Below are 71,721 nucleotides of genomic sequence, written 5' to 3' on the forward strand. Positions count from 1 at the left end.
GCGTCCTCTTTTTCCGACGCCTTATCTGAGATAGCCTTCGGGACGGAGGAGGGAGGCTTGAAAAATTTGCTGCTGCTGGAGGGAGGGAAAAAAGGAGAGAATTTTTTAAAAAGATACATTTTACAGAACAATGCTTATACTCTTTCATGGTGTACAACACTATTCACATTACATAGCACATGTGATTTCTGTGTAAGGTCACATTTTGCCTCTTAATATTGAGTGCCTGTGGCTTTGCTGCTAGAGATCACAGATGCAGGTCCGGGCAATAGAATTTGGCTTGCATGCGGCCATGGTAAGCCATTGTCTTTCGGCTTCTGCGCCCTCCTTTCCCACATACCAAGCAAAGCCCGTTGAGTGCTGCGGTTTTCCTGTTATCCTTCAGCAGCAGAAAACAAACTAACCCCTCCCCCGACATCCAATTCTCTGGATGATCGCTTTATCCCTCCCCCCACCGCGTGGCTGGTATCAGGGAAGATCCCTGCAGGAACCAAACTAACACCCCCCCCCCCGCCATGAATTCTCTGGGATGATCGCTTTACCCCTCCCCCCACCGCATGGCTGGTATCAGTGAAGATCCCTGCTAGCCAAACGCGAAAAGCTCAGGGCCAATCCCCCCCCCACCCCCTGCGCTTGGCTAACTGCAGGGAAGGATTTCTTTTCAGCCACAGGCAAACAGCCCAGTAGGAACGGCCACCTCTGTCCCCTTAATTAAATTCCTGTATTTCAACCAGGTTACCATGAGCGATATCACTCTCCTGAGGATTACACAGTGAGATAAAGAACGGATGTTGCTTGAATGCCAGCAAACACCGGGACCATATGCTGCCAGGCTTTGTCATGCAATGATACCAGATTACTTGCTACTAGCATGGCGTGGTCAAGTATCCTACCATGGAGGACGGAATAAGGCTGCACTGCCCAGAAACCTTGTGGAAAGGCTTTTGGAGTACCTCCAGGAGAGCTTCATGGAGATGTCCCTGGAGGATTTCCGCTCCATCCCCAGACACGTTAACAGACTTTTCCAGTAGCTGTACTGGCCGCGAATGCATCCCAAGTCCTAAGGGCAAAGTAATCATTAAAAAATGCTTGCTTTTAAAACAAGTTTTATATTTTAAAAGGTAAACTCACCTGAGGTCCCTTCCATGTGGTCATGGTCTTGGATCCTGGCTTGGGAGGGTACTTCAGTCAGGCTGAGAAAAAGATCCTGGCTGTTGGGGAGAACGGAGTGCTGGGTGCTCTCCGCAAGCTTGTCCTCCTCCTCCTCCTCCTCCTCTTCCTAGACTGCAGAATCCTCAGGTGTGGCTGATGAGATTACCCCCGCCTCGGAATCCGCAGTCAGAGGTGGGGTAGTGGTGGCGGCCCCCCCTAGAATTGCATGCAGCTCGGCGGAGAAGCGGCATGTCCGCGGCTCTGACCTGGAGCGACCGTTTGCCTCCTTTGTTTTTTGATAGGCTTGTCTGAGCTCCTTGACTTTCACGCGGCACTGATCTGAGTCCCTATTGTGGCCTCTCTCCATCATGCCCTTGGAGATTTTTTCAAAAGTTTTGGCATTTCGTCTTTTCGAACAAAGTTCTGCTAGCACTGAATCCTCTCCCCATATAGCGATCAGATCCAGTACCTCCCGTACGGTCCATGCTGGTGCTCTTTTTCGATTATTGGCCTGCATGGTTACCTGTGCTTATGAGCTCTCTGTGGTCACCTGTGCTCTCCTGTGCTGGGCAAACAGGAAATAAAATTCAAATGTTCACGGGGCTTTTCCTGTCTACCTGGCCAGTGCATCCGAGTTCAGATTGCTGTCCAGAGCGGTCACAATGGTGCACTGTGGGATAGCTCCCGGAGGTCAATACCATCGAATTGCGGCCACACTAACCCTAATTCAAAATGGCAATATCGATTTCGGCGCTACTCCACTCGTCGGGGAGGAGTACATAAATCAATTTTAAGTGCCCTTTATTTCGAAAGAAATGGCTTCGTTGTGTGGATGGGTGCAGGTTTAATTCGATTTAACGCTGCTAAATTCGAATTAAACTCATAGTGTAGACCAGACCATAATGTTGGTGGGAAAGGTAAGACGGTTTGAAGATCTAGTCACCACTATAGCATCTTCTATGACTGAGGGAAACTGCCCTCAGATAGTCAAGTTGGTTCATAGCCTAGGATTTCTTCTGAACTTCTCATTCCTGGGCACTCAAAGAGCTAAAACACCTTCTTCATCTGCCCTTTCCAAACAGATGTATCACTTGCTGTTAGATGCCACCTTTCCTTCTCTCACCATTACTGCTATATTTAAAAAAAACCCAAATCCCACAGAAATATACACTTTTGAGATAGTGTGATGTTAACTGTTTAGAAGACGGCTTAATTTTAAATAGTTATAAATAATAAGTCAGCTCATACCTGGGTTTTTTTTTTAAATCACATATGTAAATAATTTGACCACTGACTAAGTCAGGGGTCGGCAAACTTTGGCATGCGGCCCATCCGGGTAATCTGCTGGCAGGTCACGAGACATTTTGTTTACGTTGACTATCTGCAGGCACAGCCCCCCGCAGCTCCCGGTGGCTGCGGTTTGCCGTTCCCAGCCAATGGGAGCTGTGGAAAATGGTAGCCAGCACGTGCCTGTGCCGCTTCCCGCAGCTCCCATTGGCCAGGAATGGCGAACCGCGGCCACTGGGTGCTGCGGGGAGCCATGCTTGCAGACTGTCAACATAAACAAAATGTCTCGCAGCCCACCAGCGGATTACCCTGGTGGGCCATGTGCCAAAGGTTGCCGACCCCCGGACTAAGTTCTCCCTTTACCTCCAGAAGGAGGCGTCTACAATTTTTGCACAGTCAACCTGTGGAACTCCTTGCCAGAGGATGTTGTGAAGGCCAAGACTATAACAGGGTTCAAAAAAGAAGTTGATGAGTTCATGGAGGATAGGTCCATAAAGCTGGGAATGGGCGACGGGATGGATCACTTGATGATTACCTGTTCTGTTCATTCCCTCTGGGGCACCCGGCATTGGCCACTATTGGAAGACAGGATACTAGGCTAGATGGACCTTTGGGCTGACCCAGTATGGCTGTTCTTATGTTCATTTACTGCCATATGATCTACCAAGCAAATTTGTTTCATATTTATTATTTTAGCCCCTATTTAAAAGTATTTCTGTGTCAGAGGCTACATTTCTTAGGGATCTTGAAAGTGGATCAAATCGAATATTCTCTATATATTAAAATCTATATACAGAGAGATTTGATATAGATCTTCCAATTTAGATGTAATTTTGACTCAGGGATAACTATAGACCTTGATATGAAATGGGGAAGATGTTACTTTGTCTTTTTCCTCACATACATGTTTTATTTAAATGACATATCATTGCTTCTAAAAGACTGACCATGGAATAACTAACAGAAGAAAAGAGATATAAACTAACCTTGTGTATTGTCCTCCTGTTGGAGTTAATGGGAGCTTTGCCATTGGCCTCAATGCATATGAGTACATAGCAGCGGGGAGGTGTGATTCCCAGTGCGGACAGACAGATTTGCTCCAGCTAGCATGCTAAAAATAGCATTGTGGATGTTGTGGCACTGGTGGTGGCTCAGGCTAACCACCTGAGTCCAAGCCTGCCTGACTTCCAGGGTCCAAATTGAGGTGGCTCGCCCTGCCAGTGCCATACTGTCTACACTGCTATTTTTAGTGAACTAGCTCAAGTTGAGTTAGCCCAAGTCTGTCTCCCCACGCTGGGAATCACACCTCCCAGCTGCAGCATAGACATAGCCAATGGGAGCAGAACCAGACCTTTTGTCTCCAAGACTTTTTGAAAGAGGATGGCAAATTAGTTAATTTAAGGATATATTTCCGTGATCCATATGGAAAACTAGGGTTAGATTGTTGTGACTAGCCTTTGGGTAGCTGCGTGGCAGTGAGGGACACTCCTCCTCTTGCATGCTCCTCAAAAGGTCCAATCCCTCCCTTGGTCCCCCTGGGACAATGTGACTCTGCACCACTCAGGGCTATACCTTTAAAGGCACAAGCTAGCACTGAAGGGTTTAAAGCCAGTAACCAATATATTAATTGCATCATCAACTTTTACAGTCATTGCTAAGACTCTTATCCTCTATGACACCTAATGAGAGAGTGCACACTGTCTGGGGCGGTGATTACCTGACAAAATGGAGAGATTAAAGCATTAGTCATTACCTGAGCAGATGGGTCATTGCATAGGGCCTTAAGCCAAGAAATAAACATATCAATTAAGTCACATTTTGGAAGGTATAAAGTATCAGGATAAAGTCTTAAGTATCTATAAAGATTAATAAGGATCTAATGTTATGGTGTAACTATATGCACATTGGATTAAGGTATATAATATGCATAACGTATCACCATCTTTTCTCCATTTAACAAACTTTGCTTGGTCAACATTGTTATTTCTAGATCAGATTCTGTGGGCCATATGGTCTTCTGCAGGAATTGCCTGCTTAGGAGACTGCAAACTCCGTGAAGTGCCTTATCCACTCATTGCTGATTATCTGGTACAATTCATACTGTTTTACAGATACTCTGATACATTATTTGATTCATTGTTTCATGCATGCATTATGAAGACAGATTGATGTTACTGCAGATAAATTGGCACTGATTAGCTTTTTTAAATTTGGACTCATTGCTGCAGTCCAAAATATAGAGCTACAGTGATATTTGATGATCTAGCATATGACAGAGATATGCAGGTTGACTATTGAATAACTAGTTCTTTACAGCTATGAGTTTAAACATTGTCTAGATATTTTCTCAAGTACTTTTCAAATCAAATACTTTATCTCATTGTTTATATTCTGTGGCATGTTATTTTACTGATTGGTTGGTTAGAACCAAGACCAGAATTAACTGCTTGCTTTTACTTTTTGAAGTGTAATATAGTTTAGAGTTACAGTAGAACCTCAGAGTTACTAACACCTGAGTTACAAACTGACCTGTCAACCACACACCTCCTTTGGAACTGGAAGTATACAAACAGGCACCAGCAGAGAAAAAAAAAATAAAAAGTAAATACAGTACAGTACTGTGTTAAATGTAAACTATTTAAAAAAATAAAGAGAATCTTTTAAAAAAAATATTTGACAAGGTATGGAAACTTTCTGTGCTTTTCATTCAAATAAAGATGGTTAAAATCAGCATTTTTCTTCTGCATAGTAAAATTTCAAAGCTATATTAAGTCACTGTTCAGTTGTAAACTTTTGAAAGAATAACCATAATATTTTGTTCAGAGTTTTGAACATTTCAGAGTTATAAACAATCTCCATTCAATGACAGTAAAATAACTGTCCAAATATAACATTTCCTTTACTTTCTTTTCCATAGATAGGCCACTATAGCACATGAAGGGAAAGTGAACACATCCATTGGAAGGGTGGGTCCCTGAATTGGGGAAAGGTGTGATCCCACTCAGTGGGTAACTGGATTGTGTGGAAGGTGATGGAATTCCCTTAGAAATCTTTAAGGTCAGTTCTACTCTTAAAAGTGATTCTGTTAGCCTGGCATTGTGAGGCTCAGTGTTTAATCTCATTGATTTCCATGCCAAATGTGCTCAGTTTACAACTTCGAACTTCCTTTCCTGCAAACTCAATTTGGGATCTCAGAATGGAGATGGGCTCACTCTTATTCACCACCCGTAATGAAAGTTCTTCCAGCCAAATTGTGCCCTTGGCGATACTCTTAGAACAGTTTTCTCTATTGTTCCAGTAGCTAGCTCTGCTGTCAGCGCTGCTGGGGTGACTGTGGAAGTGGGAACAGAAGTAGCAAAGATTGGCAGAATGTCATCATTTAACATTGCCACCTCACACACATGAATTATTAGCATTTTATATGAATTGCAATCTATTAAATACTGCAGCTTAAGCATTATTACTAAGTAATGCATACCCATATGCTTTAAACGGTTTAATAATTTTTGGTGATGAAAAATAATGTATACGTGAGCAGCAAGATGAAATAGCAGAAATAATGATGGCTTTTCACACTGCTCACTCTTTTTGAAATACTGCAGACTGTAATGGTTTTCAATAGTAGAGCTACAGTTTTTAATCCTTTATGGATCTTCTGATCTGATCCTTTCCTTAGCACTGGCCTCGTTGTACGCACATTAGGGAAATCCTGTGGCTGGGCCACTTTTCACTTTAAACCAGCAATGTTTCTTGCTGCTGATTTGATTTGATGTTTTAAATAGAAAACAAAATTTGCACAACCTATTGAAAGCTGCAGCTGGGTTGCACTCTTACAGTAAAAGCCTGCTAGTTTAAAAATAGAAACTTGTTCCACTCATGGATTAATTTGTATCCTAATCCACTAATACACTGTGCCACATAGCTCCACTGCCCACACACAGACTGTGTACAGACAAGGTTAAAGCCAGTGCATATATATTATTTTATATTAAATTGTATTTCTTCCCTGTCCAAGTATTAATACAGCTTTAAACTGGAACAAATAATGCAAAAACCTTCCATAAATACAACATCGGTCGTAGTTACTTGGATCCTAATATTTATATAGATGTGGCATTCTAAAAATGTTCTGGGGTTCAATCCAAATCTCACTGAAGTCTATAGAAAGACCCCCATTCAGACTGGATCAGGCCCCTAATAGGCATTCAATTGCTGTCATCCTATATTTGTTTTGTTTGTTATAGCATATAATGGTATGAACTTTGAGATATGATTTGCCTCTAAATATACTTGTGTGTCATTCATAAAAGCTAAATACACCTTGTTTGGGGAGTCCTCCAGAATTTCCCCTTTACCATGTGCACACTCATACAACAATACAAGGTTTAGTACTCTAAAGCCGTGGTTCGCAAACTTATTTGATCGCGGCCCCCTTCTTTGTGTCTGTAGTTTACACCCCGCCCCCACCTTACAAGTACATATACAATAAAAAAAATCAAAATGCAACTCTCCCTAAATATTAAAAACAGCAAGGCATTGATTCAAACAGAGCCAATGATCCATTGTAATAAGAGCAAAAGCAAAACTGTGATTGTGGTCGATCCTTACAATTAAATGTTCACATCATGTCGCAGCAAACGGATTAGTGTACAGATGGCAATGACTTTGTATAATGCTATGCAAGCCTAACCAAAATCTGTCAAAATGCACAGCGCCATCTGAGAACCTGATATGTCTGGAGGAATCAGCTATGCTAGTTATTCAGTGCTGTGGGTAAAATGTGTGCAGTACGTTTTTTTTCCCCTTAAGCATCTCATGTCCCGCAGAATACATTCCATGCCCCCCAAGGGGGCCTCCCCCAGTTTGAGAACTTCTGCTTAAAGCAAATGTGAGCATTTACAATGGTCTAGTCTTGCTACCCTTACTTAGGCAAAACTCAGGCCAAATTCACTCCTGCTGTATCTCTACTCAAGTCATTGGAGTTGCATGTAAGATGAATTTGGCTCACTGGGAGTCGTGCTTAGCATGAACTGCAGGATCAAGCCTATTATATGTAAATAGATGAAGATTCATGTCAAGGCATTATTGTGGTTTTTAAAATAATTACAATCTACAGGCTAGATCATAGGGATTGGTCATGTACCTGGCACAACTCAGGGAGTGAGAAAGGGATGGGTGCAAAAATGGCTGTAAGCTACCCTTGCCTTTCCCCATTCTAGCACCACCAAACATTTAGTGGATCAGCAGTGCAAGTTAGAGCACCCTTAGGGCTGCTCTATCATACATTCCACTCTCTATGCCTCCCTTCTCCATGCACTGCTCTGGAAGCCAGGGATCAGCTGGAGGTTGTTTCTCACTGGTTATGTCCCTTTTAGTCTTATATACCTCCTGCAAGAGGACTGCAAGATGTGGTGGTATAGAGCTGGCTAAACTAGCCCTATGCTATTCAGGGATTCCTCTGTATGAAGGAGACCCAAGAAGCCAGTGAAGATGGTTTTGAAATTTCTTTGTACCACTGAAATGGCACAAAGAAGCCTTAATCGAGAGGCAGACTCCGGCCCAAGATATACTGACACTTCATAAAAGAAATTTTATTTCACAATTTCCAAAAAACCCCTGGAAGCTTGAAACTGATGTCTCTTTGCTTACCAGTTTTTTTCCTCTCTTCCTTGCATGCACACTGCTTTGCTGTAGGGTTGTACACAAGTACTGTGCTGCCGGCATTGATCTCTTTCTCACTTTTTGGTTGGTTTGTTTTTAGGAAAAGGGGAGCATATTTAAATGTTTGCTTAGGGGAAAATGCCCCCACAAACAGCTAAAAGTAATTGCATGGAGTTTGTAAACAGATGTAAGAAATAAATGGTACAGTAGGCTAAATATTGGACTAATAGTCTTTGTTAGTAATGTAAATTAGATAATAGAAATAATATAGACTCAGATACAAATGCCTATTTTTTGCTTTTCAAAAATCATCCAGGACTGGGTAAATGAAGTTGTCCTTGAACAAGCAGTATGCTAAAACCTGTCCTCCACAAATCATCAAAATTAAGCCAGATCCTGAAAGGAAATGTAAGAATATTCTGTATTAATATTGGCATATAAAATTTACAAGAATAATTAATCTGATCCTATTTTTATAAGCAACCGTATTTAAAGAGAGTAGTTTTTGTTACTCACACACTTCTCTGGTATTACAAAGAAGAAAGTGAAACTCCTCATGCCAATGACTTTGTTTTTTCATTTTGAAAACAACATTGATTTTTCTCTTTCATTTCTAATAATGAGGCCTTTTATTCTTATCTTTTTGGCCTGATCCCTCAACTGGCTCTGTATGGTCACTGGTGTCTATGCAGAACAAGTTGCAGGTCCAGGATTTTGTCTGTGCACTGCTGTCACTGAGGGTTTCAGCACAGCTTGGCATACTTAACTGCTCCTGAAGAACTGGCTTCCACAATTTTTCTAAATCTCAAAGTAATGGATTCCCACGTAGAGGGCAGGGATCCCTAATCTTACACTGAAATCAGTGGGAGGTTTGCCATTCACTTCAATGGAAACAGGATAAATCAGGACCCGAATCAGGCTCACCTTACAGTTGCAGTCCTGTTGACTTCATACTGTTTGGTACAGTCCAATAGATCTGTAAATGTGACTTATTAATGTACATAAGGTGAGCAGGATTTGGCCCTAGAATATAAATTTTAAGGCTTGACAAATGTTAGGTCTGAACTACTTGACTGAGTCCTTTTTAAAAATAGTATCAACTATTTGGAGCACATGTTACCATCTTTCTTGTTTGTTTAAACCTGTTAGGCTGTGCATGAGGTCACACACAGACAGGTTCAGGGTCTCTTCTCCCTTCCAAAGTCCTTTCGCTACTTGAGAAATTTACTCCAGCCTTTCTGAGTTCTCCACTGTGGGGGTTTCCCACATAAGGGTACATTCAGTCTCTGAGTTTCCTAAAAAAGCTCTGGTTTATTTATATATGGCAGCCTGACACAGCTGGACTCCCAGTCAGGTTTTATCTTCAACCCCTGCCCCACAGTCATCAGCTTGTCCTGGTCTGGTAAGTCTTTGTAAGTGGGGGAGGTTTGTCAGCTCTTTCCCTCTCTGCTATGAGCTATAGCAAGAGTCAGCTATTTCAAAAGCACGGCAGCTTTTTCCTCCTAGTTACCACTCACCATACCCTCCTGTGACAAGCTGCTTCTTAAGCTTGCTTCCTCTAGCTGGAGCAGGCCCTGCAGAAGGGCCTATTTGGTAGTGGTTGAGCCCAGAGGATTTCATTAGCCTTCTTCTGATTGGGATGGGGGTGTCCACCATCACATACCATACCATACATTTGATAGAGAGGGAAATCTCATAACTGGAGCTGGATGAATAATGGATGTTTCAACATTTTCAGTGAATCAAAAAGTAAAAAAAAGTTTAATTTAGATTGAGTGTTTTTAAACATTTTTCATTTTAAAAAATCTAAAGGAACTTTCCAAATGAAAAGTCATTAGAAAAAATTAAAATGTTTAATTTTGACAGGAGGTTTTTTTTTTTTTTTTGACTAAATGTTTCTGTGTCATTGAATCTACAGTTTTGATCAAAAAATTTCACCCAACTCCACTCATAACTACAAATACTATGAATCTACACAGTTTGTGATTATTTCAAAGTTAAATAATTGACCTGTACCTAAAGCCATCCACCAGTGCAACATCAGAGGGAATTCAGACATAACTGTAAAATGAAAAACATTACATCATAAATTATTTTAGGGTAGTTTCTCACATGAAGAAAAGCTGAGTCTTCTAAAATAAAAATATAAATGTAGATACAGTTACTAACATTGTAAAGTCTAATGAAATGTAAGCTCAGATCCTGCAAACACCTGCCCACTTGATTAACTTTACTACTGTGAGCTGTCCCATTGAAAGTTAAATACAGGTGTAATTATTTGCAGGATTGAGGGCTTAAAATGTAAACTCTGAGGCAGAGACTGTCTCTCTTTCGTTATATGTTTGTACAGTACCTAGCACATCGGTGGATACTGATCTCACAGAGCCCCAAAGCAACATCAGCTAGATTCACAAATGAGATGTAAATGTTGCAACACCTACAGCTCAATTCACAAAAGGATTTAGGTGCCTAACTGCCACTTTAGGTGCTTAAATCCCAGAATCCGGCCCCATCAGGATTCACAAAATCTCCACTCAGCAGCCTCAAAACTCTGTAGGCATCTAAAATCACTCAGCAGTAACAGTTTTTGCAGTAACAGTTCCTTTAGCACCTATGTTTCTGCAGCACAAATAAATAATAATAATCTAATTATTTTGTTTTATTTTCTTAAAGAAGATCTGAATAAGATACATAAGATAACCATGGAAACCATCCTCCTTGGTAACTCCGATATGGTACAGAGTTATTGTAATTTTCCTTTAAAATAATTGTTTCTAAGGAAGGAGAAAATTATTTAGCAGGATTAACAGGGATATAAACTGCAGTGATGGGATGAAATCCAGTAAAGGAAATATTATACCCTGATCCTGCAAGGAGGTATTACAAGTGGAACTCATTGCAGGATCAAGGTTTTCAGTCTGTATCAGGAAATTGATCCTAAGAGTGAAGTCTATTGATCTCTAGAACAATTTCTCATGGGAAATGGTGAAGTCCCATCCCCTGGGATATTTAAAACCAAACTGGACAAAGCATACAAATAATAACCGGAACCATTGTGCATTGGGAGGGATAGGTGATCTAATACTTCTTTCCTATTTCTAATTTCTAGGATAAATATAATAGGATGGATAGGCGAATCCCCTAAAAAAAGCATTGTGATGGGATCAAGAGACCCCATGTTGGCTCTGGCAAGGATGGGGTTAAACATCTCTCCCAATCACCCATCCCTGCTAACCAGCATGGGTAGATCAGCAGGTGTTCCCAGCAAGAACTGCTGATGAATCTCATTTGCAGCATGCAGCTCTTTCCTCAGAGGAAAGAGAGAAAGTGACAAGTGAGGATGCTGGAGCAGATCGTAGGCTCTGTTTTCGTTGTTGGGACTTAGCTGAAATGAGCCCCAACTTAGACCTTTTGTGTTGGACTTGGCTGAGGCAAGCTTCAGTATTACATTGAACTATGGCAGGGGTATTTATGTTTGAGCCTTAAAGGGACAGGGCATTGAGGGCACTATTACTTCTTTGGTTTTATAGCAGTGCACACCCTCCAAGCTGAAACTGCAGACAGGCAGGCTTCTTTCCTTGGCTGCCCTGTTGCCAATAAAACCTCTAAATACACTGCAAGATAATTTAACATTTGGAAGTTGTTGCAACAAAAATGTAATAAGATTTTTAAATGGCAGTAACTCATCTACATGTGGCGCTTGAATGCAAGAAAGATGAAAATTTGAGGGAGAAACTTGAAGAAAAAAGGCAAAATTAGTCCAATAAAAAAATTAGATCGATAGTATTTGACTAGCTCTATTCAATTTACTGTACTGCACATATATTTAATAACATGCTCACTTACCAGCTGCAGTTATGATAATATGAATAGCAGTAACTGTTATAGCATAATCCCATACCCATTCTTCCACAATCAGGACAAACAGCAGTCCACAAATAAAGTAGGTTATCTCCAGTGAAACCAGGAGAACTATAAAGGAAAACAGGGAATTTACTCAAAGCAGAGTTTTGGAAGGGTGGTTCCCATCCTTGCAACTAATGGCAATAGGCAGTTCTGATTTCTGAAGTTAACCTGTGGCCTGGTCTACACTAAAAAATTAGGTCAGTTTAACTACCTCAGTCAGGGGTGTGAAAAATATGCAGCTGATCAACAAGTTCTTCCCCTTAATGGCTAAGCTGTATCCCCACTCCCCTGTGTGGAACAACATGGGCCATATTGTGCCATCAGTTTGTAATGCAAGATCCCCACTGAAGCCAATGGTAGTTCTTAAAAACCAATGGCACAATCACCCAGTGGCTCCTTAGTGGAAACAATAGCCGCTATAATGAGGAGGGACAGGAATAGTGTCAGGTTATCCTATATGTTAGGTTTTTACGTTCCTCCCCGTGCAGTGCAGTGGAGGGGACCTGTAGTGGGGCGACTGCCCCACTCCCGCAGAACAGGGGTTAAAAGCAGCCCTGGAGAGGGCTGTAGCTAGGAAAAGGCTGGGAGGCAGCCAATCAGGGCCAGATTGGGCCCTATAAAAGAGCTGCAGGGCCAGAAGGCAAGGGAGTCTCGCTCTGGCCTTGGAGGGAGATGGGCCTAGCTGCCTGGGGGCAGGGTACTGGACAGAGCAGTGCTGGAAAAGGGCAAGAGGAGCTTGGAAGCTCCAGCCTGGCAACTCCCCAGGCTGTGGCCTTAGTCAAGGCCTAAACAGGTACTGGAGCCTGCAGGGATGTAGCCTGGGATTAGGCGGAGGCAGCTAGTCCAACCTCCTTGCCAATGATGAGTGGCCATTACAAACTGCAGTCTGCCCCAGTGAGCAAGGGCTAGATGATGACTGGCAGTAGCCACTGAGGCAAGGTGGGTTTAGAGGGTTGGGGGTTCCCCAGGGAGGGGAGATCCAGAGAGTGGGGATACTGCTGGGGCAGAACCCCAAGGTAAAGGGCACCGGGGTCCTGGAGGGATACGGGGCCAGCGGCACGCGAGACACCTGGCCAGCAGAGGGCGCTCTGAGGCTGGAAAGAGCTAATTCCCAGACAACCAGCAGGAGGCGCTGTGCCGGTGAGTCGTTTCTTCGCTACAGGACCATAGGTTCCCAGTCTAAATATGAAGCAGTGACCTAGAAGGGAATGGCTCTATATTTCATTACTAATCAAAAATCTCTGTTACAAAGTTTCTTTGGGGGGGAGGGGGCAAGCGGGGGCAGGCAGGAAACATTCTGGCTATTTCTCAGTTACCCAACAACAAAAAATGAAGTACAGTCCACTGGTTTCAATTTATAATTTGGTTTTATAACTTGAATGTGCCTTTGTTTTCATGCTAAAATGGCACAGAACTATTGTCTATATTGAAAACTAGTAATGTTGGGTTTGTTTGTTTTTTAAACCACAACTTTGTATATGATAGTGTCTGCTGCAGATGAGCACAGTTATGTGCTAGATCAACAGGAAGACCTCACTAAGTAGGAACTGAATGGACAGACATATCCCTTAGTATCCTAACTGTCCATAAAATAAAAATAAAGCTGTCTTTTAAGAAGTCACTGATATGGATTTTATAAATGTAACTGTTCCACAGCAAAATCAGTTAGGAAAATGAAACGTGTTTTTAAAGAGCCAGTATTTAATCTGAAAGTAATTTAAGGCCCTGATCCTGCATATCCTTATGCGTGTGCTTAATATTAAGTATGTGACTAGTGCCACTGAAGTCAATGGGACTACTCATATGCATAAATGTTTGCAAGACAGGGCCCCACAGAATGGGCCATAACAGCTACTTTGTAGATGGTAGGGTTCTTTCAAAATATAATACATTCTTTTTCTTTTTAAAGGGACATGGTCAACTTAAAAAAAATCATACTTCAAATGTTTATCTTACCATTACTGCAAGTAACAGTTAAGGTTACTACGACAAAAAGAGAGTAGAGAAAAATATTTTTGTTTCTTCAGTTTAATTTGTGTATTTGTATATTGTCAGTTTCATTCTTTCCCTTATATAATAATTTTTTTTAATTTCCACTGTTGTTTTTGCAGATCTTTCACACAGCAATGTGGGAGAGAGAAAAAAATTAAAAATCAGGAAAAGGTGATTGTAAAACCACATACCCAAAAAATGACAGAAATACTTGTGTGAATGGAGTACCTGAAGCTATTTTTAGATCTTTTTTCTTTAATTGACTAGACTTCAAGTTGATTGTGTCCCTTTAAATTTTACTAGTCATTTTAGTGCTCATGAAAATGGGTAACTAATTTGAGCCAGGTGTAGTGCAGGGAGGTGCTGTATAAGCTTCCCAACACCTCAATCTTGACGTCTAACATCCATTTTCAGCTTCGGGCTTCTCTTTTCTTTGGTCACAATTCGGTTTTGTAATGTGCACAAGTGAGGCCTGCCATAAGATGAGCAAGATCGCATTCATTTGTGACCTCAGTCCTACACTTGAATCTTCTCTATCTCTGTGTTAACAGACCTTCAGCAGCTATTGTTATAGTTTTTGTTTCACACTGTTCTGCTAACAGATAAATGCTTTCCAAACTAGGGTGACCAGATGTCCCAATTTTATATGGACAGTCCCGATATTTGGGGCTTTGTCTTATATAGGGTCCTATTATCCCCCCACCTCCCGTCCCGATTTTTCACACTTGCTGTCTGGTCATCCTATTCCAAATAGAAAAGAGACTAGTGCACTAACCCATTAATCTCCCAGTCAGATTTAAAAAGGGATCTTATTAGTGAGTTAAGGTACCCACCAGCTAGACAAATTGCATTGCTACCACGTTAGGCACATATATAGTGGTCAATGGTGCCGTTTTTCTATATCGCGTAATGTTTAAACATTATCAGAAGCTGAAAAAATAGCTCAGAGGAAAAATAGTCTATTTTTTTTTTACCCAAATTGGCAGAAAGCTTTTAAATACAATTGATAATGCAACCATGTTCTCAAAACAGTACAGTTTTGGAAATTTGGGGAAATATTTCACCCCAGATTATATCTTGTATGTATTTTCCCATACTTTTTTGCCTTTTTGTCTGTAGTCTCCTGACAGTATGAGCTTGTTTGTACCATGTTCCAGTGTGGTCATGTGGTTTATGATAGATGGGGTTGTGTAAATGTAGTAGAGTCAGACTTCTGGAGGAGGAGAAGCCAGATATATCTCATGCCCTACTTGATAGATGGGGAGCAGTATACTGGACTGCCAGACCTTTCAGTGGTGTACGGCACAACATGGCTATCAAGCAAGGTCTCAACAAGGACTGTGGGAAGCATCAGCATCTTTGCACAAAGGAGAAGGCTCTGACCAAGTATTACCTGACTGTGCATTTTACGGCAGCTATAACAGCTATGAAACAACAGATGCGTGGAATGCAGCCTTCAGCAACAGATCTCCACAAAGAAGCTACCACAAAGTGCTTGACTACAGATGACTCTGCTGTCCGAGATATAAAAAATGTGACTGAAAGAATGACAAATTCTTTTAGCACTGAACCTGAAACAAGGCCAGACAACAGATAGCCACTTGTGAGTATTGCAAGTGCAATGTCTGCTGTGCATCCCACCTGAAATTGCAGAAAGTTTGTGCATGATAAGAGAGACTGGCACACAAGAAGTGAAGCAGTTTGTAACCAGTAGGCTGCAAAGGGATGAGATAGACCTCTTTGATCCCATAAAAAGGCATAATCTCAAATCATTTGGTAATCTCAATAAAACAATTGAACAAAAGAAGCACAAGAAATTGGTTGTCAGATATTCAGCAAGCTGACAGTTATTGCCCAGTCCAGAGATGCTGATATCCAGGGTTTGATGAAGTATGAGCTGGCACCTGTCCCATTTCCATCTTTAGCTTGAACAGATCGCTATGAAAGACCCAAAAGAGCAACACGCTGGCTTGGCTGGAGAAAAATCAATCAGTGTTTGAGCTATCCGTATCTGATGAGCCAACATTAGCTATTATAGATGGTATGATGCTGCTGCAGATGGTGTGCACTGATACTGCCAAGTGAAAAACTTTTGGGGAGCTGTCTGATCAGGTGTTGAATATTATCCTTGGACTAAAATGTCAATACACTGCTGTTGTTGGTGACAATTTTATGCAAATGAAGAATCAATCAAATCTGGTGAGAGCCTGCAGAGGGAATGTCCAAATGCAAGAAGTTCAGAACCCCACTGTGTTAACACCACTACCAAAGCAAAACTTGAAGATGATATCAAATCCACAGAACAAATCAAACATTGCAAACTTTCTCCTCCAGGGAATTGGATTGTGAAGCGTGACCAGAGATTTCCACCTGGTCATGAAGTGTATTTTGCTGGTGGGTTTCACACCATTGCATAAGCAGTAAAAGTAGCACCTGGCACCCACTCTGCAATACCAAAACTCGAGGCAGAAGACAAGGAAGCATATTCATGCTATTTTTGTATGTTGCTCATGCAAAGCAAATACTTGGATTAAACAGGGTGCTAATGCGGAGCTTGGACACTGATGTTGCATCTACATACCCATCTATTTTTGGGATAGATTAATTCTATTTCAAAACTGGTGTTGGCCAAAAGAAGAGATTCATTTTCATGCATAGAATGACTATGGAGCTGGGAAGAGACTTTGGCAGTCTTATTCTGCCAAATATTCATGCTGTCAGTGAATGTGACTCTACTTCAGCTTTCAGTGTCAGGGGGGAAAAAGAGATGGCTGAAGACAGCAGCTGAGTATAGAGCTCAAGGAGGGTCTGAAACATCTTGGGAGCAGTGCATCTCAGATAGAGGAAGAGACAGACGCAGCCTATATCTCACTGGTCTCTTGATTGTACTGTGGTAAGAAGCAAGCATCTTCGGATAACGTGTGCTATAAATTGTTTGCTAAGAAGAACAAAACAAGTGAGAAACTACTATCAGCAATGGACTCCTTCAGGCACCACCTGAAATGTGCAAATTATCAGTCATATATGTAGTCATGCAAACAGTTCAGTATCTTCAAGTGTCCCCTGTCAGCAACAGATAAATGATAGATAGCATTGGGCATCTTGTTCCTAAAATAATGGTACTGCCACCTGCTCTAGAAGCCATCCTCACCTTTGTGCAGCATGGCTGTGAGAGTACCTGTGCAACAGGGAGATGCAAATGCCACAAGGAGGGTTTGGTGTGGTCCAATGTATGCAACTCTGACAGTGACAAGTGTGGCAACAGAGTACTGAACACATCAGATGCAGAGTCTGAGGGGGAGTAGAAATGTTTCAACAATCTGCAAAGTACTGTGACTATTCTGTGGGTAAATATAGCTTGAAGCAGTGTTGCATTACACATTCAGCAGCTCATAGTTACCCATAGGGGTTACATAAGAGTACCTGGTTATACTTTTGTTATTCACACGATATAATCACACAAGACATTCTACAGCCCTTATGTGAATTGTCATTGTATTCAGTGATCATTACAATTATACCAGGTGTGCTTTCTGCTTATGTCTCTGGCTGAGCAGATATCAAAAATATGTTTTTATAATTGGGGTAAGGGTATTATTATTTGCATAACTTCATAAAAATAGCAGATAGAAAAACTTTTCTCAAATCATTCCATTCTACAAATAATGACAAATATTTTGATGTAGTACATGGTATAAACAAGCCCATACTGTCGTGACTACAGACTTTTGCTTTAACCGAAGACAAAAAGTATGGGAAAATGCATAAAATATATTGCCTGGGGTTTAATATTTCCCAAGCTTTCCAAAATAGTACTATTTTGAGTACATCATTACATTATCAATTGTATTTAGAAGCCTACTGCTAATTTTGGTCAAAATTGAACAGTTTATTTGAGTTATGGCCCCTTTTGTGATTGTATTGATTTTTTTCAGATTGGATGGCTGATAACATTTACTTTAGACGTTACGTGATATAGAAAAACCGCACTACTTCTGGCATCTACATCCACCCTTGTGATGACCACCACATATGTGCCTACCGTGGTAGCAATGAAATTTTTCTAGCTCATGGTTTACCCCAATGTGCCCAAAATGGGTCCAGGCTGGTAGACTATATTGCACAAATGGGTTAATATGTTTTCAATATATCTTGTTTAACACCCTGCACGTGAAGGCATGTAACAAACTATAATGTTATAATTTAAATACAAATCCTATCAATCATGTTGAGATTCAGTATTTACATTGGCATTGTGCAAATGCACACTAGTTCAAACTGTGTAGGATCTATATTTTTTCTAGTAACCCATTTTTCTGCTAATCTAATTGAAATGTTCTTTTTTTTACATCTAAAATCAAATCAATAATGGCACTGAACAAGCATCCCTGCACTTTCTATTCCTGTAAGTGTTTAAGATTATGATCTAAACAATTTACATTTGAACAGCTCTAATTCCAGCTGACATGGTTTTTCTTTGCAACAAATTCCAAACCTGATGAAGCTTAATTTATGTAAATGCTTCTTTTTTCCCCTACAGAGAGACAGTAATAGCTTTGGAAAGGGTCACATTTTTTGAGATCTTGGACAAATATGTATAGTGATTTGTATTCGCTCAAACTATACTTTATTCTCCATTAGTACACTGAACTGCCATTGGGCCAAATCCTGAAGTCTTATCTTACTTTGTATTGACTCTTTGCACTGGCAAAATTGCCATGGATGTCAATAAGAGGTTTATGTGACTTAAGAATTTGGCTTATTATTTATGAGGCCCTATTGGAAGCTGGTTCGAATATGGATAATAGGAAGCTTTACTATAGTAGAGATTAGATTCAGTAACCTTACACAGAATAATTAATAGTTTTATAATGAAAATGAAATGTCTTCTTCATGGTAGAACAATTGGTTTCAATTGAGAGATGCAAATTTGGAAGAGAGAGCATGGGAAAGGCTATGGGTTACTGAGAGGACAAGAAATATGTTAATTTATAAAGTGACCCTGTGGAAGAGTTATGGGGAAAATGAGCAAACACTTAAAATTCAATACAATTAAAACATCATTAAAAATATTGAAGCTTAGTGGAGAGGCATTATTAGAATGTTTTAAAAATACTTTGTACATATGCATGGGGGTGGGGGAGAATTTGGGTTTATGTCTACAAAGTGTCTATTTTCTTAGTTCTGCAAAAACTAAGAAACAAAATCAAGGTACCTAAATAATTTGGGTTAATCCATGAGGGATTTGTCTTAAAATCAAAAGGTGCCAAACCGTCCAACATTTCCAACCTGTGGAGATTTAAAAAAAAAAAAAAGTTAATCATTTGCATATGCTATCACAATTAATGTGTTAGTTACATTATATAATGTAGTTTACTCTATGAGCTCTTTTAAACAAGATTCCAAATCGAGTAATCTGGAATAGAGGAGTTCACAAGTGTCCGTGGTTTGCTGCCAGTGTGTGACGTGGGCTTGCCTTCACACACTGTGTCTATACTCTTATTTAATATCAATTTGACATCCCAAGTGCTCTTAATGACTTTCTAAAGCAATACAGCTAGTCTTTCTGTCAGCCACAAAAATCTTTTTTGAAAAAAATGTTATCTTTCCCTGATGTTCAGGTTTTCGATTAGTATATGTATGTCAACTGGTTTGATCAAAAATAAAGTGTGAGCCAAACTGGCAACTAAAAATATTTTTGTCTGTCCAAGTGCTAATTTGTTCATCTAAATGGAAGTTCAGGCACTCTAGCGTGTCTGATGCTGAAAACTGTGCCTACAATATAACTGAGGTCATATTCTAGACTTCTCCCCCTCCTCTGCTCCACCAGGTTGTAAATCATAAATGCCCCATTTATGTTCAATCACATTAATTATGAATGCTAGAAATTCTTACCTGAATGCTGTGAAACAAATGCTTAGGACCACATAGTACACAGTGTAGAAAACTACTACACATATCAACAGGTTCAGCAGCACAATCTGTAAAGAAAAGATGAAATTAAACCTACTTCCTTATCTGCATTTGTTAGGTGGGGTGCCAGGCAAGCGATGCTAGAATTCTATTTAGGAAATATTTTTTTAATGTTTAAGGGGAAAGAAGTATTTGGGTATGATTTTTTACCTCATCTTATATAAAGTCCTGAAGTAAATCACACAATGTTGTTATAATGTGTTTTCAAATAACCCAACCCCTAAAATTTATCAATTTTTTCATATTTTTGAAAAGAAATATACAGTGTAATGAACATTCCTTTCTTATTATGTATCCAGAGATTAATTGCTAGAGGCCTATGTAATCAAAATGGCCAATGGAAAACACATTTCCTGGCAGTTAATGATCAGCAGGAGGAGTTGAGAGCCTAAGAAGAAGATCCAGAGATTTAATCAAGTCTAGTTATTAACCGCCAGGAAATGCCCTCCCTATAATTGCCATCATGAGGTGTATGCATATATACATATAGAAAACCATACAGTAGTGATGCTTTTATCCTGTCTTTGTCCAGAGATCCATGTGATGCTACTATATAGTTTCATTGACAAGGACATAGACTCTTAAAGGACATCTCTCTTAAAACATAAAACAATTTAAAACTTTATTGAGATTATTTGTAAAAAAAAATCCAAGTTTTCGAAAGCAACCATTATCTAATGGTCAAAGCAAAGGTCTGGGGGAAAAAAAGAAGGCTGGATTCCATTCCATGCTTTGCTACAGACTTCAAGAGACACCTTGGGTACATCATCTAATGCCTGTGTTCCTCTTTATCCTCATCTGTAAAACTGAGGTAACACTACATCACAGCGAAGTTCTGGGGCTTAATTTGTTAACGTGTTTAAAGTGTCTTAAGATCCTCTGGTGAAAGGTGCTAGAGACAAGTAAGGTATAATAGTTCATAGATTAGAAGGCCAGAAGGGACCATTGCGATCATTTAGTCTGACCTCCTGCATAACACAGGTCATAAGACTTCCCTGAATTAATTGCTGCAGGTATATTGTATTTTATAGGCTAATATATTTTGATAGTAATAACAGATGCTGGCCACTGGAGTCCACTTTGGTTTCTGTCATTCTCACTGTTGTGTATGATGTGCTCTGAGGTATCCATTCACCCCTATATTTAAAAAAAACACACCTTGAACACCCATCGCAAAGTCAGGGATTTGCATGCATAAAAAGCTGGTGTGTGCATTAGTTTCAAATGCACACTTAAAACCAGCAAGCAAAAAAGTAGCACCAGATGTTTACAGCACAGTGTGGTGGGCGAGATCATCCTGGAGCAATAGAGTCAGGAAATATATGTTCTCTCCCTCAACTTCCATATTGTCTAATGTTTTCTTATGCTGGTCAGTGTTTATGTCCCTCCCTTTCCTTTTCTTTAAAAAACAGCTTCTTCTTTCCTCTCACTGTTACCCCTTTCAGATTTATCCCCATGTTCCCTCCCATTTTACTTTTATTCTTTCCCCTAATTCCTCCATTTTCATCTCCTGTGTCCTATTGCCTCTCCTCCACTCCTTCCCAGCACTTTCTCTCTTGGCCTCTGCACTCTCTGCAGTTCCCTGTCTTTCTTTCTTCACACAGGGGCACCTTTTTCTTCCTACAGAGTCTAACCCTTCTCTTTTCCTCATGTTCTTCGTCTCCCACCCTATCTCTGGAGAATAAATATAGGTGCGCATGTTTAATTCTGCCACATGGTCAGGTGGCTGCCTCTTTCTAGCTCTTGCTTTGACAGCTCCTGCATTGTGCAATGACTGAGACAGGCCTGGTCTACACTACGAGTTTAGGTCGACTTTAGCCGCGTTAAATCGAATTAAGCCTGGACACGTTCACACGACGAAGCCCTTTCTTTCGACTTAAAGGGCCCTTTAAACCGGTTTCTTTACACCACCTCCGACGAGGGGATTAGCGATAAAATCGGCCTTAGGGGGTCGGAATTGGGTTAGTGTGGACGGAATTCGACGTTATTGGCCTCCGGGAGCTATCCCACAGTGCTTCATTGTGACCGCTCTGGACAGCACTCTCAACTCAGATGCACTGGCCAGGTAGACAGGAAAAGCCCCGCGAATGTTTGAATTTCATTTCCTGTTTGCTGAGCGTGGAGAGCACAGGTGACCACGCAGAGCTCATCAGCACAGGTAACCGTGATGGAGTCCCAGGATCGCAAAAGAGCTCCAGCATGGACAGAACGGGAGGTACGGGATCTGCTCGCCATATGGGGAGATGAATCAGTGCTGGCCGAACTCCGAAGCAGTAAACGAAATGGCAAAATATTAGAAAAGGTCTCCAAGGCCATGAAGGACAGAGGCCATAACAGGGACGCACAGCAGTGCCGCGTGAAAATTAAGGAGCTAAGGCAAGCCTACCACAAAGCCAGAGAAGCAAACGGAAGGTCCGGGGCTGAGCCGCAAACATGCCGCTTCTACGCGGAGCTGCATGCCATTCTAGGGGGTGCAGCCACCACTACCCCAACCATGTGCTATGAGTCCCTCACTGGAGAAACACACAGGGAAGCGGGTTCGGGGTACGAGGAAGATGAGGATGAAGATAATGTAAATAGCTCACAGCAGCAAGGAAGCGGAGAAACCGGTTTCCCCAACAGCCAGGATATGTTTATCACCCTGGACCTGGAACCAGTAACCCCCGAACTCACCCAAGACCCTGTGGGCACACAGGGGACCTCTGGTGAGTGTACCTTTGTAAATATTACACATGGTTTAAAAGCAAGCGTGTTTAATGATTAATGATTAATTTGCCCTGGCAATCGCGGCCAGTACAGCTACTGGAAAAGTCTGTTAACGTGTATGGGGATGCAGCGGAACTCCTCCAGGGACATCTCCAGAAAGCTCTCCTTCATGTACTCCCAAAGCCTTTGCAAAAGGTTTCTGGGGAGGGCTACCTTATCCCGTCCGCCATGGTAGGACACTTTACCACGCCAGGCCAGTAGCACGTAGTCTGGAATCATTGCATAACAAAGCATGGCAGCGTATGGTCCCGGTGTTTGCTGGCATGCAGACAACATCCATTCCTTATCGCTCTTTGTTATCCTCAGGAGAGTGATATCATTCACGGTCACCTGGTTGAAATGGGGCAATTTTATTAAGGGGACATTCAGAGGTGCCCCTTCCTGCTCTGCTGAACAGAAATATTCCCCGCTGCCCCCCACGCGGTGGGGGGGAGGGGTGAAGTGATCATCCCAGAGAATTGGGTGTGTGGGGGAGGGGAATTAGTTGGGTTTGTGCTGCACGTTAACCCTGAAACCGCAGCCCCTCCTTTTACATTGCAAACCCATTTTAAATGGCCAACCCAACGGGTGCTTGGTATGGTTAATGAGAGCAGTACTGTTTGAAACCATCCCCACATGTTAAGAAGGTTAAAAAAGCCAAAAGACTGTGTCTTACCATGGCTGCCTGCAAGCTGAAATCTGTGGCCTGGCACTGCGTGAGTGATCTCTCACACCAAACCGGCAGGCCCTCAATATAAGAGGAAAAATGCGACCTTGTAACAAAAGCACATGTGCTGTGTGATGTGAACAGCAAAATTTAACGTGAAAGAGTGTACCCATTGTTCTCTAAAATGTATCTTTTTTAACCACCTCTCCCTTCTCCTCCACCAGCTGCAAATCTTTCTCCTTCACAGAGGCTAGTGAATATTTGAAAGCGGAAGCGAAGGACGCGTGATGAAATGTTTACAGAACTACAGACTGCCTCCCACGCTGACAGAGCACAGCAGAATGCGTGGAGGCAGTCAATGACTGATTATAGAAAAGCCCAATATGAGCGAGAGGAGAGGTGGCGGGCTGAATCGCGGGCTGAAGAGCAGAGGTGGCGTGCTGAATCGCGGGCTGAAGATGAGAGGTGGCGTCAGCTTGCACACAGAAGGCAAGAGTCGATGCTCCGGCTGCTGGAGCATCAAACTGATATGCTCCCAGCGTATGGTTGAGCTGCAGGAAAGGCAGCAGGAGCACAGACCGCCGCTACAGCCCCTGTGTAACCAACAGCCCTCCTCCCCAAGTCCCATTGCCTCCTCACCCAGACGCCCAAAAACACGGTGGGGGGGCCTCCGGCCACCCAATCACTCCACCCCAGATTTCCCGAGCAATAAGTGTTAAAGTTTTAAAGTTTTAAACTGCAGTGTGTCCTTTTCCTTCCCTCCTCCCCCACCCATCCCGAGCTACCTTTGCAATTATCCCCCTAGTTGTGTGATGAATTAATAAAGAATGCATGAATGTGAAGTAACAATGACTTTATTGCCTCTGCAAGTGGTGCTCGAAGGGGGGAGGGTAGTAGGGGAGGGTGGGGTGGTTGGTTTACAGGGAAGTAGAGATAACCGGGTGTGGGGGGAGGGGCGGAGGGTTAATCAAGGAGAAACAAACAGAAGTTTCACACCGTAGCCTGGCCAGTCACAAAACTCGTTTTCAAAGCTTCTCTGATGCGCACCACGCCGTGCTGTGCTCCTCTATCCGCCCTGGTGTCTGGCTGCGCGTAATCAGCGGCCAGGCGATTTGCCTCAACCTCCCACCCCGCCATAAATGTCTCCCCCTTACTCTCACAGATATTGTGGAGCGCACAGCAAGCAGCAATAACAATGGGGATATTCTTTTCGCTAAGGTCTGAGCGAGTCAGTAAGCTGCGCCAGCGCGCTTTTAAACGCCCAAATGCACATTCCACCACCATTCGGCACTTGCTCAGCCTGTAGTTGAACAGGTCCTGACTCCTGTCCAGGCTGCCTGTGTACGGCTTCATGAGCCATGGCATTAAGGGGTAAGCTGGGTCCCCAAGGATCACGATAGGCATTTCAACATCCCCAACGGTTATTTTCTGGTCCGGGAAGAAAGTCCCTTCCTCCAGCTTTCGAAACAGAACAGAGTGCCTGAAGACGCGAGCATCATGTACCCTTCCCGGCCAGCCCACGTTGATGTCGGTGAAACGTCCCTTGTGATCCACCAAGGCTTGCAGCAACATTGAGAAGTACCCCTTGCGGTTTATGTACTCGGTGGCTTGGTGCTCCGGTGCCAAGATAGGGATATGGGTTCCGTCTATCGCCCCACCACAGTTTGGGAATCCCATTGCAGCAAAGCCATCCACTATGGCCTGCACGTTTCCCAGAGTCACTACCCTTGATATCACCAGGTCTCTCATTGCCCTGGCAACTTGGATCACAGCAGCCCCCACAGTAGATTTGCCCACTCCAAATTGATTCCCGACTGACCGGTAGCTGTCTGGCGTTGCAAGCTTCCACAGGGCTATCGCCACTCGCTTCTCAACTGTGAGGGCTGCTCTCATCCTGGTATTCTGGCGCTTCAGGGCAGGGGAAAGCAAGTCACAAAGTTCCATGAAAGTGCCCTTACGCATGCGAAAGTTTCGCAGCCACTGGGAATCGTCCCACACCTGCAGCACGATGCGGTCCCACCAGTCTGTGCTTGTTTCCCGGGCCCAGAATCGGCGTTCCACGGCATGAACCTGCCCCAGTAACACCATGATTTCCACATTGCTGGGGCCTGTGCCTTGTGAGAGGTCTATGTCCATGTCCATTTCCTCATCACTCTCGTCGCCGCGCTGCAATCGCCTCCTCCTCGCCTGGTCCTGGTTTTGCTTTGGCATGTCCTGGCTCTGCATATACTCCAGGACAATGCGCGTGGTGTTCATAGTGCTCATAATTGCCGCGGTGATCTGAGCGAGCTCCATGATCCCAGTGCTAGCTATGGCGTCTGGTCTGAAAAAAGGCACGAAACTAGTATCTGACGGACCAGAGGAAGAAGGGAGGGAGGGAGGGAGGGGCGAGTGACAACATGGCGTACAGGTACAGGGAATTAAAATCAAGAAAGGTGGCTTTGCATCAGGGAGAAACACAAACAACTGTCACACAGAATGCCCCCCCCCCCCAGAGATTTAACTCAAAAGCCTGGGTTTAGCAGGCCGTTGATTTGACGGAGGGAGGGGGGAAGGAAATGAATACAGAACAAATCTATTTTTTACATCTTAAGACGACGGTGCAGCATGACTGATAGCCCTCGGCATTTTCTGGGTGCTTGGCAGCAAATACTGGGCGCTTGGCAGTTAGCCTTCAGGCCTATTGCACAATCTGCTGCTCAGGGAAGACTCAGCTAACGTGCGATGAGCCAACAGGGCGCGTGGCAGAAAATGGCATACTACGACTGATAACCATCATCATCGACTGGGGGACATATGGAGTTCCAGCCACTGCTGGACTGAACATGTCTGCCCAGGTGCCCATGATTGACAGCCACTGCTGTCCGACGAGGATGGTTACCAGTCGTAATAAACCATCTACTGCCAAAAGGCAAAAGGCAAGGGCTGGTGCAATGCAGCCCTACAGCTGCCAGCCCCACGGCTGCCGGCACACAGATCACCAATGAAGGCTACCAGTCATGCTGCACCGTCTACCGCCAAAAGGCAGTTAGCTGCTGCTGCTGTGTAGCAATGCAGTCCCACGTCTGCCGGCACCCAGATGACATATGGTGACGGTGAGCTGAGCTGAGCGGGCTCCATGCTTGCCGTGGTATGTTGTCTGCACAGGTAACCCAGGTAAAAAGGCACGAATCTATTGTCTGCCGTTGCTGTGATGGAGGGGGAGGGGCCTGACGACATGTACCCAGAACCCCCCGCGACACTGTTTTGCATCATTCGGGCATTGGAATCTCAACCCAGAATTCCAATGGGCGGCGGAGACTGCGGGAACTGTGGGATAGCTACCCATAGTGCAATGCTCCGGAAGTCGACGCTAGCCTCGGTACTGTGGACGCGGTCCGCCGACTAGAGCACTTAGAGCATTTTATGTGGGGACGCACACAATTGGCTGTATACAACCGATTTCTATAAAACCGGCTTCTATTAATTCGATCTAATTTCGTAGTGTAGACATACCCACAGATACATGCACAGTGGGAGCAGCAGACAATGAGCCCAACAGGAGAAGGCGACTGACACTCACCTACCTGCCTTGTAGTTGGAATGGTGGATGAACATTTGTTTGTTTACTGAACCTAGTTTTTCTTCCATTGCAGTCAAAGACCCGTACAAAAACCAAAGGGAGATTAGAGCTCTGAGTGTTTTTAGGTATTTGCTATTAGTATCAACTTTGTACAGAGCTGAAGGCATTTGCAGCTTGATAAATTCCAGTAATTATTTTTATATTAGTAGGCAAGAAACAGGGTTCATGCTCTGGGCCTAATTCTTCACTGCTTTTCACCTTGGTAACCATTTATACCTGTGTAAAGTGACTGTAAACTGCTAATATTCTGGTAGCATTTTACACCCACTTTGCATAGGGGTAAATGACTGCACAAGGTGCCAGGTGATGGAAAATCAGGACCTCAACATAATCATGTTAATCTTTGTTACCAGGAGCTGTCATCTATCCTGAGGGGAGATTGACTTCAATCCTACTGGGAACAATAGGAGATGATGCCCAATTTTGCTTGTTAGCCTTTAGCGTAACTCTTATTGAAAGCAATAGAGATGGCAGCAAGTTTGAAAGAGGGCAGTACTTTGTGGAATTCTTTGTAGAAGAACATTCTTCTTCAGCAAGAACTACATATATTCAACAGAGAGGGTAGGCAAATCAAACTTGGAGGTAGGGTGAACGGCAATTTGCAGACAGGAGCGAGAGTGAAGGTAGGGGTTGGCATATGCACAGAAAACTGTGGAGGTCATGAGATGGGGAAAACTAGCCACTTGCTTTGGTTGCTTTGTTCTGATCCAAAGTGTCGTAAAGCAGCCAGAGTAGTCTCGTAAATCTGGCACTAAACGTTTTGTTGTTTGTTTGTTTGTTTGTTTGTTTGTTTGTTTGTTTTTCTAAACCCACAATCACAAGTTTGGTACTTGAGCTGGTCAGAAATGTTTTTTCCCCACAGAAAATGTCAATGTTTTGTCAAAAACTGACATTTGTTTGGTTTGCAGGTTTTGAGGGGAAATTTTTGACCAGCCTTGCTTGACACTATATGCACGGTTAAAAACACACACACAACCTTAACTCTGTCTTGTAATGACAACACAATGAAAAACCTGAACAAAAGTCTGTCTTTAAAATTCAATTTAATCTAATCTGCAACTGCAAACACAACTATACACTACTTCTAATTTCATGGTTATTGCATGGTATCTCTAGAGGGAAGAATTAGGGTTGTTTGGGTGCTTTAGAAGTACATTTCAGTAACTTAATACGTTTGAATTTCTTTTAAATTTAACTTTTAACTCTGAATTAAATATTTGGTAACAGTTGGCTAATGTGTTCTGAGCTGAGTTGTTCAGTTTCTGAAAACTCATTTCTATGAGGCCCACAAATGTTAAGCATTATTGGCATTATGCCATGAATGTTGCACATTCAGGATCCCAATTTAAAACACTACCACACTGGTGTAAGTTATTTCCATCATCTAGGTCTGCTGGTGAGTTTTAGTCTCATCTATTCCTGTCTTTTAGATAGTCCCTGGCACAGAAACTAACCATGTCTTCATCTGTGTCTGGTACAGTTCCAGTGCTTAAAAACAAATGGTATGCTGTACAGGGTTTGAAATGAAGGACTGCAGGGGGAAATAGTTTCCTTTTTTTTATTTACTATATGTGAGGAGATGAAAGGGAATTCAAGTCCTTTCATTTAAGTCTTGCTGGAACTTTTGAACTCCTGCTAGATTCCCACACATTCATAACAATAACCGATAAACAGGAGAGTCTTCCTTTCATAACACTGTAATTAAAGAGGCTTAGAGAATTTTCTTTCTTAAAAATTACTTGATACAAATGTTTGCATCTGAAGAAGTGAGGTTCTTACCCACGAAAGCTTATGCTCCCAATACTTCTGTTAGTCTTAAAGGTGCCACAGGACCCTCTGTTGCTTTTTACAGATTCAGACTAACACGGCTACCCCTCTGATACTTGATACAAATGTTTGCTCTTAACTTCTAGGTAAAGAACATAGCTCATCCAGCGTATGGAGAACAAGAGCACTATATGAAATGAATACATATATTTATTATATATATGTATTCATTTCATATAGTGCTTTTGTTTTCCGTATGCTGGATGAGATTGTGTGTGTGTGTGTGTGTATAGATAGATAGATAGATCTCTCTCTCCATATATCTTCTGCAGAGGTAAATAGGTCACAATGTCACTTCTGATAGTAGTTTATGTAGATTAATTTAATTTAATGTGGTTATTTACAGGTATGGGATGAGTTAGACTAAGGAAGATTTAGGAGTACGTTTTCAAAGAGATGTATGACACAGACACAAATCCTTTCCTTTGTTAATAAATTCTGGGCATGTAACATCCAACATTCTGCTCTGTACCTTCACTTCAGTGAAAATACCCCTTCTCTTGCAAAGAAAATGATACTTTCTCCCTTTATTTTATTAAGAGTGCTCTTCTGTTACATCTTTTCTACTACCTTTAGATGAATCATAGTGTTTGTTTGGTTTCAGCACCCTCATGATCTGACTCATGGAAAGTTGTAAAAGTTTGTTCCTTAAGAGTACATCTTAATACATACTAGAATACATACTAGAAAACTGATCAGCCAATCTAAATGGTAGTTGATAACCTATCAAGACATCTTATGTTATTATAAGTAATCTGGGGCCATATTATAAGTCTCTGGGGCCATTGAATTTCTAAGATGAGTGTTAGTCTTTTTTAACAGCCTTTATGATCAGAGTGGGGGGGAAAGCACATTAACTAATTATATTTGTATATGACCCTAAGTGAGAACAATAACAATACAAAGGCATCTAGAGAGGTTACTGGTATGGGGCCTAATCCTGCAAGTTGCTGAGCAATTCTGTAAAATGCAAGACATGCTCAATTCCTAGTATCAGCTGAACTGAATTGACATCAGTGGAAGTCAGGAAGCCTCTGTACCTTTCTGGATCAGGTCCATGGGCAGGAAAATAAACTGAGTTTCAAACTGGAAAGATGCAAATTGAGAAATAGAGAAAAATTCCAACCACAGATAATCAGTGGGTGGGAATTCCAGGAAAAGGAGCTATGCAAAAAAAAAAAAAAAAGACCAAAAAGTGATAGTATTCAGGAATTGGCTATGAACTTGCACTGCAACAGGATGGCAAAAATAGGTGACAGTATGATGACATGTTGCAGCAGAGACCAGAGAAGTGAGTCCCTTTCTGTGTGACATTGATGACACCACACGTAGAACAATGTAAATAATTTTAGGCAACACCAGAAAGACATTAACAAACTGGAGGGAATTTAGAGAACAGCAGTAAAAATTAATTAAGGGCTGGAATTGATTTCTGAAGAAAGAGTAAAAATTAAATGTGTATAATTGGGAAATGATAATAGTATACTTAATATTTGAAGAGGGACAGGAATTGTTTGGAGTACAATTAAGTGTCATGGGAGGAAACAGAGCTGGTCAAAAATAAAAATTCATGAGACATTTTGAAATGTCAAGTTGTTTCCATTTTGTAGAGATTAAAGGGGACTCGTTTTATTTTGATCAAATTGTTCAGAAAGAATTTGATCAAAATCAGTTACTGAATATTTTCATTTCCCCTAAATAGGATTTTTGGCGAGCAGAACATTGGATTGTTCTTAAAAAAAACTTTAAATACGTTTTCAAATGTTGCTAACACATTTATCCAAAACCAAAAAAAGTCAAGTTTGTAACATAATTTCTTAGTTTTGAAAAAAGGCTATTTTCCAATAAAATTCAGCCACTTCCAAAACTTAATTTATTTTGGTAATTATTGCTAGATCTTTTTGAATGATCTTCTACATAGTGGAAATCATGCCTACAGAATGGGGGACGGTATCCAGGAAAGTAGTCACTCTGAATAGAATGTAGGGGTAGTACTGGATAGACAACTGAAGATGAGCTCCCAGCATGATGCTGTGGCAAAAAGGGCTAATGAGATATTTGGATGTATAAGCAGGAGCAGTGAGTAGGAGAGGGGAGGTGATTTTTACCTCTGTATATGGCATAGGTGAGACCGATACTGGAATACTGCATCCATTCTGGTGTCCACAATTTTAAAAGGCTGTTAGAAAAGATACAGAGCAGAACCACAGAAATGATTCAAGGGCTGGAAAAAAATGCCTTTCAGTGAAAATTTAAGGAGCTTAATCTGTTCAGTTTTCCAAAAAGAAGATAGAGAGGTGACTTGATTTTGCATGGGGAGAAAACAGCACATACTAAAGGGCTCTTTAACTTAGTGGAGAAAGGCATAACAAGAGCCAACTGAACTGAAGCCAGACAAATTCAAATTAGAAATAAGGCGCACATTTTTAACAATGAGGATGATAACCATTGGAAAAAACTACCAAGGGAAGTGGTGGATTCTCCATCTCTTGATGTCTTCACACCAAGACTGGTTGCATTTCTGGAAGATATGCTTTAGCCAAACAAGTTATGCTCTTAGTCAAACACAATTTATTAGGCTCACTACAGGTGGATGGAATGCTATGGCCCGTGATATACAGGAGGTCGGATTAGATTATCTAATGATCTCTTTTGGCCTTAAAATCTTTGAATGTTTGAGTTACAAAGCGCTAGAGAATATAAAGAGAACAATCCTGGATTGGCAGAATTATAGGCAACATAGGCAACATGAACCTAACATTTTTTCAGAAGGAAAGCAAAATAAATCATGTATTCTGGTGCATGGCTTTCAATCCAAAAACTTTTGTCCTAGCGCGGTACGACAAAAAGCATGCCCATCATGTCTGAAACAGGTTGAATTTTTTTTGTCAATCTTTTATAATTTTGTGCACCAGATAAAGTCAAAAATAATCTCATCCCCTCCCAACCAGCCAACGAAACAAGCAAGTAAAATTCCTTTGTCTTGTACAGTCTGGAACTGAAACCATAACTTCCCACTCCTACCCCGTGGCACTTCTCCAAATTAAAGTTGGCTAAATATCTCTTATGATCTGGTCAATTCTATATAATCCTCCAACTTTTGCTTAAATGTAATATTATGAGACTTCACCGCGTCCCCTGGCAGTCTATCCACCATGCTACCAAAAAAAACCCAAAAAACAAAAGTACAATCTTTAGGACAATTTTGTAGATGTAGTTTACATTGCACTTAACTAATTAGATATGCATTTCATGGAGGTCTTAACTTTATATTAGCAGCTGAATTAGGATGGCATTACATCTTATCAGCTGCGATGCAAGATTGTACTGTAATGAAAGCTGTTATGCAGGGGGAGGAGACATGGACTTAAGTGAAAATATCAGCTCCGGAGGAAAGGTGTGAGCTGATGTCTTGTTGACCCTTACATATCCTCGGTTAAATTCTGACCCTATTGAACTTCATGACAAAACTCTCATTGACTTCAGTGGGGCCAGGATTTCACCCTTTGTCCCCAGCATATCCTTAGCCACTACTTCAGGAATGGAGTAGTCTGTTATTTTGCCTTGATTATGCTCAAGTAGGCTAGGGAAATGCATTTACTTAGATGCCAGGAATTTACCACTAAAAGAATGACATCAACAATTAAAGCTCTGTCCAGAAGTATTAAATTCTGCTTCAGTTTTTAAAGAAGTATTTTGCCATTGGAATTTAAATGTAATTGTTAAAAAGTCTCAAAAATCCAACATTTAAAGTTCCACATATTTCCCCCCTTTTTAAAATATCCATTAAAAATGCATTTTCTTTAAAAGTAAAACCCACAAATAAATTGTGAGTCATAGAGTTATTTATTTAAATGTTTATGCAATTTAAGGAAAGAATGGAAGAACCTGAGGTGATATCTTGGAGAGCTCAAGGTTAGGGTTTTATTAGGCATTTATAAGAATTATATCTAGCAAACTGCACCCTCTTTACATCTGTATCAGATGCATGTTGTAGTATTCACTATCAGCACTATAAAGGAGGTAGTGCACTTTTCACTTGCTTTTTCAGAAACTGAAAACTGGAAAGTATGCTGTCACAACAAAGGCAACTGTTTTTGTTTTAAATGCCTACTGTAACTGCGTAATGTCATAAGTACTATAACATGACCTAAAATGTAATACAAACTCAGTTCTTTTTACCTTGGTCTCAGGAAGATTGATCTTAAGAGCCATGTACGCATCATAAGTAAAAGGAAGTGATGCAGTTACGTTCCTTATGTCAATGTCAGCTGGAAAAAGAAGCTATTTTTCACTCAAAAAGTGCTCCTGTAGGTGCAGTATAAGACTGAGTAAAGCAACGTTATTGGATTAAACTGAACCAAGACACAAGCCATCTGTGAGTTAACTATAAGCTGCTGTGGCCCAAACAGAAAATCCTTACTAGCTCATTAAATGCTCATACTGTTTGTAGAGATGGTCAACCAAAACATGTATGTCTCGATCAAGTCTGCAAATAGAAAGCAGCAAATGATAATTTCTATTTTCTATGCAATGTTCTTTGATTACAGTTAATAGCAGTTTTAAAGTCTCCCACCTCCAATTAGTTTTACAGTCCTTAAAATTAATTTTATACTCCTATTTACTTTAAATCTGGAAGGGTACATTCTTTTTATTCTTTGTTAGCACTTTTCTGAAAGCTACACTGTATTACATCAGCTAGAATTCACATTTAATCAGGTATGGTTATGTTCTGTTCTGTGAAGAAATGCTAGTCTTGTGATATTGCCTTTCTCTTTTTCCTGAATCTTATTTTGTTCTTGGGTGACATGGAATTTAGCAGGTTTTGTAGCAGATCCATCCATTACTGAGCAGTTCTTTAATGGATTTGGATTTCAACTTTGACAGGTGACAGCTTGCTATAACATAGCTATATCTATTTTTAGGGATGAGACAATACAACGCAATGGTTCCAGAAGCTGAAAATGAATGGATTATTAATTGAATTTCTTTACAGTCATTAAAATCTGAGAAATGATCATTAAAATTTTTGGATTTTTATGAGACAAAATTAAAATGATTTATTTTAAAACATAATCTATGCTCTACAAACAAGAGTTCCTGCATGTGTGTTACACCTCTCATGGTATGTATAATCTCACGTTGTAAATACTGTAGGGAAATAGTTACATTTTTGTGGGAAATTCCCCCCAATGCCAAGAGCCAACACAATGCCTATGCATCTCTTAAGGCCTAATTTGAGGATATAAACAGTGCCCAGACCTTATTCTGGACCTACAGGAATAGGTTGTAAACAAGCATAACCTGGAATTAATTCACATAAACTGTAGGATTAAATAGCAAATTAATTAGTAAAAATCATAATGAATTAGTTCGTAATAATCTGACTGTTTGCAAACAGAGCAAAACTAGTTTTTTTTTTTTCACAAGGAACCAATTCAACCAGCCCCAAATTATAAACTGAGATCTAGGTGCCCAACTCTCATTGAAATGTAATGGAAGTTAGGTGCCTAGTTCCTTAGGTTTCTTTGAAAATCCTAGGTTCAATTTACTTTACACAGTGTTGTAAATGTCAACATTTTTAGTAAGGTGGCAGCCTGAGGTAGACTCAGAAAAGCCAAATATTCATAGAATGCCTTTGATCCTAAAGGAGCCTAAAACACTTAATAAGCTATATACAGACACTCCCACTGACATGATTGTAGTCAGGTGGCACGAAAAATGCTGCACCACAGGGAAATTTTTGCTAAGACTCTTATGACGATCCCATGGCATTTTCATATATGTCCACATAGAATCCAGATCTTGTCTGCCTTGAGGTGTCTTAAATATGTTTGTTTATTCACAGTGAAAAAAGTAGAGATGGGCAATTTTTTTTTTTTTTGATGAATAGTAATGCATATTTTGGATCACCAAATCTATTCCTAAATTTGAGTTGAATTTGTGAATAATTTCAGCTGAAAAAAAATTGGATTTTTTTTTAAAGTTGAAATGAGTCATTTCAGCTGTTTCAGAATGAAACATTGAATTTTCATTTCGGAACAGCCTTTTGTTTAGAAATTGAGCTTTTTTAAACAAACAAATTTGGAGGTTAAAAAAAAAAAGACCAAAAACAACAAGAAAAAAAACTGAAAAAAATATTATTTCAGATCGAACTAAACATTTTTTTGTTTCAGCAAGAATAAGTGGGGAAAAATCAGTTTAGATCCAAACCGAACCATTTTTTTTCTTCAGATTTTTCAGTTCGGCCCCATAATGAGGCAGAGTGGCCTCATTCCAGTACAGAGGGGGGATTAAATCACCCTGTTGGGCTCAGCAAATTCTGTGCCACCCCCCTCACAGGAAGTGTGGGGGCGGGGCAGTAAGTATAAGAACAGGGCCCTGCAGCTCATTTGGAGCCAGCCATCCCTCCCAGGGAGCAGAACTGCCAGCAGAGCCCATGACCGGCTGTGGCAGATGATGAATGCCCTGAGCCAACCTGGAGAGTAGACAAACAGCTGCCCCAGGAGAAGGAAAATCCCGAAGAGGGAGTGGAAAGCAGGCTCCCCAGTAAGGAGACTGGGAACCAGGTCCCAGCACCCATGAAGCGGCCCCACCAAATGCTGATAGGAGGTAGCCCAGGAGAATGAGACATTGGGTCCTGTTGTGGTTCCGAGAGGTGAGGCAGCGACCCCATATTTTCCCATCATCCCTGCGATGGGTTCACCTGTCACTTCTAGGTCTCTGGGCTGGGACCCAGTGAAGCAGGGTGAGCCTGGGTCTCCCTACCTCCAGCCCCACACTCGAACCCTGAGATCGAAAGCCTGAGCTGCTGGTTCCTCACAGCCAATCAGGCAGTTCAGATATAGCTCACCTGTGTTCATTAGCCTGCCTGGAGAGTGAGCTAGCTAGTCCCATGCTCAGCTGCAGGCCTTCATTCCTGACACCTTCCTAACTTGCTGTCCAGACGTATTGTTTATACATTTTATGAGTATTTCATATAAGCCCACAACTGTTCATAGTTTGGTCACAAAACTAGTCAATAACTAAATGAACCATTCCTATAGTCATACTACATATATATCTCACTGAAGTTAATGGATGCTTTGTGCTATGCAGCTAGCAAGATATAGCCTAAGATACAGAGTTAAGACCAGAAGAGCACTTGTTTGGTAATGTCAATAAACTAAATATACCTAAACTAATGGACAGATCTGTAAATATAGAAATTCAATAACATGGAGGCACTAAAAAAGAACAAGGGTCAACCATGTGGAGATTATCCAGATTCTATGATGGAAACTTGCTAGTGTTACTAAAGGATGGCAACATCAGAACACATGTCATGCTGTCTCCATCTGCGGATAGGGAGGCTCTACACCTACACATCTAGAGTAGCAGAATATAACTTGAAAAGGAAATTTTAGTACCTGCTAATTTTCTGTTTTTGTTCCAGTGACTGGCAGATTCCAGCAGCACAGCTGAGGGAACATGGTGAAAATGCATGTTTTAAGAATAATAGTCAAATTTTATTTAATCTGTATGTTGAATCACTATCAGGGATTAGTTTAGTTTATAAAACCACAGACTTCTTGGTTGTGACCTATTGGCACGTGCCCAGGCCACCCAGATCAGGATGGAAAATTGGGGTTTTTTTTTTGTAGTGTTGACAGGTTGTACCTTCATATAACATATTTTAATATATTCTCCCCCCGGGTTGCTGGTGAGTGTAGTTTGAAAGAGGCTAGGAGAATGAGAACTGAAACAAAGTGTTCTTTTGGTGAGTGGGTCTGCCTGAGGCCAGCTCTAAGGGAGACAGGCACTGTTGGGTGAGGGCTCTGGCTGCATTAAAATTTTGTTGGACTGTTTTAGGCAATGTGGTCTTGCCTCAGTCCTTCAGATGCCTTTGATGTTACAGTATGAAGGAGGCTTCAATATACTCTGAATTATATTAATAAAATGTGGCTATCAGGCTCAAAATAAGTGTTCAATTTGGCCTCTACTGAGGACATCTCATGATCTCTACTGCACCCAAGAAGTTAAAAGAATCCAACTTAACTCATAAATGTCATCATAAATTTTTCATTTACAACTTGCAAACAAATAGGATTTTTTTTTTTAGTGAAGAATAACCCCAGTGGGTTATCTGTCCCTAAGGAGTTGGCTTAATAGGAAAAATAGAAAACAGCATCTTTTGTTTGGTTGGTTACTGACACTGCTGGAATTACACTTTCTCTGAACAATTTAAATGAAGGCTTTGAAAACGTTGGTTGAAGAACTAATTTCGTAGGAGTTATTTGTTCAAATGTAGAAGTAAATTTTGTCGTTTGTGAAAGGTGCACTATTAACAGCACTGAAAATGAAGTCTTCTGTTTATCCAGAGAGAGGATATAGTACTGTTGCCGTAGTGAAAACTATCTACACTGGCTCCCTCCTGTGTGCCTAAACCCAAGTTAATTATCCATGTCAGAAAATTCAATATTTGGCCTTTCTGCTGAGATTCCAACCAATATACTAATTATCATAGGCCCAAATTCTGAAGTCCTTATTTTATTCTGACAGAATTCCCATGGGTGTCAAGGGGAGTTTTTATGAGGAAGAACTAAGGAAAAAATTAAGGAAGGGGCTTCAAGATTTGGCTCACAAAAGAGAAGAGATGTGGGTAGCAAAACTATTGCTACCTGCTCCATTCCTCTGACAAAATTTGCTTCTCTCCTTGGTTTGGCAGAGCCAGAATCTGGCTGTAAGGACATGGTGGGAGTGAGAATGGGATATATTTGTTATGCTGAATACCTTAAGGGAGTTCTATTTTCTATTAATGTTCACTAGTTAATACTGGTATTGTTTTTAATATTTGTACATGCGCCCAGAAACAACTGTGGTGGGCACAGTTTTAAAGTAAATGAATAAAATATAGAGCCTTGAACCTGTACAGAGCCAGTTCAAATCCATCCTAGGTTGGTAGTGAGTGGAATTTACTACCATAGGATAGTTGTAGAGGCTATGTGAAAAGGCCTGAGGCACTCAGTCTAGTTTATATTACACAAGTGCCCTGGCACAAAAATACACTGCTATAAGCACTGCCCTTTTTGGCACTCTAAAACTAGAAGTCAAGGTTGATCAGGCATGAATTCCTTTTTTTATTCTTCAAGGTGGTCCCACCAACTCAAGCTTTGAGGCACATTGGTAGGACAATATTGGGAAGCTTGCACTGCCAATACCCATGGTGTACTTGTTAGTAAGTAGAAGATTATCCTTTATTTTTCCCCATTTCTGTTTTTGCCTTTGTTCTCATAAGCAGGAACTTAAGTAAACTTACTTGAGATTTTTTACTCTGTGCTTTTAGGATACATAATAAATTGCATGGTACATAATTTGCCCTTTTCATGCTATCTTCCTTTTGTTGTTCATTGTTGATTGGCATCTGAGCTGGGTGATTGTTCCAGAATAGCAGGTCAGTGAGCAAAAAGAGGCTGCATATACCCAGCAGTGACCAGGACTGTAAATTCTTATAAAGTGGAAAGGCTCTGAAGGAGACAAGCATGCATATTTATGATTATTATATTATGATTCTTGCCTTGAGCTCAGCAGTTTAATTTAAGGTGATAAAGAAACTATCAACTTGGCTTAGGCTGCAGCATAAGCCATGTCAGAAATTTAACTGAAAAAATTCTCTTATCTTTAATTGCCTCGATACATAGCTATACTGCTCTTAGATTGAGAATGAAAATGTATATGGCGCCTTAACTTGGCAGTGTGTGCACTCATGCACACTTACTCACTCTTGTCTCATACTCAACAGGTATGAAACGTGACTAAAAATGGCATTGGATAGTTGTCCATTATTGTTTCTATGGCTTATAGATCAAATTTCTGTGGTTGACAGAAAGAAACTCTTTTTACTTAACTTTCAGCCCTCCAAACTCAGCTGGAATCTGAAAGTCAAACAGTGTTCTCTGTGCCCATCAACAGAATACAGACCAATTCTGCCCTCAGTTCCACCTGTTGAACTTCAGTTTCTTCAACTTTGCCTTCAGCTGAGTGTGTTTGTGTGTATGTGTATAGACAGACAGATAGGACCCTTCATTTTTGGTTTTTATTTTATTTATTTTTTCCCAGGAATATATCCGTGTTTATTACTACAACAATAAAAACAGCTGAAAATAGGTGCAAAAAAACTATTAATAATTTTATGGGTAATATCAGGGTTGATGTAAGGACAAGGGGAAAAAGTATTCAGTAGATTAATGCTTTGATGAACGGAATTCAATGTGGTTTGCTGCAGAACTAAAACAGAACTCAAAACACAATGCCACCTTTGAGTTTAAGAAAACAATCTCCAAATAAAACTTTTCGTTTGAATAAACAGTTCACTGTTGTAGACTTAGAACTATTAGCCTATAAACATTTACATTTAATAATTGGGCCCAATATTTTAAAATATTTATAAACATTCACTGTCTTATGGGAATTTCCAAAAGATCTGCGTAGCATAGGCTCACAGCAATCTTTTTAAGGAGTCTTTTTCAAGGCCCATTCTCCTACAGTCTTGGATGTAGCCAAATTTCAAAAATACTCTCGCCACATCAGGTGAGCCAGGTGGGACACTGAGGATGCAAGAGGCAGCATGTGTCATAGTTGGAAAGTCGGTGCGGTGGATTTTCCACTATTCAAGAGGAGTGATGGAGCGGCTGTCCGGGGAAGGCACTGCCATGTAGGCATGGAATTCACTTTTCAGTTTTGTACTTTCTTCATTTAGAAGCCACAAAGGGGGAGCATTCTCTTTAAATTTATCAGCTGAGGCCACACTTTTACAATGAGGGTCAAATAGTACCATGATTTTCCAGAATGATGATTCACTGTGAAAAGCTTCAGGGGACATATTGCAAGTGACAGTAGCTTCCCATTTCTTTGATAGCTCTTCGTAAAAACTTTTGAAAGCTTTTGCGAAGTTGTCCTGCTCAGTGACTGGCAACACAGAGAAAAGATCTGTTTTTTTTCTGGAATCTCCCCAGATGTGCTTTTGCGAGAAAGTTTGAAGAGATATTGTTAGCCAGAATGCCATACACCTCTGTATTAGAAAATGTGCCATCTGTTTAATTGGATTCCAGTTTCTTCTGTGCTTCATGTAGTGGTTGACGTGTTTCACTCAGGAATTTGAGTTTTGTTCGAAGGTTTTACCTAATTTCTTGCATAGTTGCTTGAGATTTCAGCTTTTTGGCTTTTCCACTGTTGAACTTTTTGTGATCTAAAAGTTGCACTAAGACACCCCATGCCTTCTGAACAATCTGTGCAGCCAAACACAGACTAAATCATCTCTTTGCAAACATCATAGAAGAGGTTTTTTGTTTTACTTGAATGCTTGAAAACTGCACCAGCATCTATTACGAACGTTTTAAAATCAGCCATTTTGGGAATACCTAGTGCATGAGAGACAGCAACGTGCAGTGGGTAAGATGGGCAAGACAAACGAAGCAATTCAGGTTTTTCTTTCAGCTTTACATCTTGTGTGGACTTTGTGCAGTAAGAAGCTGAGTTGGAATTCACTGTTGCAACGTACTTCCAGGTAACTGCATATTCATTTAAAGTTTTACAGACACAAGCTGCAACTGTTTGACTGTTTGCTGACTTTACAAACTCCAAATCTGCCAAAATGAGTTCAGGCTTCTCCACAACAAAATCAAAAAAATGAAAACAAAATCACCAGGATGGGGCAGTCAAGAACATCTGGTGAATCATAAAAAATCAAACAACTAACTATATTTCCAGCCAACCTCTCTTTAATTTTGTTGGTCAGAGCAACATCATTCTTCTCCAAATATTTGTTGGTCAGATTGATTGAATTTGGCAAGGATTTTGCAGCTGGATAGAAATTTCATACAAAGTCTCCCAAAGGACCATCAGCAAGGACTAGCAGCTGCCCTGAAAAGCAGAGGGTATGTACAAATTCACTTATTACATCGTGTTGATCTCGCTCTTTCTGCCGTGCCTGAACAAATGCTGATTCCAATGTTTGCTTGTTTCTATTTTCGCAGCCTTGTTTTAGTCTGAAGTGTCGTTTGCTCTCCAAATGTTCTCTAATCTGGTCAGCCCGAGTGTCAACTTTGATGCCACACCATTTGCAGCGCATATACTCAACTTCATCCTTTTCTCCCGTTTTTGTTTTTTTTTAAACTTTCAAATATTTTTTTGTGTTCTGAAACGGATTCTGATGCAGATTTTCATTTTCTTTCCATTTTAGTGTGTCAGATCTTTAAACCATTATCTTCTAACAGCTTGAAATGTGTATATGGTGGACGTGAGATTCAACAGTACGTTCAAATGTGCATGCACTTCAGAGCTTGTGTGCATGCCTGTTTGTTTATTGTGTGTATCTTCTAGACTAATACATAGCCTTACTTCAACAGGCAGCTTTGCATATACACACAAACTAATGTATTATCATAATACATATCTCATGCAATGTATTGTATTTTCCTAATAAAACAAGTTTTTTATATATATATTGTGTGTGTGTGTGTGTGTGTGTGTGTGTGTGTGTATATATATATATATATATATATATATATATATATATATATATATATATATATATATATATATATATAATATGCAAACCCACTGACTTGACCCATCTGGCCCTTCACTTGGAACTTTAGTTAACAATTCGAAGGATGGTGCATGGGCCAGAAAAGAATTGAAGTCATTTTCTCAAAGCTGGGTTGGCTCTGCAGGGCTAACAGGTACAGAAAGTAATGACAAAATAAGTTCGTTTGTTTTTTTACTAAAGTAGACATAAGTCACTAAACACAAAAAGGGAGCAGTTCACTAAGACCGTGGCACTTGCTACATAATCACTTCTGACCATAACTGCATTGAAAAGAGATGTATTATTGAGCCCATACACTTGATGAATTCTCTCATCTGAGTAATCTTTTATTCAATGTCTTGTTGTTACTCTGACATCAGATCCACCCTTTGATGTTCATCTGTAAAATAAGGAATTCATTTTAGAGAAATGAGTTTTGTAAATGCTTGTGTACATTTCTTATTTGACAGAATTATTGTTACCTGGCTTTCCAAAGTGTGATATTCAATGACATCCTCTAATACATATCTCAGCACCCTGAATCCTCCTTAAATCCACCCTTTTAACCATGATACTGCTTGAGTCCAAAGCGATTTTAGGATTCCCCTGCCTACTTAGGAAACTTCTAATATTGGAGGACTGGTGTTTCTCTCTGACCTTTTGTCATGCTTTGTTCTCAGCTATTTGCTTAGTTTAGCTGCAGCCAGTTATTTGGCATGTCTTCCGTATTGATTGACGTCAATTGGCTTTCAAGTCTTTAGTCTCCATGATTATGGAATCGGCTCCCAGTAGAGTTAAAACATGCAGAATAAATACCTTTTACTCTTTTAAAATTAAAATGAAAGAAACTGAAGCTTGATTTTACTTTTAATAGCTTTAACTTGTTGTGAAGGACATTGGGACTATTTGTGAAGACTGGTGTATAAAAACGTGCTCTGCACTTTATGTATCTTGAGGAAGGACGGTTCAGTGGTTTTAATGCTAGCTGGGACGCAGGAGACCTGTGCAACATTGGCACTTGGTTGGTCAGTGACACAGTTCCCCATCTGTAAAAAGGGTAAGTGCTATTTATTCCCAATCTCCACTGGGGTATTCCGAGGATAAATACATTTAAAAAGTGTGAGGCTCTCAAATACTACACTAATGGAGGTCATAGAAGTACTATAAATATAAATTCCTCAAATTACATAAAGAATGGCCAAAATTGGTTTAATTAAGTCTAGAATTAAAGGTATAGAGAAGAACTGCAAGTACTATGCTTTACCCAACTATGCTTATGTTCTGGGTTCTGCCAGAGGAGTCCTTAGCTGGCCAGCCACCACCAGATTCTGGCTCCTTTTCATTTTCTGAGCAGCTTAAAAGGAGCTGGGAGGGTGGAGAATCTGTTTCCCTCTAAAATTCAGCTGTGAATGTGCTGTGAGCAGAATTCCATTGTGTCAAATCCTTTAATGGCCTCTAATACAAACCATCAGATGGGAGAAAATACTCCCTGTAACCATGTGAACTGTCGCTATTGCAGTCAATGGTACTACCCATGTGAGTAAACGGAACATGATTTTGCCCAGTATCAGGCAGTATGATCAGCTCTAATGATCAGAATCACTTTTTGTGGCTCTCAGTTAGGAGGGCAAGAATGGATTCTTGTGGATTCAGTGTGGATATTTTGGCACATCTCCATTCATGAAAGACACTGTATCGAAAGCATGGCCCAGCATTATGTACAAGTAGTAATACTGCAACTGTTTGAAATGTTTTAACAGCAAATAGCCTGAGTCAAGGAAAAACTCCCCCATATGAATACACAAAGCTGGCATGAGGATGCGGCGTAAATAAACACAAGTTGATCTTTTCCTTCATTATGATGTATTATGAAAAGCTCTGGAAGGCTATAAAATGGCTTTGCTAAAGTCTTTGCAAACTTCAGATGTTTTCAAATGCATGTTGTCATATAAAATAACAGCTTCTGCTAATAGTGTCAAGTTGTGATTTGTGTTCAAAATAGCTGCCACTAGATGGCAAGCTGATTATATATAGTGGGCTATAACAAAGGAATTTCTCTATGAGTATGCTATGCTGCCAAGTATACATACTGCATCAAATTCATCCCTTGTGTAATTCCACTCAGTTCAGTGGAATTGCACTAGGGAAAATAGGGCCTATTGAGCTTTGGTACTGCAGCACCTATGTAAGATCATCCACTGTCCGATAATGTGGCAGAAGACCATACCGGCTGCTGTTTGCTTGTTTAAGTCAAGTCTGTTATACTGAATTGTTTTAAATTCAAAAGATTTAGTAAAAGGCAAGAGTTAGGCGTCTAAATCCATTTTTGGCACCTATGTAACTGGCCTCATTCTTCACAGGTGCTGAGCAGCCACAACTCCTATTGACTAAGAGAAAAGAAGCGTAAAGATTCTTAATAGTTCTACTATCATATTTAACATATATGTGGGGCCCAATCCTTCAAGCTGCTCCATGTAGATGGACTCCTGTGCCTCCACTGTTTTCAGGGGGTCTCTGCCTGGGCAGAGGGATCTAGCCACACAGAGTATCTACCGGGGACAAGACTTTACTATGTTGTCCCTTCCTTTCCTCTGACTCTGTTGCTTAGGAGAGACGTTCTATTATTAAAAGATCTTGTGATTACAAGATCCTACAGATAACAACATTTTCATGCATATGTGTTTGTGCATATTCTCGTACTGTTACATGTGTACAACTCCATATTTTCCAGTGTATACACCTTACTGCTGGTTCACTCATATTTTAAAAACATTGAGAGTATGCATCAGCTGTATTATTTTATGCCTCCAGGTATGCAATTGTACAACACCAGCAGGAAACAAGTAGAGGCCACCTCTGAAAGGCAGGAATTGACCAGGGATTTCTTTCTGTAAAATTAGCATCTTGCTTACCATGTTTGTGTTCACTGACATTAATGGAAGAGCTGCCATTATCTTGTGGATATACGGACAGAAATATCTTTGATTGGCTTCGGTTTGACAGCCAGATTCTCACTTAAGAGTTGTACATGGAGCATCCAGGGGATCAGTGGACAGTCCCTATGCATGCTGAGGTGAACTAAATAGTTCCTGAAGGTAAAGGATCAACAGCTGCTTCATAGTTTTTGTTGTGGAAACAAAGTCAAATCATTCTGTCCTTGGATAGATTTCTGACATCACCTTGGCTTGATGGGCTTTGTGCCACAATGCTGCCTCACCAGAGGGCAGATTGGGATCCTGGTGCTGGTAAAATTTCTCCTGGGGATGCAACTTGACAAAGTTAATAATTGACCAGAATATGGGGCCAACAGCTCAGTCCAGAGGGCTTGTCTTGGGAGAAATAGTAAGGCATCCTGGTACAGATTTAAGATATATTTGGGCAAATAAACCTGCTAGAGCATATACTAAATACAGCTCTGTGTTCAACTGGCCAAGCATTACCACACAAGATCCTGTATATTTGCAATCAGAAATAGCTGATCTGCTACAAGGTATTTTGCACCATGGAATTACATAGATTATTTTACACAGTTAGAAATAATTGCCTCAAAGGAGAAAAACAAACTCCGATTTCCTGCTGCACAGATTAAAACTGCTTGTTTGAGAAGAAAGAAAGCTAGGTGGATATTTTTTTCTCTCAAGCACAAGTCAATTTTTCCAAGCCTTCTCCACAACTAGTTATAAAGGAACAGAGCAGCTGAAACTAGCACGTTTTCTGGTGGGTGTATCATAATGTTGAAGCTGAAGTATCCAGATTTTCTGGTCAAAAATCTGGAACATAAAGCTATGTCATAGTTGTGGCTCTCTTCCCTTAAATATCCCCACGTCAGTTCTGGGAGCAGTCTCCCCTCTTGATAAACTCTCTTTTTCTGTGGAAAGGATACCACGTGTCCCCATCCAGTTCTCTCTTTCAGTTTCAGGAAGCTCTTTTAAAATAAAATGTTTTTAAAAGCAACAGAAGGTATATGGAGTCCAAGAGTAAATTATTTCTCAGGATGTTGTTTTCAGTCCAAGGAGCTGTCCTAGTCAAAGAGAAAATCGCCTATAGAAAAATACCACACTATTCTATTCATTTCTGTACTGTTTTGCCTGTGACCCCTAGTACTGGATCAGGCCCCATTGCACTATATGCTGCACAGACACAGGACAAAAAAGCAATCCCTGCCCCAAAGAGATTACAATCTAAGTATAAGACAAAGGACAACAGTGGATACAGACAGACACGAGGGAGAACAATGAAGCAATATTGCTCAATGGGATAGGCAGCGGTCTCGGCACACCAGCAGCCAAACCATTGTCAAGTTTTTCTAGAGCAGTAGTCCAAAACACTACCATCTGCAATAGTGTTTTTACAGAGTTTTGTGTTGGTATTTGGAGCAGACTGTAGTCACTTTTTAAATGAGAGATTGATAGCCTTTATTTTGATATGATCACAGAACTGTATGTGCACATTTAATTTAACACTCACATGCTTATTTGGTATAGCACCATATACTTCTTATTATTAGGTTTCAGAGTAGCTGCCGTGTTAGTCTGTATCCTCAAAAAGAACAGGAGTACTTGTGGCACCTTAGAGACTAACACATTTATTTGAGCATAAGCCATGAAAGCTTATGCTCAAATAAATTTGTTAGTCTCTAAGGTGTCACAAGTACTCCTGGTCTTCTGAATATTAGACAACCATCCTAGAAGGGGAGGGGGTGGCCTTGTGTTTAAAGCACAGAACAGGGAGTCATGAGTTGAGCTTTTTACCTCTGGTTCTGCCACAGACTCTTTGTGAAATTGAGCAGGTTTCAAACCCTCCCTGCCTCAGTTTAATCATCAATAAAGTGAGGATGATACTTCCTCTTTCATAGGCGGGTTGAGAGGCTTAGTTCATTAATTGTGTGAGAAATGATTTGAGATCCTCTGATAGAAGGTGCCATAGTATGTAAGTGTGTTAGACTGGGTACACTTTAAAATGAAGGGACAGAACAGCTGCTAGTTTGGGTTCTTAGCACTGTTGCTACTGTCTTAGTACAAATCTACACTAAACAGCCAAATATTGCTTTGTTACCTCCAATCCCCTTGTCAGTGGATTTGACCATTTTCTTTAAATGTGTGGGTTGTTAGAGCATGACCCGTAAATATCACACCAACATTAATATGCCCTACATGTCTGCAGTTTTAGCAGTTTAGAATCAGCCATGTTCATGTTTCTCCAGGTAAGCCAGTCTTTCAGCATGAAAGTGGAAACAGCATGAGTTATGCAGTTAGGAGCTTAGATGAGTGTGGTAATATGAACCTAGACAACTAAATAGATATAAGAGACTGTTTGGAACCTTGTCTTTACACAGTATTACAAGAAATTCCCTTCCCCCTCCCCTCCCCCCACCCTTTTGGACTGAAAACATTGCTGTTTGCTATTACTTTGCAAACCTCCGTTGTATAACTAAGAACTCAAGTCTAGTCTTCCTGAACTTGAAAATGAAATGAATGTGCAGTACTTAAACCATTGTTCCACCAAAATGATTGTCTACAAGTCATTTTACTGTAACTCCAAATCATTCTTTGGTTTCTGTCCAAAAGTGGAGAGTTCTATTTTAGTTACAAAACTAATTACACAGGTTATTCACTAAAAGCTAACTATAATGGTTTTCTCATTCCAGAACCATTGTTCTCTCCTTCTGCATTTAATCCAAGAACTTAGTTGATCCCCCGTGTGAAATGAATCGCCAGATAACCAAAAAGTTGCAAGAAGCCCCCTAGGATTTAGCTAACTGTTCAAGCTAGAATAAACAAATAACTGTAGTCGTCCATCCATAAAAGAATTGTTTATTGAGTTATTCAACATGAAATGTACTGTGAAATAATGAAATTTAAATTTTGTCTCTTTTGAAAGAGATCTGACATTGCACTGTATTTTCAGATTTGTAGTTACTGGAAGAATAAGACTTGTACATAAGACAAGCATCTATCAGTTTCATCTGTCTTGAAGACAATGAGGGACACCATTTTCCACCTGAGGAAATGAAAACTAGGCATGCTATGGATTTATTCTTTAGTGGATTTACATGTTTAACTGATTACAAGTTGGATGTTTGAATTAAATTGTATATAATGTGTATATGTATATTAAACTCACAAAAACATGTTAAAATAACATTATCAACATTGTGAAGACTAGCAATCAAATTTAGCAAATCATAGAATTAAGATTGCCCATGCAACCTCAGTTTGGCCCCTTTGTGCATATGCATTATGATATAGTCTTTAATTACATGATCACATACTATGTTTTCCACAGGACCCCTACCTCACTCAGTGCACAGAGTGGATGGTGCTCACTTACTGAGCAGCTATTCAGTATTTTGTTTTCTCCTCGCTGTTCAATATATGGCTCATGCCTTATTTACTATTCAAGCCCTGATCTGAAGACAGAATTATTAATGGGCTTTCCTATAGCACTCATCACTATAGTATCTGAGTGGTTCCCACACATTACCTATTTTTCACAACATTTCTGTGAGATGGGTGGAATTATCCCCATTTTATAGGTTGAGAATTGAGGTTAGAGAGATTAAGCTCAAAAGTATTCACTAAATCTGGTGCCCAGTATGAGACACGTAGGACCCAATTTTTCAGAGCACTTAGCATGATATAGAACTTTGTGTTCAAAGTAGGGCTGGCAATTAATCACAGTTAGCTCTCGCGATCAACTCAAAAAAATTAATTGTGATTTAAAAAATTAATTGCGATTATTCATAATTTTAATTGCACTGTTAAACAATAGAATACCAATTGAAATTTATTAAATATTTTGGATGTTTTTCTACATTTTCATATATATTGTATTCTGTGTTGTAATTGAAATCAAAATGTATATTTTTGATTATAAATATTTGCACTGTAAAAATGATAAAAGAAAATATTTTTCATTTCACCTCATACAAGTACTGTAGTGCAATATTTGTTGTGAAAGTGCAACTTACAAATGTAGATTTTTATTTGTTACATAACTGCACTCAAAAACAAAAAATGCAAAACTTCAGCGCCTACCAGTCTACTCTGTCCTACTTCTTGTTCAACCAATCACTAAGACAAACAAGTTTGTTTACATTTACAGGACATAATGCTGCCGTCTTCCTATTTACAATGTCACCAGGAAGTGAGAATAGGCATTTGTGTGACACTTTTGTAGCCGGCTGCAAAAGGGAGAGCAGATACTCCCAAGACTGGTGGGTAACACTGAAGTTAAACTCCCCAACCAGTGGTTCTGATTCCCCACACTGGTTATCAAGAAGCAAAAAAGAAATCACACAGCCCCCTTTATTGCATTCCAGTTCTCTGGCTCCCAGTCAGCACCTAGGTCCAGTACAGTGAGAAATTATTTGAAAAACTCTGCTCACATCTACAAAATGTTCTTCTGACTCCAAAGGATCAGCCATATTATTAGGTCAGTATAGGTTAATACCACACTGCCAGCCAATCCTTTAGTATCTAAAACTAAAGGTTTATTATAAATTAAAAACAAAGAACAAGAAGAGAGATGTTAAATGGTTAAAACAGCCACATACATACAAAGACTCCAAAGTCCATATATCAGGTTCCTAGCAGTATTGGGAGTTTGCTTGCTTGAAAGTCCTTCTGGAACACATCCACAGCTTGGATGGGTCATTCAGTCCTTTGTTCAGAGCTTCAGTTTGTAGCAAAGTACTTCCAGAGGTAAGAAGCAGGATTGAAGACAAAATAGAGAAGATGCAACTGCCTTTTATAGTCTTTTGCCATGTGGCCTGTGCTTCCTTTGTTTCCAACACACTGCCCATACATGGTTTGGAAGCCTTTTCTGTCCATAGGCATGCCCATGCATGCCTTGCTGAGTCATAAGGTGTATCCTCTGCTTTCTCTCAATGAGTCAATTGTATAGCTGATGGTCCTTAATGGGCCATCAAGCAGTTAGGCAGAACTGATGTCCAAACTGTCTGGGGGTGACAGCCAGAAGCGTAGCCCAAGTTTTGAAATACAGACATACATACATATCTATAACTCATAACACAAAAGTGATACAAACATATAAATGAGATTATCATATTTGGCAAATCATAACATTTTTGCAGATATCTTACATGGCATATCTGGCACAACTCATTGCAATTTTACAATATTGGTATTCATAGTATCCTAAATTGTCCCCCAGATTCCAGACTGTGTCACAGTATCAATGTGAGATTTCTAAAGACAGCTACAGCACTTGACTCAGAGTTGAAGAATCTGAAGTGCATTCCAAAATCTGAGAGAGACGAGGTGTGGCGCATGCTTTCAGAAGTCTTAAAAGAGCAAAAGTCCAATGCGGAAACTATAGAACCCGAACCATGAAAAATGAAAATCAACCTTCTGCTGGTGACATTTGACTCAGATAATGAAAATTAACATGCGTCAGTCCTCACTACTTTGGATTGCTATCGAGCCGAACCCATCATCAGCATGGACGCATGTCCCCTGGAATGGTGGTTGAAGCATGAAGGGACATATGAATTTTAGCGCATCTGGCACATAAATATCTTGTGATGGCAGCTACAACAGTGCCATGAGAACGCCTGTTCTCATTTTCAGGTGACATTGTAAACAAGAAGCAGGCAGCATTATCTTCTGCAAATGTAAACAAACTTGTTTGTCTTAGCGACTAGCTGAACAAGAAGTAGGACAGAGTGGACTTGCAGGCTCTAAAATTTTACATTGTTTTATTTTTGAATGCAGTTTTTTTGTATATATTTCTACATTTGTAAGTTAAACTTTCACGATAAAGAGATTTCACTACAGTACTTGTATTAGGTAAATTAAAAAATACTATTTCTTTTGTTTTTTTACAGTGCAAATACTTGGATTAAAAATAATTATAAAGTGAGCACTGTACACTTTGTATTCTGTACTGTAGTTGAAATCAGTATATTTGAAAATGTAGAAAACATCCAAAAATATTTAAATAAATGGTATTCTATTATTAACAGTGCGATTAATCACAATTAATTTTTTTAATCGCTTGACCGCCCTAGTTCAAAGCACAGTGTTCATTAACTTTAGTTGCAGCTGTAAGTGCTCAACACTTTTTCACATCAGACCCAGGCACCCAGAAGATGAGGAAGATCATTAGAGACCATCTGTGAAAAATTCAGTGTAAGTGACTTGCCCAGCATCACAGAGGAACTCTGTGGCAAAGTCAGGAATGCAATACAATTCTACTGATGTAACCATGACACCATCTTCCTCTTCCTGTAATTTACTGCCTCATTCCCTACAACCCTTCCAACTTCTACAAAAAAATGAAGCCGTGTTCTGATAGACAACAGTCTCCTTCACTATACAACCTTGTTTCATCCTCAGAGCTGGTCAGTGTTGCATACTGAATGGAATAGGGGCCCTATGGGGGGTGTGATACAGCATGGCCAGAGGGCAGCAGGAGAGGGTTAGAAGGGAGCCTTATTCCCTGTAGAGGGAAGAAAGTTTGCTATAGATTAATTAAAGCACCTGAAGCCAATTAGAGCACCTGAAGTCAGTCACCTGATAAAAAAACCCTGCTTCAATCAGACAGGGGACGGAGTTGGAGCAGAGAGGATTGGTGTTGGAGCAGAGAACAGTTTGAAGGAGTAGAAACAGAGTGGATTGGTGTTGGAGCAGAGAGCAGTTTGGAGGGAAGGAGAGGAAAGTTTGGAGAAGTGCTGCGGTGGGCTAAGAAGACCAAGACCCTAGGTAAAGGGGCATCTGGCTTGTGCAGAGGGAGGGCAGGAAGCCCCCACAAGCTGAAGGGCAGGAGAGGGAAGTAGCCCAGGGGAAGGAACCGCTAGTTCAAGTGGTTTACCGCTATCCCTAGGGCCTCTGGGGTGGGACCCGGAGTAGAGGGTGGGCCCGGGTCCCTCCCTCTCCACCTCTAGGACACTAGTGGGGCAGTTAATATCCCAGTTCAGGGGCAAGAAATGGTGCCCTGAAACCCCCCCACCCCCCAGAAGAGAAAGCGCGAGACCCATCATAGTAGTGCTGGCAATTTGCCACAGGGGAAAAAAGTATATAATCATGTAATTAAAGACTGTATGCTAATGCATACAAGCACCTTAATTCTGACATTTCTTAACTTTTAAATTCTTGACTTTGCAAGCTTAACATTGTTCTTTTAGGCCTTGTCTACACTGCAGAGTTTTGTCAGCAAATGGCAGCTGTTGGCAGCAAAACAGTGGAGATGTACACACTGTAATGCCACTTTTGGCGACAAAACTCTTCAGTTTTGGCAACAAAATAAAACCACCTCAACAAGACACATAGGGCTTTTTGAGCAAAAGTTTTGTTGACAAAGTGCCATTGTAGACCTGCGCTTGATTTTATTGCTTTAATTGGCCTCTGGAAGGTGTCCCACAATGCCCATCCTGACCGCTTTGGTCAACAGTTCCAACTCCACTGCCCTGCAGCCAGGTAAATGACCATCCACCCCTCCCCTTTAAAGCCCTGGGAATTTTTGAAATTCCATTTCCTGTTTACTCAGAGAGCTCACATCGCATGTTCCCAGCTGACAATGGCAGCTCCACGCAGCAGATGCTCTCCCACTTGGACCACTGCAGAGCTGGATCTGCTCAGTATTTGGGGAGACGAGGCTGTGCAGACCCAGCTGCGCTTGAGCCGTAGGAATATCGATACCTACAGGCAGATTTCTCAAGGCTTGTGTGAAAAGGGCTATGATCCAGACACACAGTGCACAGGAAAGATCAAGGAGCTGAGGCAGGCATACCAGAAGGCAAGGGAGGCAAACTTTCGCTCTGGTGCTATGCCGAAGATCTGCCATTTCTATAAAGAGTTGGATGCTATCCTCAGTAGCAACCCCACCTACACCGCCAAGAGCCCCGTGGATACTTCATCAGGGCTGGAGCTGGTGGAAGTAGACCTAACCCAGATGACGAAGTCATTGATGAAGAGGTGGCATTAGTGGACTATGTGGAATCCACAGCGGGGTCACCTGGTGGTGCGTCCAGTCAGGAGCTGTTCTCCACTCCGGAGGTGTCTAGACAGTCTCGGCAGTTGCACTCCAGCAAGCAAGAAGCAAGAAAGGAGACCCCCCCAGTAAGTGGTTTTGATTTGTGAAGTGTGGAGGGGGGCTGAGGGCATAGAAATGTAGAAGGTTGGCTGTGTTTCTGTGTGCTGGACATTGTCCTGTGCAGCTAAGCAGTACGTTGGAACAGGGTGTTGATGTACACCAAAATTTCACGGGAATCCTCCAGAGAGATCTCTAGGAAACTTTCCTGGAGGTACTTGGCAATTCTCTGCTGAAGGTTCCTTGGCAGAGCTGCTTTGTTCCTTCTCCTATTGAAGGAAACTTTCCCACGCCATTCTGAAATCACTTGTGCAGGGATCAAAGCAGTACACAGGCAACCGGCATAGGGACCAGATCAGAAGCTGCAAGCATGCAGTAGATGCACCTTTGCTTCCTTGCTTACTCTCAAGATATCTGCTACAATGACCCGGGCCTGTGGAAAAGGGTGTGAAAATTTAGAATATTGTGCCTAGTTGACTGCACTGCGAACCTTTCATATTGCTTTTCTCTCCATGTATAATTGTGACAAAGTGGGGTTTTATTCACCTTGTTATGTGGCACGTGAGTCTTACTGTCCTACACTAATACAGCGTGTACCTCAATTTCCCTTTGTATTGCACCCATGCCTAGGTGGTGAGAATTGGGTGTGAGACTTTTGCTGAGGCCCTGAGGACAGGTGAGGCTGTTCAGAGATCTGCACATAGGTGATGGCCGATGCCCTTTGTAACGTGAGACCCAGGAGGGGGATGCGACCAGGTGACACCTTTTGCCCAGGAAGCAGGGCAAAAGACTGGAGAAGCAATGGGCATGTCGGAGGCCAGGCCGGGGGATCCAGGTCAATCTGCTGTGAGGGACTGGAAGATGAGGGAGTCCAGGCTGTCTGGCCCGGGGTTCCCCCGAGATGGACTTTGTTGAAAGTCACTGACTTAGCTACCAAGCTTTGTGCTATGCTGTGTTCCTTTTAACCAATAAACCCTTCGGTTTTACAATGCTGGCTGCGAGGCACTGAGGAGTTGGAGTGCAGGGCCCTCTTGCTTCTCCCACCAAGGGGAAGTGTGCGGTGTGAACAGGGGTGCTGAATGCTCTGAGGTCAGACCGGGAAGGTCGTAGCTGAGGAGGCTTTTTGCCCTGGACAGCGTGACCTGAGGGGAGCCATGCTATCCAGAGTCCTGGCTGGCTTCATATCGAGCAGTTCCAGAGCATCGCATCTGTGACTCCTTCACAATGTCCCCCACCCGGGGGTAAACTCACCATGCTTGGGGTGTTTGCCAACATGTGTGCTTGACAAGTGATTGGTATGTTACTAGAGGTGTATTTTACTATACTTGTTCAATGTTGTGCATGTACTTAACAATCATGCTTCTGTGTATTGCTCCTTGTGCTTCTGCAGATGTGGCCTTCAGAGGCACCCCATACACACTGGCAGTGGCAGAATGCCTCCGCCAGATAAGAAAGCGCCCAAGATGGAGTAAGGAGGACATGTTCTGGGAGCTGCTGCAATACTCAGCTGCAGAAAAGAGGGAACGCATGGAGTGGAGGGAAAACCAAAGGCAGGACAGAAAAGAAAATGAGGCCTTCGTTAAGGATGCTACTGAGAGGATGATTAAAGTTATAGAGGAGCAAACTGAGATGCTGAAGTCCCTCATAATGCTCCAGACTGAGCAGATGCATTCCCGCCTTCTTCTTCAGCACATTCAGAACTCTTTCCCATGCCCTCCTTAAAATCCACCTGTGCATTCCTTTCCACTTTCTGGGACTTCTCACTTTCCCGTTCACTCCACCCCTATGGACACCTTTTCAAATGATAGCTGGACTTACACACAGCTCTGAAAGTCAGCCCTCCCCTGGTGCCTCCTCTCTCACCACCAAGTGTGTGTGTGTGTGTGTGTGGTGTTTTCTGTGCAATAAAAGCAAAGTTTTTGAATGATAAGTAATCTTTATTTGTTTCCTGCAAATTGTGATAGCAGGTGCCAGTAACACATACACAAGCAGTTTAATTATTTGCATACATGGAATCCTAGGCCACAAGAATCAGAAGTGCTTTCTAGCAAAACTTGATTTCATTAAGCATTGCAGTCCCGAGCATAGTAATGTACATTAGTGCTTCTCATTTTCAAAGCATTGCCTCAAAGCCTCCCTGATTCAAATTTACCCTCTGTTGTTCCCCTCTGTTGTACCCTGGTATCTGGCTGCTCAAAATCAGGCCAGGCGGTCTGCCTCAGCAGTCCATCCCTGAGCAAACTTTTCACCCTCACCTTCACAAATATTGTGTAACGTACAACACGTGGCTATGACCATGGGAAAATTATCCTCACTGGGGTCTCACCTGCGATAAAGGCATCACCCGCACACCCTTAATCTGCCAAATGCACATTCCATAGTGATCCTGCACCTACTTAGCCTATTGTTGAACCACTCCTCGCTGCTATCCAGGTTTCCTGTGTAAGGCTTTATGAGCCATGGCATTAAGGGGTATTCTGGGTCTCCCAGGATCACTATGGGCATTTCAACATCCCCCACTGTAATGTTTTGGTCTGAATAGAAAGTCCTCACTTGCAACTTTCTGTACAGGCCGGTATTCCTGAAGATGCGTGCATCATGCATCTTTCTGGACCACCCTACATTGATGTCAGTGAAATGCCCACATTGAGCCACGAGCGCCTGCAACATCACAGATGTACTCTGTTCCAAGGTGGTCCGGTGCCAAAACTGGAATATACGTGCCATCTATCGCCCCTCCGCAGTTAGGGAAACCTATTTCTGCAAAGTCATTCCCTATTTCGCACACATTGCCAAGAATCCCGGTCCTTCGTAGCAGGATGCGATTAATGGCCCTGCACACTTGCATTAACACAGCCCCAGTGGTTGACTTCCCGATTCCAAACTGATTCGTGACTGACTGGTAGCAGTCTGGAGTCGCCAGCTTCCACACTGCAATCACCATGTGCTTCTCCACCGAGAGGGCAGCTCTCATTTGTGTGTCCTTGTGCCGCAGTGCTGGGATGAGCTCTGCACACAGTTCCAGGAAGATGGCTTTCCTCATCTGAAAATTCTGTAGCCACTGCTTGTCATCCCAGACCTGCATGATGAGGTGATCCCACCACTCAGTGCTAGTTTCCCAAGCTCAAAAGCAATGGTCCACTGTGTGCAGCTGTTCCGTGAATGCCAAAAGTAATCTAGTGTTGCTTCTATCCATGTCAAACAGCACTTCAGGCAGCTGTGAATCCTGTTGAGTTAGGAACTTCATGATTAACTGCATTGCCATTCACGATGTGTTACTGAGAACTAGCAGAGCATTGGAGAGCAGTGTGGGATCCATCCTTTCACACACAGATGGCTGGGCAAACAGCAAATGAGGGCCCTTGAAAAATGCTGCGAACCGAAGACTGAGGCACCTGGAATGCTGGGACATAAAGCAATGCATCATGGGATGTTGAGCCCAGATCCATGATGCACTTCATTCCACTCTGCCTTCCTACAAGACCTAGCAGCAGAAGGTGGTGAACTGAACTGTAGGATAGCTACCCACAGTGCACTGCTCTCACTGTCGATGCTAGTGCCCCAAGTGTGGGTGCGCTCTGACAACAGAGGGAGCGTAGTGTGAACATGCAATATAAATTTTTTTTTTACTGCTTTTTGACTGTCGACAAAACTCTGCAGTGTAGACAAGGCCTTAATGTAGTATGTCTATGTTTAAAAAAGCACTGAAAAAACAGAAATTCCATCATATTGAAATTCTAGTGGGTCATCAGCAGCGTTGGAACCTTTAGATCCACTGCATAGCCTTCTGACACTTCAGCTAAGCATATAGCTGCTAGCAATAGTAGGTTGCTGTCCTCTAGTGGACCAGCACTAGAGTGGGATGAGGGAATGGGGATGCTACGTTGTGAGTGTGCTTTATGGATTTTCACTAACAGCTAGAGCTGGGGTTTTTTCATTTTTGTTTTGTTTTTGAGATAGACACACAGGAATAGCCAATAGCCCAGTGGTCAGGGCACTCACCGTGGGTGTGTGAGATCCAGATTCAAGTCCCTGCTCTCAATCACTTGGAATGGGGGGGAAGTGTCTCTCTGGGTTTTTTGATGAAACAAATTCTGAAACCTCAATTTTTCACAAACAAGAATTCTTGTTTTCTGGCCAGCCCTATTTATGGCAGAGGAATGAATGTGAGACTCAAAAATTATGGGATCTCTTCCAGACTTTGCAGGAGAGTGTTTTCCGGTGGGCACAGACTCTTCTGTCTGTTATCGCCAAGCTTGACCCCCTTTGCCCCATCCTTTCCAACCTCCCCATCCACTCCCAGTCTTTTCCCCCCACTCAGTCCCAGTCTCCTTGTTGAGCCATTCCCAGTTTCCCCCCAGCTGTATCTCCTCAATCTCTGTGCCCAGCCAGTCCCAGTTCCCCATATCCTGGTTCCGTATCTGATCTCTCTCTCTTATCCCCACTCCCAGGCTTCCAGTCACACTATTGTCTCCAATTGAACTACTTCTAAGATTCCAAATCTTTGAGCAGCTTCAAGATTGTTACTTATAAAAAGACTGTAACCCACACACATGCACACACAAATCCTCCTTCAAATGTTATTTCCACCCCCCAGAATTACTGAGGCCTGGCGAGCACCCTTGTACCAACCTGCAGCATTATGAGATATATGTTTGTGATTGTCACAGACAGCTGCAGCGGCACAGGAGCCAGCAAACAGAGCTGTAAACAGGGGACTTTGAGTGGGAGTTTGAAGGGGAGTTTTGGGGGAAGACTAGGAGAACCAGGCAGAGGAACAGACAGGCTAGTGAAGGGAGTGTGTGGTGTTCTGGCAGTGTTGTGGTGCTCGTTGGAGGTTTGTTTTGCTGTGGGTGGTGGCGTTTTGGTTTGGTTTGGTTTGGTTTCCAAGACTAACAGGACTTAGGTGGGAAGGCTATGACAGATACTGAGGCAGCAGTGGTAGTGACCCAAGCAGTGGAAGACACAATGAAGATGACTGGATGTGGAAGCTGCGATATGTACATGATCCTGGAAGGGGTACCTGAAAAGAGTTTCGTCTGCAGGAAGTGTCTCCTGATAGAGCTGATGGAAGAAAAGATCAGAGGATTGGAGATGCAGGTGGAAACTCTGGTTGAGTTTAGAAGGGGGTTTGAGCAGATGATGGAGCAAAGACATGAGGAGGCTGAAGGGAAAAGCTCAGACTTGCAGATAGAAGCAGGACCAAAGAACTCTGAGGGGAGACTGCTGGGTGAGGAAAGTGGACAGTGGAAGCATGTGACTAAAAGAACTAGGCAGAGGAAAAGACAGGCTAGTGAAGGAGAAATAGAGCTCAGGAACAGGTTTGCAGAGTTGGAAAATGAAGAAGGGGCACAGCAGGTGGTTGCTGAAGGTGAGAGGGCAAGGAAGAAGAGACGAGCAGCTAGTTCTATAGGAAGAGGGGAAGAGTCAATGGAGATAACAACACCAAATATGAGCCCCAGGAGGATACAGAATGGGTTGCAGAGGATTGCAAGGGAGAATAGGAATCGAGAGGACTTGCAGCCAGAGGGAACAGGGGATAGACTGGAGAATCGCACCATCACTAGGAAAAGGCAGGTCTACATGACTGGGGACTCCTTACTGAGAAGAATAGACAGGCCTGTAACCAGAGCTGATCCAGAGAACAGAAGGGAGTGCGGTCTGCTGGGTGCTAAGATACGGGATGTGGACCTGACGCTGAAGAGGATCCTAACGGGAGCGGGAAAGAATCCACTGATTGTCCTTCATGTGGGAACAAATGATACGGCTAGATTCTCGCTGGAACGTATCAAGGGAGACTATGCCAGGCTGGGGAAGACACTCAAGGAAATCGAGGCACAGGTGATCTTCAGTGGGATTCTGCCTGTTCCTAGAGAAGGGCAACAAAGGTGTGACAAGATTATGACAATCAACAGATAGTTCAGGCAGTGGTGCTATAAGGAGGGCTTTGGGATGTATGGCCACTGGGAGGCATTCATGGACAGAGGACTGTTCTCTCAGGATGGACTTCACCTGAGTAGAGAGGGAAATAGACTTCTCGGATGGAGGCTGGCACAACTGATTAAGAGAGCTTTAAACTAGGAATTTGGAGGAGATGGTTGGGAGATGTCCAGGTAATCTCCACGCCGGATTTTAACATTGAGAGGGAAGAAAACAAAGTAAGAAAGGATACAGCTGTGGGTAGGAGAATGGACATAAGGAGGAAGGGTAGTGTAGATACCAGTCTAATAGGTGATACTGGCGGTAGAATGTCTGTGCCTAATCGGGTAAAAATTAAAATGTTTGTACACCAATGCGAGGAGCCTAGGTAACAAAATGGAGGAACTAGAGTTACTGGTGCAGGAAGTGAAACCAGATATTATAGGGATAACAGAAACATGGTGGAATAGTAGTCATGACTGGAGTACAGGTATTGAAGGGTATGTGCTGTTTAGGAAAGACAGAAATAAAGGCAAAGGTGGTGTAGTAGCATTGTATATCAATGAGGAGGTAAACTGTAAAGAAATAAGAAGTGATGGAATGGATAAGAAAGAGTCTGTCTTGTTGATCTGAATTTGATGGGTTAGTTTTTATGGCTCGCCACTCATCGCATCCGACCAGAAGATTTATAGGTTCTTATCCAATTCAGACTACAGAGTTCAAGAACTCAGAGAGTTCTATATCGGGAGAGGATTCTTGGGGTGCTTGGCAAGAACACATACACTGAGGACAAATTGATAAAATCTTTATTGAAATTAACATAAAAATTAGAAATGCAATGAAACTTATAACTGCAAAACAGTAAAAGAATTCCCAAACTCCTGATGGTAACATTTCCATTATAAGTACCTTAACCTAACATACTCACACCCTTCCTTGAGAGCCCGGTAATAGGAAGTGAAGAACCAGCCTCACTCCTGGCATGCCCGATTACACGATGGTGCTGGCTTTCCCAATGGTTAGGAATGTTGAGTAGTTATACTATACCGCACAAGCTGAGCTGATAGCGTGATAGAAAATAGAATGGATAGATAGAAGAAAAGAACTAACTCCAAAGCAACTATAAGAAGAAGGTTTAAGAGAAGAACTCCAAAACAGCTACAAGAAGGTTTAAGAAAAGAACTCACTAACTTAACTCTCTTACAAGGTATTTTATAAGATCCTGACCTATGTAATTCAGGCCCAACCTACTATACCCAAATCTTGTTTCCGTACCCTAAGAAATGTATGGGTACCCTTCTCCTATAGGTTAGTGGATTATGACACTTACTTTCTAAATATATTAATAAGGATTATCTCACTCCAAAACTGCCAACCTAGGCTCTCTTGATGACCTCGAGTTGTGGTGTACCCTGCGGTTACCAACCGGTTGTAGAAGCCGGATAAACCTGTGATGTGATGTGAATAGTTCCTCCCTTTGTTCCCCAAAGTTCAGGGACCATTCTTATCTGTGCCAAAGGTTGCCAGCTTTTATGCTGACATATTTATAACTAATTCTACTTTTTGCTATATAGCAGATCTTACTGGATCTTACAGGCCGGTAGGCTTCTTGCATTTCAGCATTTGAGCAAAACTTATTATTAGGAAACACATGCCTCAACACATCCTAAATTCCAAGGAATTAATACTGATAAAATATAAGAATAAAATGGATTAATTTGAGAAAAAGAAACATATTAATAGATACTCCTGGCTGGATTAATAGGATATAATAGCTAGCAAAATAATCCTATGGGCTACAGTCTGGGCAAAAATCACATTGGGGAAGAAAGCTACTAGAGCCTCCCCTGGGACAGTACTTGGGGTGTTCTATAGACACCGGGATCTGATTTGGATATGGATAGAGACCTCTTTAATATTTTTAATGAAGTAAATACTAATGGGAATTGTGTGATCATGGGAGACTTTAACTTCCCAGATATAGACTGGAGGACAAGTGCCAGTAATAAAAATAGGGCTCAGATTTTCCTGCATGCGATAGCTGATGGATTCTTTCACCAAGTAGTTGCTGAACCAACAAGAGGGGATGCCATTTTAGATTTGGTTTTGGTGAGTAGTGAAGACCTCATAGAAGAAATAGTTCGAGCAATCATGAGCTAATTCAGTTCAAACTAAATGGAAGGATAAACAAAAATAGATCTGTGACTAGGGTTTTTGATTTCAAAAGGGATAACTTAAAAAAATTAAGGAGATTAGTTAGGGAAGTGGATTGGACTGAAGAACTTGTGGATCTAAAGACAGAGGAGGCCTGGAATTACTTCAAGTCAAAATTGCAGAAACTATCAGAAGCCTGCATCCCAAGAAAGGGGAAAATATTCATAGGCAGGAGTTGTAGACCAACCTGGATGAGGAAGCATCTCAGAGAGGTGATTAAGAAAAAGCAGAAAGCCTACAAGGAGTGGAAGATGGGAGGGATCAGCAAGGAAAGCTACCTTACTGAGGTCAGAACATGTAGGGATAAAGTGAGAAAGGCCAAAAGCCATGTAGAGTTGGACCTTGCAAAGGGAATTAAAACCAATAGTAAAAGGTTCTATAGCCATATAAATAAGAAGAAAACAAAAAAAGAAGAAGTGGGACCACTAAACACTGAGGATGGAGTGGAGGTTAAGGATAATCTAGGCATGGCCCAATATCTAATCAAATACTTTGCCTCAGTCTTTAATGAGGCTAATGAGGAGCTTAGAGATAATGGCAGGATGACAAATGGGAATGAGGATATGGAGGTAGATATTATCACATCCGAGGTAGAAGCCAATCTTGAACAGCTTAATGGGACTAAATCGAGGGGCCCAGATAATCTTCATCCAAGAATATTAAAGGAACTGGCACATGAAATTGCAAGGCCATTAATGAATCGCTAAACTCAGGGGTTGTACCATATGGCTGGAGAATTGCTAACATAGTTCCTATTTTTAAGAAAGGAAAAAAGAGCTTGGCTTGTTCAGCCTAACCAAAAGAAGGCTGAGGGGAGATATGATTGCTCTCTATAAATATATCAGAGGGATAATTACCAGGGAGGGAGAGGAATTATTTAAGCTTAGTACCAATGTGGACACAAGAACAAATGGATATAAACTGGCCATCAGGAAGTTTAGATTTGAAATTAGATGAAGGTTTCTAACCATCAGAGGAGTGAAGTTCTGGAACAGCCTTCCAAGGGAAGCAGTGGGGGAAAAAGACATATCTGGCTTCAAGACTAAGCTTGATAAGTTTATGGAGGGGATGGTATAATGGGATAGCCTAATTTTGGCAATTGATTGATCTTTGACTATTAGCGGTAAATATGCCCAATAGCCTGTGATGGGATGTTAGATGGGGTGGGATCTGAGTTACTACAGAGAATTCTTTCCTGGGTGTCTGGCTGGTGAGTCTTGCCCACATGCTCAGGGTTTAGCTGATCGCCATATTTGGGGTCAGGAAGGAATTTTCCTCCAGGGCAGATTGGCAGTGGCCTTGGGGTTTTTTTGCCTTCCTCTGCAGCGTGGGGCACGGGTCACTTGCTGGAGGATTCTCTGTACCTTGAAGTCTTTAAACAATGATTTGAAGACTTCAGTGGCTCAGACATAGGTTAGGGGTTTGTTGCGGGAGTGGGTGGGTGAGATTCTGTGGCCTGCGTTGTGCAGGACGTCAGACTAGACGATCATAATGGTCCCTTCTGACCTTAAAGGCTATGACTCTATGACTCTATTATGTGTTATATTCACACACATACATTATAAAGCTGAAGTCCTGTCTGTTTTAATTTAGACACTCACCCAACTCCAAGTTCTTTGGTAGAACAGGTATCCATACTACAGAAAACATCACTACCCCAGTTGGCACTCTTGTTGGCAGATGTTCAGCTGAGATGCCAAGGATTGAATGGACATTGAAATGCAGCTACTCTCTTACCCCTCTGGGGTGATCCTTCTCAGTCACAATTAAGGAACATTGGTTGGACAGTGTGTGGGAAATTTGCACTGCCCTTTCTATGCAGTACTTGTTCTGTTAGATCTACAATCGATTCTTTAGTCAACCAAGATCTGAGCATATGTGTCTGTTTCAATAAGCATGTGCTGCTATATTATAAACTATTATAGCAGGAGAGGAAACAAGGCAGCATGTGCAATAGTTAAGGTTATGTAACAACTTCCATTCTAATATCATATTTTTCAGTCACTCATAATTTACCTATTTATCTTTGTAGAGAATGAGCAGAAAAATACTTTTTTCCATTAAAAAATAATTCTTGCCATTTTTTTTAACCCACACCACTACAGCCAATATGGCTGAGGTTTTAAAAGCAGAAATTGGCATGGAAATAGTTATCACTAGGGAGCAGGGCATTGCCTTAGTCTGGGAGAAATTAGTTCTGATTTGACTGAGTTATGAGCATTTGTAAGTTGGCTTCTGAGCATATGTAATAATATTTAAATTTCTACAGATTGCATATGTGTGTGAAGCTAATTTGGGGGCTGATCCTGCATGGTACAATTGTTGCTGACTACCAAGAAGCACAGGATGCCCTCAACTCCCACTTTGCCACATTGCAGTATCTAGCCTTCAGCTTTTCAGTGAACTGGAACTTTAATTGGTTGTAATGTATAATGGCAACTGGGACTTAGCTAGGACACCTGCAGACTTTGAAAAGTGCACAGGGGTAGAGGCAAGAGTTCCTCTGGAGAAAGCAAGAAGTGCACCTACTAGCTCTGGTTTAAATTTTAACAAAGCATGTAACATGGCTGCATTTATTCTCAGCCAGTCTGCCTAGGTGTAACTTCCCCAGCTGCAGAATTCCTGGTATGTGCAGAAAAGTGTCTTCTAGAGATATGCCCTGATGTATAATAATGTACATAAAACTGTGCAATATTCGATCTCATTTGAGAAATAGCTTGTGATCAGAACTAACTCAGATTGTATTTTTGTTATTTTAGGTTTCCACTTTTGGTCAAACCACATCCCCTTTCATGGGCTCTTCCAATGCAAATGCAGGTAATGATATTCAGACTTGGAGATCAGTCTGTTTTGTAGAGTGGCATTGTACCAGAAGAGCAAAAAGTTGATGTGAAGGCCGTTCACTGGCATTTACACAAGTAAACTGCCAAATTTCAAAGATCTACATTATAGATTTCATATTATATGGGTTTTTTAAAATAGAAAAACAGTTATATAGATACCTTCTGATTTAGGGAAATGCCATTTTATTATAGTGTGATCCTGGCACTATAGATGTGGGCCGGCCTCTTTTTATGGGAGCTTATATAGCTCAGCTAAAATATCATCTATTCTGAGCTGAAACTTGACTTATAGTCTGTAGAGGGGAACAAACCTTTTCCTGTGACTTGGAAAAAAATATTCCAGCATTTTAATATATTTAAACCCACTATAATTTTAAACTTTTCTTCCTCATTCAGACACATTTGGCTCATATCCCTTATTCCCTGAATGGATGCTTGGAGCTTCCTCATTCTTATGCCAGTCAAGGCAGAAAGCTTGTGGGTGGGTAGAGAACATCACTGTTATGGAGTCTGGTTTGTGGTGAAGATTGCTAGGTTGGAAACTTAAGTCCCCAATCCCACAAGCACGTGCTTGTGCTTAACTTTACTCACGAGTGGTCATATTGACTTAATGAGACTGCTCATGTGCGTAACATTAAGCAACATGTGCACAATGTTCCCAGTATATTCAAGTTCTCACCAAAACTACAAGTCACTTCCACTTCTGCCCATAAGGGAAAAGAAAGAAGAGATGTATCCCATGCTTGGTGCCAAAAGCCTTAACAGCTTCTTGGATGCCAAAGATCTAAACCCTCTTTCATACCTTCCTGGGTGCTTACAATCCTAATTGCTCCCTGACCATTTGCCAAAACCTCCAGCTACAATAAATGTATGCATTGTCAGTACAAATACCTATTGAATATAAAAAATGTGGAGACCAGGTAAAATAGGTTAGATATATCCAGCTGAATCGTGCAGTACCATAATGGTTGTGTTACTCATTTTTGTATTCAATCAAATCCTCCATTTTTTTTCCAATTTACTTGGAAGCTTCCAGAGAATTTTCATTTTGCACAAGAATCCCTCACTGGGGTATTATTCAGAAACCAGGAGTCTTTGATGCAGAATTTAAATGAAGTTTGCTGCTGACCATGTGAAAATAAACTACTTTAATAGCTGAACCCTTAGTATGTAACAGTTTTGTTGTCACTGGGTAGTACATTCAAGGTAAATTGTAAAGATAGAGTAACATAACATAATGGAACAGGCTATTATGTGTACATTAAAAACACAGACATAGTAGTACCCTAATTTGATCTCTATGGGAAAACAGTAATATCATACATCTAAGGCTGCTTTGTTTTGGTAGGTGTGGTAAAAGGAGGCTGAATTCTCCACTAGAATTGGTCCCTCTTGACTATTGTGGCAAGATTAATTCACTTAAGCTGCCACACTGGAAGATCATTTCTAATGTTTAAGTTCCCTATTCACACTATGATCATAGTCTAAATACCAGATGACATTTTGGCCAAATTTCATCCTTATATGGCAGGTCAGTGCAAAGCCTCCTTGCCAGTAAAGATCCAGAGTAAAATCCTGACCCCACTGAAGTCAATAACAAAACTCTCATTGACTTCAGTAGAGCCAGTATTTCATCCCTGGTGTGTCTACTCCATTCCACTGCAGGAAATACAGAGGAGCAGTCACTATTCTGGCCCAAAGAATTCTTAGTTTCCTGCACACAACCTGATGACTCAGACTTGGTGACAATTGTATGTAATTTTCACCCATTCTGAATAGCCAGTATATAGGAGGCAGAGGGAAAATATCCCACTAGGGTTCTTTGTTTACTGCCTGTCAGAAGCTAATGGAATGTTATTTCTGTGTATGCATGTGACATGACATCATTGGAAGAATGTTAACAAGAAGGGGAAGTGCTTCCTGTTGTTCTATATTGGGTACTGGGCTTAATAACTAGCAGAGGATATTTTGTCTTTATTTTTCATTAAAAACACATTTCATAGTCCCAGTGGATACCTTTTTTGTCATGATTCCAATTCTGCAGTCCTTACGGAGGCAAAAGTCCTATTAATGTCAAGCAAATCTTTATTTTATTGGTCTCTTTTGGTACTTCCTCAGGTATTCAGCCTCTTGCCCTTACTCATCTTGAGGTGGGATCTCATGATTCTTCCACTCTTAGTCTGGGATCTGGGGACACTACCTCATGTATACCAGCCACTTATCACCCTATAGGCCAACTGTGTTTCGGGCACTTGCATTTCCTCCCTTTGGAAACTTGTGACCTGTGATATAATTACCAACAGCCTTCTTAAAACGAAATATTTTTATTTAATGATTGGAACAAAGCATTCAAGGGAAAAAAGGATATAAAAATAACAAACAGCCTATGTGCATACTTAGTGTCATCTAATCTTACACTTCGCTACAAGCTAAGTTAGATAGTTTTCCTCTTAAAATATAGGAGCAGAACCAATTCACATTCTCCTAGCAGGCCCAGATCTTCCTTTGTCTGTGGGTTTCTCAAACTGGTTCTCTCCATCTAACCCCCTGTTCAAGTTGGTTTCATTGCTCCCCAAAGAGAAGGGGATAGAGCCATTAAGGTTACCTGCGCTGTTATTTCTTAATGACCTTTAAGTTTAAGGGGTTAGATGACTATTATGGAGGGCCTTCTCCCTCTTTCCCTCGGTAGATAGGCTCTGCTATTCTGTCAGACCCCTAAGGTAAAATATCCATTGTCATATATGGTCCAGATTCACTATTATTAGTTATTAAAGAGCACCCCCACATTTGTCACAAATGTCAATGGGAATTTTTGCTGAACAAGGACTGCAGGACAGAACCCTTATTAATGCAGCTGTGCCCTTGAGAATGCTGTTTGTCCCTGTGCTGCCTCATCAAAATGCCTTTCCTTTCATGTATTTAAAAATACAGTCCTAAATTTTCAAAAGTGACTAGTGATTTTCAGGTGACACAGTTCTGAGCGCCAAGTTTGAGCAAATCTGTCAATGTCATGCTCTGCCGCATAACAGATGTCTCATATGTAGGGTGACCAGATAGCAAGTGTGAAAAATCGGGATGGGGGTAGGGGGTTATAATAAATAATAATATATGGAGATATACCTATCTCATAAAACTGGAAGGGACCCCAAAAGGTCATTGAGTCTAGCCTCCTGCCTTCACTAGGCAGGACTAAGTACTGATTTTTGCCCCAGATTGAACTCACAACCCTGGGTTTAGCAGGCCAATGCTCAAACCACTGAGCTATCCTTCCCCCTCTATCTGCACTGAGTATGAGCCTATGGTCCTCATCTGCCCCAGGTCAAGGGGCCCCTAGTGCCTAGTAGAAACAAACATAGCAGCAGCAGGGTTACACAGAAAGCTACTGGGAACTAGGGTGACCAGACAGCAAAAGTGAAAAATCAGGATGGGGGTGGGGGGTAATAGGAGCCTAAATAAGAAAAAGACCCAAAAATCTGGACTGTCCCTATAAAATCGGGACATCTGGTCACCCTAGTGGGAACATTAATTGCTTTTTTTGAGGGAGAGGGCAGAATTTGAATTTTTGTGAAGCAGGGCAGAGGCAATAACTTCTTGAAGGGGAACGGGTATTCTGGAATTCTCCATACCCCACCAGGCATAATTTGTTGCCTTCCCAAACCCTCCCCACTTTTCTTTGCCTGGCTACAGGCCTGCCTGGGTGGAGTGAAGGACAGCTCCCTTAGGTGTACTGGGAGTTCTGTGCATCTCTATGTATGACAGTTTTTGCCAGTGAGAGTCCATAATCCTTCCTACTAGGTTCCTTTTCCCATCACCCCTGAGCTAGTGAGAGTGGGGGGAGGGTACCATATGGGGAGATCAGCCACAATCACTGCTGAGAAAATCACATGTGGAACTGCACAGAACTTGGCAGCTATACCTGAGTGACCATAAAGGGGCCTGATATTCAGAGGGCTGGTGCTCAGCACTTTCTGAAAATCAGGTCCTCTTTAACACATTTCAAGTTGGGTGCCTAAAAATGGAGGCATCCAAAATCCCTAAGTCGTTTTTGAAAATTTAGGTCATATTTCTTTTTCTTCAATTTATCTTTAGATATTTGCACAGCTCCCATCTCATTATATAATGACATAATTCTAGTATCTAGCCTGAATCGGTAATACAGACTTCTTTTATCATCTTGGTATTTAAACTAAGCTTTGGGATTTGTAAGCTTTGTGAGTAGACGTTCATGCACGTACTCTTTAGAAAAATGATCAGTATTTGGCGACAGCATCAACACAAACACCTATTCAACTAGAATCAAAAATATTTGCAGGGAAACCAAATTTAGCTATTCCAAACACTGTCAATAACAATACTCCCAAAAATCACTCTAACCACCATGCAGGTATTCAGGAAATAAGTGTTCAGCGTTCTCTGTATTCTGAGTACAAGTGGAGTACTTGTGTTATATTAAATGGTAATGTTAAAAGAACACATTTAAATAATTAATATATGTTTATTCACTGTATATAACTAACCCATTATTTTGTTACCGTAAATTTGTTGGATTGCCAGAATAGGAATGGGGGAAAGATGGAAGAAGAGATAAAAAAAAAAGAGAAAAAAGAAAAAAACTTTGTTAATCTCAGATTCTTTTTCTCTGATCAAACAGCCATCTACTAAAAACTGCTGAGGCAAGGTATTTTCTGTGATGCAACATTCAGGCCCAAGTTTAAATACTTGGTTTCAGTTCTAACTTCAAATTTGCATCCTTTTTGGGCTTGTTTGACCTTTATGACCAAATTCTGTCTGTGGGTGCACTCTCCTGGCTTCCATTGAATTAAATAGGAGCTAGACATGTATATGAAAGCAGAATTTGGACCTGAGTGTAGTTGTTTGTTTCATTATATTCAAAAATAATCATATGCATAACTTTCAAACTTACCAATATTAATATTTTGAGAAATGATTAAGCATGAATCAACATACTTTTTAAAACTAGTGAAATCTATATTTTATGCTAGTGAGTTAGATTAAAATAAAACAGAAAGTCTTAGAAACGTTACTGAAGTTTTCTGTTTGCAATCTTAAAAGCAAAAAGAGGAAAAATATTTCAAATATAAATAAAATGTGTTGAGTACCTTATCGGGCATATTCCTTACAACTTAGTAAGAAATGCACCACTGTGATATGATGTACAAGGGAAAACCAAAGTGATAGACAGAAATTATCAGTTCAGGTGGAATGACCTACACACTGATTTAAATAGTATAGAATTCTATCACTTTTAAAATACGATATTTTCTGTAGGACCCAGTTAATTTAGTACTATTAAAGAAAAAATGTAATTATTTGGTACCTATTTGTCTACATACATCTTAGTAACACTGGGCCCAATGACTTCAGCTGGAGTTACGGGTAAGGCTATGATTATGTTACGGAGGTCACAGAATCCGTGACTTCCAGAAACCTCTGTGACATTTTCTGCTTCAGCCCTGGGTTTGCAGGGCTGGAGCTGTCAGCCAGCAGGGATGCCAGAGCTCTTAGTTGTGGGGGCCCCACAGCTCTAAGCTGCTAGCCCTGGAGCTCTCAGCTGTGGTCCCCCCCCCCAGCTCTCAGTCCCCGCGGGCAGTGGGGGGCCCTGCAGCTCCCAGGCACCTTCCTGGAGCGCCAAGACACTGGAGCTCTGAGCCACAGCATGGCCCCCCACAGGTCTGAGCTACCACAGGCGGCCCCTGGAGTTCTGAGCCACCACAGGCGGTGGGGGCCTCCGGAGCTCCCAGCCGTGCAGTGGCAGGTGGCCCCCAGAGCTCCGGGTAATGGTGGGGAGGTCCCCCAGAGTTCCCAGCTGGGGCGGGGGCCTGGCAACTCCCAGTCGCCAGTCCTGGAACTCCAAGCCTCCACGGGCAGCGGGGGGCTCACAGCTCCCATCTGCTGTGAGCAGCAGCAGGTGGGTGCTGGACCCCCCCACTCCCCATTTTGTCAGGGTTGTTTTTAATAAACGTCATGACAGGTCCATGACATTTACTAAAAATTACCATGACAAAATTTTAGCCTTAGTTATTGGTACTCAGTATTTGTGAAAATCATTTTCTGAATAAATTTCATCTCTTCATTCTTCACTGTGTTAAAGTAAAAAATATTCTCTTTCTTTAGTATCTTTTGGATCTGTGCTCTGTAATAGTTTAAATCTATGGTTTTAAAGTATGTCGATTATCTAATTAAGCTAATACGTTTTCTGTAATTAGTTCCTTATTACATGTTTAATTAATGGAATTGATGCCTATGCAGAGTATCTGACCTAAACAGCTATAAGAAATGTCAACCATGACACAGTTGTGATGTGTAACACTAAGGCCCCAATTCTGCAAATGTGTCTGGGCTTGACTTTACTACCATCAATGGATCCACCCATGCTAGTAGAGTTAAACAAATGTATAAGTCATTGCAGGATGGAGCCTTAGTAAGGCCCTTATTCAGCAAGGTACCTAAGCATGTGCATAATTTAAAGCACTTGAGTAGCCCCAAGTTACATATATTCTTAAATAAATATCTTGCTGAATGGGGGCCCAAGATTGTAAGATCTTCTCCTGGCAGGGACTGTGTAATGTTATGAATGTATAGTGCCAAACACAATGGAGTCTCAATCTTGATTGGGCCTCCAGGTGTCTACTGCAATACATACATAACAAACACTATTTATAATAAAGGTGGCCATTTATTATTTTTTATTTGTTTTTTATGTAGGCCTTTTAGCTAGTTATCCTTGACCTTCATGGATGAGCATTTGTTGTCATGTGTTAATTTGTTGTTATTAATATTTAGTGCTGATATTTGTCATCCACTTGAAATATTTATTCCTGTTCATTATGAGTTGTGATCACCTGGGCCTGATGCTGCCATTGACTTTATTTACATTTCCAAATACAGAACAATGGAAATTTTGAGTGTGAATCATTGGCAGGATGAGCAAAAGGAAACACAAGATGCTAAGTCGGAAGAGTTATATATGTTATATATACAAGAATAACGGATAACAAAATATTGAAAGCTGAAAATTCACTTTTGATTACTTATTTTTCAAACTTAAAGGGAAAAGTAATTCTTCTGTCTGAAAAAATTCTACTTATTGTTAGACCCCTTATGATACTATAACTACAATTATTGTTCTTTTTTCAGTTTGTTTACTTTGTACATTTGAGAGCACTCTGTGTACAGTCAATTTCATTTTCCCTGTGTAGTTAATTAGGCCTTGTGACCATGTGCTGCTGCATTGAATTCAGTGAGTTTTTCCACACTGGGACTCCATTTGGGTGCAGGGGTCTGCACTAGCAGATTAGGGGCCTTCAATTGTCAGCTTTCTTTGTGGACTTTTTGTACTGCAATAAGGGAGAGTTATTGGTAAAAATAGGATATTGTGATAGTGAACTTACAGAAATTGACAGGGAGGATCAAGCAACTGTGATACCTGAAATTACTTTTTAAACTTATAAACTAATTAGATTTCAAGCTAACTGTGTCCCTTTATTATTGAAGATTTTAGCATTGCACGAACAATATTTTTGTGTAACACAAAATTAGGTTGATACTGCGCTGAGCTAGATAAGAGAAGACCCCCCCAACACCTATACAGAGCTTCACTATCCAGTGCAAAGGTCTGCTTGTGTAGAGCAGCTTGCAAGATCAGGATCTTAATTATTGTCATGTACTCATCATATGTTTCACATAGTTCTATAGTTGTTGTTTTTGTGTCTCCCCCCCCCCATATGGGGGCATATTCCTATATATAAAACCTTTTCCATACTCCTGGTACTGACTGCACAGATTTAACAGTACCTGATGGGACTTATTACTATTAGATCCTCCCCCTATAAAGAAAAGTAATATTTAAAGGAACCCCAAACCTAAAAATAGTAAACGACTGCTGCATTTTTCTCCTTATTATTCCTTCAACGTCGGCATTAAATCAGTGGAGATGATGCACCTAAGCTGTAGCTGTTGTTTGTGGCTGTATTTTTGGTAACACTGATTATTGCTGCTGCTGCTTCCCGGAGGCTCAGGCGCAGCGGCAGCTAGAGCGAGGGGAGGAAGAATGAGACACCCCGGCGGCAGCGGCAGCAGCAGTTTCCCCTTTCCCCAGCCCTGACTCCACGGGCGCATGCTCACTTGTGCCCGCAGCCCTGGACCATATTTGTCAGGACTACTCGAGAGACGGAGAAAGAGAGATTGGGGGGGTAAGAAGCGGCTGGTTCTGATCTAATCTGTGACCCCGTTAGGGCGGTGCAATGCAAACGGCTGGTGATGGTTTTTAATT

General features: G+C 41.3%; 1 protein-coding gene across 1 annotated transcript; it reads right to left on the bottom strand.

The window, feature by feature from the left end:
- Positions 1–8,401: 8,401 nt before the first annotated feature.
- On the bottom strand, positions 8,402–33,047 carry TMEM244 (transmembrane protein 244). Its single transcript, XM_065401429.1, has 6 exons — positions 33,015–33,047; positions 19,894–19,979; positions 19,214–19,287; positions 11,947–12,072; positions 10,117–10,161; positions 8,402–8,496 (listed from the first exon to the last, which is right to left on the bottom strand). The coding sequence occupies exons 1-6, from the start codon at positions 33,045–33,047 to the stop codon at positions 8,402–8,404; spliced, it is 459 nt and encodes a 152-aa protein (XP_065257501.1).
- Positions 33,048–71,721: the final 38,674 nt, after the last annotated feature.

The sequence above is a fragment of the Emys orbicularis genome, chromosome 3, assembly GCF_028017835.1.
Source record: "Emys orbicularis isolate rEmyOrb1 chromosome 3, rEmyOrb1.hap1, whole genome shotgun sequence".
NCBI lineage: Eukaryota > Metazoa > Chordata > Testudines > Emydidae > Emys > Emys orbicularis.

Coding starts and splice junctions, on each gene's coding strand:
- TMEM244 (XM_065401429.1), bottom strand. CDS start 33,047: ATGGCTCTTAAGATCAATCTTCCTGAGACCAAG. Junction 19,980..33,014: donor TCAATCTTCCTGAGACCAAG/GTAAAAAGAACT, acceptor TTTTCTTTACAG/ATTGTGCTGCTGAACCTGTT. Junction 19,288..19,893: donor ATTTGTTTCACAGCATTCAG/GTAAGAATTTCT, acceptor AAATCTCCACAG/GTTGGAAATGTTGGACGGTT.